Source organism: Mchenga conophoros, linkage group LG18, assembly GCF_057382185.1.
Source record: "Mchenga conophoros isolate Kocher_MC1m ecotype Shallow Benthic linkage group LG18, M_conophoros_male_GT1.1, whole genome shotgun sequence".
NCBI classification, from domain to species: domain Eukaryota; kingdom Metazoa; phylum Chordata; class Actinopteri; order Cichliformes; family Cichlidae; genus Mchenga; species Mchenga conophoros.
In genome coordinates, this window is record NC_140543.1 from 4,916,825 (window position 1) to 4,982,107 (window position 65,283).

Consider the following 65,283-nt stretch of genomic DNA (forward strand, 5'->3'; position numbering starts at 1 on the left):
CAACGGCAGCACATTTACTTCAGTCAGACAGCGCACACAGTCGTTTAGGATACACACACTTAAGCCAAGCCTACTCATATTAGTAACTATGCAAACACATAGTCAGACTCAGGGAGCATCTCGCCACACATTTTTTCTCTCTCTCCTTCTTTTTATTTATGAACAAGTGACGTATTCTCTCCACCTGTCTAAGCGACGCACACAGCATACATCCCTATACACAAACATCTATGGGTACACTGAGGTTCATTACATGGAATATAAATGGAGCTGGCTCCAGAGAAAAGAGGTTAAAAATATTTAACCAACTCAAAAAACTACAGGCAGATGTTGTCCTATTACAAGAGACCCACAAACCTCTTAGAGGTTCGAACAAACTTAAAACACCTGAGTTTCCTAATATGTTCTCAGCTTGTTATAATTCTAGACAAAGGGGAGTAGCAATTTTAATACATAAAAATATTAATTTCACAGTACTCGATACAGTTATAGATCCAGAGGGCAGATTCTTAATCATTAAACTATCTATACTTGATAAAAAGCTATGTATTGCAAGTGTATATGGTCCAAATGTTGATGATCCCTCATTCTTTCACGGTTTTTTCAGTGCACTCTCTGAACACTTAGATGGCACACTTGTTCTTGGAGGCGACCTCAACCTTGGACTAAATGAAGACATGGATAGGCTCAATACAGCGGGAACTCAGCGTAATTGGCAGTCCACAAATATAATCAAACAGTATATGAGCGACTTTGGTCTTTGCGATGCATGGCGCTCCCTTCACCCCACCAGTAAGGAATATACTTTTTTCTCACATGTCCATCACTCCTACTCTCATCTGGATTATTTTTTGGTCAGCAGCTCACTGCTGAACGACATTTCAGACACTGAGATTCACCCTATAGCTGTCAGCGATCATGCTCCTGTATCTTTAAAACTAATGCACAAGAATAATACTACGCCAAGAAAAAACTGGAGATTTAATATATCACTACTTAAAGATGAAGACTTTATTAAATATTTTAAAAAAGAGTGGACTTCATATTTAGACTATAATGACACTCCCGAAACATCAGCTTCTGTTCTATGGGAAGCAGGGAAAGCTGTGATGAGAGGTAAAATAATTTCTTTCTCATCACATAAAAAGAAAAAAGAAAACAAAAATATTCAGGAATTAGAAAAAAACATCAAATCACTAGAAGAAGCCTACGCGTCCCACCAAGATCAGGAAACATTGAACAAAATACGCAAAACAAAACTAGAATTAAATGAGATAATTGATAAAAAAAACAAAATTCTTAGTACAAAGACTACGCTTACAAAATTATGAACATGGTAATAAATCCGGTCAATTTCTAGCAAACCAGCTAAAAATAAATAAAGAAAAAACAACTATATGTGCTGTTCAAGATTCATCTGGGAACACAATATATGAACCGATACAAATAAACAACATTTTCAGGGATTTCTATAACACGTTGTATTCACCACAAATAAACCCATCTAAAAAAGAAATTGATCAGTTTTTGGACAACATAACTCTTCCAAAATTATTAGACACTCAAGCAATGGCACTGGATTCACCACTGACACCAGGTGAACTCCAGGAAGCCCTGATAAGTATGCCCAATAATAAGGCTCCAGGTCCAGACGGCTTTCCTGCAGAATTCTACAAAGAATTCTGGTCGATTCTAGCACCAGTTTTCTACAGAACGTTGTTGGAAATCAAAGAAAAGGGCAGACTTCCATCAAATATGAATTCTGCAAACATTAATCTCCTGCTAAAACCAGGCAAAGACCCTGTATATCCCTCAAGCTATCGTCCAATATCCCTTATAAACGTAGACCTTAAAATAATCTGCAAAGCTCTCTCAAAAAGACTGGAGAAAATAACCCCCCTCTTAATTCATCCTGACCAAACTGGTTTCATAAAAGGTAGGCACTCATCAACAAATACACGTAGATTACTTAATTTGATGGACTACTCATACAGTAAAAACCTAGAAACTACAATATTCTCTTTAGACGCAGAAAAAGCATTTGACAGAGTTAACTGGAAATTTCTATTTGCAACTTTACACAAATTTGGTTTTGGATCCTCTTTCATAAACTGGTTAAAAATATTATATAATTCCCCAACAGCTTGTGTCAGAACAAATGACCAGACATCCTCCAGCTTCTGTCTCTTGAGGGGCACCAGGCAGGGATGCCCACTCTCCCCTTCACTGTTTGCAATTTTTATTGAACCACTAGCAGCAGCAATTAGACAGAATTCAGTAATTAAGGGCATAAAATGCAAGAACATGGAACATAAAATCAGCCTTTATGCGGATGATGTGTTACTCTTTCTCCAAAATTCACAAACCAATATCTCTGTGGTGATTGAATTGATAAACTCTTTTGCAAGAATATCAGATTACTCAATTAACTGGTCAAAATCTACAGTCCTACCGATTAATTGCTCCCTCCATAATTCCTCTTCAACACCACTGCAATCGGGAAATATAAAATATTTAGGTATTAATGTTTCTCCCAAGCTTGCAGATCTAACTAAATTAAACCACATCCCACTTTTAAAGAAGGTAGAAGGTGATCTGGCTAGGTGGAAATGTCTACCCATATCACTCATGGGAAGGGTTGCCGCTATAAAAATGATGGTCTTACCAAAAATAAATGATTTATTCTCAATGATCCCAACTAAACCGCCACAAGATTGGTTCAGATCTCTAGATTCATGTATGTCCAAATTGCTTTGGAAAAATAAACCCCCACGTATAAGCTTAAAAACACTACAAAAGACCAAGGATAAAGGAGGATTAGAACTACCTAACTTTCAGCACTACTTCTTAGCCAACAGGCTTCAGTTTATCTCAGGATGGCTAAAACATACCGTCTTAGATGAACCTTGGCTAGATGTAGAACAAGCACTTTGCAATAATCTAGAGATTTCAGATCTAACATTTATCAGCTCAAACATCCAACGACATGAATGCTTTAAAAGCGTCAACATCAGCTCTTCTCTGACAGCATGGTGGGAGTTTCTAAAATTCACGGAGTCTTCATTAATCCCATGCAAACGTACACCTATCTGGAACAACCCTGACATATTACAAAAAAATAATATGATAAACTTTTCAGATTGGAGTGGTAAAGGAATCAAATATTTAGAACATATACTAGAAGGAACAGAATTTATTTCATTTGACGGACTAGTTACACAATATGGGATCAACAAGAAAAGATTTTTAGAATATCAACAAATTAAATCCATAGTAAAAAAGAAATTTAAACCGGGTCAAGTTGAACTACAAACACCACCAAGTGTGGTTCAATTTCTTACTCTTAAAACCCCCAAATTACTTTCCAAAATATACAGAATGCTTTCTAAAACAGATGAATCAGTATCACTTCCTATTGCAAAATGGGAAGCGGATTTATCAGCTAACTTAGACCAAAACTTCTGGTCTCAGACTTGCTTACAAACCTTTCATCTAATCAGAAATCCCAGTCTTCAATTAATTCAATACAAAATATTACATAGAGTGCACTATACAGGTCATCGGATGTTCAAGCAGGGGCGGAGCGTGGGGGAGGCTTACTGGGCTTAAGCCCGGGTTGTTTTGTCAGAAGCCCGGGGTCTTTTGGAGTGTAATTTTTTCATAGTTAGATGCCTGGCTGACAACTGTATAAAACAAAAAGTACACACAATATTCGAAGCACATAGTGCACACTGTGGGAATTTACGACTGTGCGTGAATCCCCCCCTGATATTGGTATGATCCGAGCTCAGGCACTAAGCAACTGAGCGAGGGGGCGGGGCAGCTGCTGCCTGTGAGTGCGCTGTTGGAGAAACGGAGCCAGCCATACTAAGGAGAGCTTAAGTTTGAGCAGGTACCAAAGCAAATCATTCGTACCGTACAAATAATGTAAATATGACGGTGAATCACGAAAGATTGATATCAAACTGATCACTTGACCAATATTACGTTACTTGCTCTTCAAGTGAATCAACAAATGGCGAAATGAAAAGCCGAACAAATGCTATTTTTTAGAGAATCTTAGCTTACGTGTGTTTATTTCATATTTTCAGTTCTTACCCTCCCCGACTAAATCGGTTTCAGTTATGTACTGAAATATAAGAATGGACATTAGAGGCTTCTTTCAAAGAAAAAACTCAGGTAAATGTTATTTTATATATTATGCTTTGTATGTTGTTCAGTATATTTCTATGCAAAACAAGAGGGATTTCAGTACAAAGCAGGATATTCACATTTGTAACCAGATATTTACATACACTTTAGGGAGAAAACATAAAACATTTTTACTGTACAACATCAATTTAGAGTAAACTTTTGTTTTAGATAAATATTGAAATATCTTTTGAATTAGTTAAATGTCAGAATAAAGAGAGACAGAGCTGTCTATTTTTTATCACTTTCATCAAATTTAGGAGTACATGTACACTAAGTTTGTTAATTAATAAGAAAACTGCAGACGATTCCATTCTGAGCTGAAGAAGCTTCTGATAGGTTAGTAGAGTCCATGTGAGTAAATTGGTGGCACAGCTGTGGATGCATACAAGGCAAAACACAGAGCCTGTTTCTGTGACATGGGAACATCAAGAGATGTCAACCAAAACACCAGGAACAGAACTGTGGAGCTCCATAAGTGTGGCTCAATTTTGAATACAATTTGGTGCCATTTAAAATTAAGAAATACAGATAGTTTCTCTCTTTACTCTTAAAGTTAACAAATATGTTTTTTATATTTATCAATCTAAAAAAATAAATATTTAGTCTGATTTGATGTTACAATTTAAAAAGTGTTTGTGTTTTCTGAAGAGTTTGTAAATATCTGTATATTTGATGATTGTCAGCACAAAGAGAGAGAGAGGAACAGAGAGGGAGAGAGAGGAGCAGAGAGGGAGAGAGAGGAACAGAGAGGGAGAGAGAGGGAGATGGAGAACGAGGACAGAACAGAGGTGGAACAAGAGCAGGTGAGACACACATGTTAGTCAAATGGTTGTTTACCAAAAGTATCACCGTATCACAGGTCCTCATGTATCTCGTACCTAGTGTTTCTTTTTAGGTTTGTTATTTTTCAAATTCTATATTTATTAAGTTATGCGGGCTTGTTTGCACAACAAGGCTAAATAATTATATAAACTTTTCTCAATCTAAATATTGTACATTGGTAGAATTAAAAAATAAGTGTAGTGCAGGTCTATGATGATTTTTAGTGCTACTATCATCTAGTTCTGATTCTGGTTCTGTCTTGGTTAAATCCTAAGTAGTCCTGATTTTGAACTGTTGTAGTCCTGTTTTAATTCTGGATCAGTTCTGGGTCTGGTTGAATTGGGGTTTAGTCCTCATGTCTTGATACAGCCCTGATTTTGTTCTGCCTTGCTGCTTAAAAACTAGTTTAAGGTGTCCTGCACATGTGATATATATTTTTCCCTATATGAAGTCATTCTTTTTTGAACAAAACTCAAAACAGAGCCTATTAATCTTTCAGTCATTTTTACCCCCCCCCCCCCCCCCCTCCCAAAAAAAACCAAAATCCCACATGCATACTACCCTTTTGGGCTAAGCCCCGGGTGTTTCAAATGTCTGGCTCCGCCTCTGTGTTCAAGATGGGCTTTACGTCTACCAACAACTGCTCACACTGCCAAACTAATTCACCGGACAATTACATCCACGCTCTTTGGTTCTGTCCACCAGTTCAGAGGTTTTGGCGCGAGATATGTGAGGACTTATCAAAGTGTCTGAAATGTAACATTCCAACTTCCCCCTTAGTGTGTTTGTTGGGCAGCTTAGATAATGTCACTTCAGAAAAGAATATAGCCCATATGGTTTTCACTGCCCTATGCATAGCCAAGAAAACAGTCCTCATGAAGTGGAAAAATAAAAACAATCTTAATTCTAACCAATATAGAAATTATCTATTAGATTACATTAGTCTTGATACAGCCTCTGCCACCACATCAGATCAATTGCTCTGGGCTCCTTTGATCAGCTCCATCACCTAGTGGGGGTAGGGGGTCATAGTTTGGTCCCGCCTTCACTGCTGTGATTGGTGTGGGGGTAGGGACAGGCTTAGGGCGTCGGGGGGTTCCCCGGAGGCATCTTCCTTGGGGGGCTCAACCCGGGGTAGCGGTCATGTCCGGTTGGGGGCTCTGTTGGCTCTTAGGTGACGGTTTCCTCGTGGCTGCGTGCAGCGGGGCTAGGGGAGGGTCTGTGCTGACGGACGTGGGTTACTGACCTGGTAGCCTGTCTGCCCCTGGGTGGGTCCGGGATGGGTGTGAGGTTCTGGGGGCGCTCCGTCTCTGGGCTGGGGCCCTGGCCGGGCCTCAGGGGCTTGGGTCCTGGTTGGTCTGTTGCCGGGGTGGTGGGCGGGTGGGTGCATGGGGGCCTGGCCCTGGCGCAGGGTGCCGCCGGTGCGTCGAGCCACCTGGGGGGCTCTTCAACTGGTGGAGGAGATTGTCACACCTTGCAGGAGCTTTCCTCTCTTCAGGAACTCTCTCTGCAGGAGAGGGAGATACAGGAGAGGTGGAGGAAGATCTCAGCCTGGGCGTCTATTGTCTTATGTAGTCTGGAAGATGAGTGGATGGTGGGGTGGGTGCAGTTTTCTCTGTGGTGGGGTTGGGTGGACTGTCCCGGGCTCTGTGGGGCCGGGCGGTGCTGCTGCACTGGGCCCCGGTCTGGATGGGCCTGGGCCCCCTTTCCCTGGCGGGTCGCAGAGTATGGGGGTGCCTACTGGGGTCAGCGGGGGAGCTGGCCCCAGGGAGGGGTCACTTGCCACTCCCTTCCTTCCCTCCCCATCTCCAGCTGCCTCCCTCTTCCCGCTCCACCACAACCACCCACACATGCAGGGCCTTGGAGTAGGGGTGTGTCACCAGGGTGCAGAGGAGGCTACCCCCCCCCCCCCCCCCTCTGTCCCCTTCCGGCTGCCTCGGCCTCAATTTTATCCCACAACTTAGACATTCACATTACTCACACTCTCATTACACATACATATAGGATCTTGGGGGTGGGCACGATACACGGAATCCAAATTACCATCAGGGTGTACAGCCTCTAAACCAGACACTCTAAACCAAGGCACAGTGTACATTTCAAATTCCTTTAAATTTAAATATGTTTATATTGTCTCTAGAGCTGGGCGATAGAACGATAACGATATGTATCGCGATATAACTTTTACTCGATAGAGAAATTAAGCTATCGCGATAGACTTCGCCGCTCTTGTCCTCTTTTTAAAAAAAAAAAAAAAAAAAAAAAAAGGTCAGCCAATCCAAATTAAGTAGCGCAGAGCCGAACCAATCACAGCCGCAGCGTCACGTCGCATGACTTGTTACGTACAGCACAAGTGCCAAGCCGCACGTGTGTTTGTTTGGGAAGCAGCCAGCGGGTAATGGAGCCAGCTCATAATGGAGGAAATGAGTGTGCCGACTAGAAAAATCAACCGAGCGTGACCGAAGAGAAAACAGATGATGGTTCCAACGCCGGAGAGATTGTCGAGCGGAAGAGCCATAGAAGTTCCGTAGTGTGAAGGTATTTCGGCTATTTCAAGTCTGACAAAAAACAGAGTAGCTGCACTGTAAATTGTGCCGAAAGCAAGTCTGGAAATACAATAAACTGGTGCATGCGTCACACTGTGCGCCACGTTATTGTTTCGGTGAAATGAATTTCTACAATACTGGTAATTCTACTCTCTGCAGTGTTTAAATGCTTACATATACACACAGTTACTGTCCGTCCACACATACGACTCGGTTCTGCTTCTATGCCCCAGCTTTGTTTACTTTTTCCCACCGAGGCTTCTAGACTTCTGATTGGTCAACATTTCTGCACGGTTAGGAATCTAGCGCCACCTGCTGCTTTGGCATGTTCATAGCAGCGTTTTCCTTCATTTCTGCCTTTATGTGTGGACGGGATTATTTTTTTAAAACGAAAACGGAAAATCTCCGTTTTCAAAAATACCCGTGTACGTGTGGACGTAGCCTCAGTCTCTGACTGGAAGCGCTGATTCGTCATTCGGCTTTTGTCAGACTAAAGTAACTGTTAAAACTGTTTGAAAAGCTCAGCTATACAACAAGGAGAGATTGAGAATTTCCTTTTAGTTCTCAGTTTATTTGATATTGACAAAAGTTAGTCAGTTTTGTCTGTTCTTCTGTAAAACAAACTAAGATTTATTTTTAGAATTAATATTTTGTTTCTAAGTGGAATTGACAGTTTAGTCTGTTTCGTTTGTTCTATTTTGAAACTTAAACGCTTTAGCGGCTGCCTTTTGTGTAGTTTGCAATATTTGCCTTTATTTATCTGAAAAAGTCTCATGTTCCTTAAGTACATCTACCCTGTTGAACTTATTATGGGAAATAAATATTTAAATAAAAACAAGCTGCTGATTATTTCACATTTTACTTGTGAGCAACAGCACATTTAAATCTTACAAATATAGTTATTTGGCTTATATCGTGATAGATATCGTTATCGCCTGAAATGAAAAAAACATATCGTGATATGAAAAAATCTCATATCGCCCAGCTCTAATTGTCTCCTGTAAAATAGTCAGATGTCTATTCATATTAATGTACAGAATTCACCTGCTTGCTGCTACTACTGCACATTCACCCAGTGTATATACTATATGTATGTGTGTGTGTATATATATATATATATATATATATATATATATATATATATATATATATATATATATATGTTCTTCCTCTACACCCCCCCCCCCCCCCCCCCCCCCCAATTTTTGCACATGTCGAGGAGCGTGTCAGGCTACATTTCACTGTGTGTTATACTTGTATAACTATGCATGTGACAAATAAAGAACCTTGAACCTTGAACCTCACCCCTGGCGTCGTTGCCCACCTCTCAATTTTAAATACACGTAGACATTGAGGGCTAGCAGGTGGGACTATGCGCTTACCTGCTGCTCTCTGGCAGGTAGCTCTATGCCCTTCTGGGTTTTAATTGCACCTTAGAACACACATGCATCAACACTACAATGAGCGGGTGGAGGGAGGTTTGGAGTCTTCTCTCACCCCCGTTCTCTGCGGCCTGCGGGAGCGGGGGGGCTAGGAGGAGGAGTTGGCCGTCCGACTGCGGTCTGGAGTGTGGGGCCTCCCTGCTGCTGCGGAGTCGGGACGGTCTGCCTCCCCCCACCGCAGGGAAAAGGGTAACACCACCTGGGTCTGGGTGCAGTTCCCCCCCCTCCAGGGGCAAGGGTACCTAGACCCGGTTCGTAGAGTACGCTTGGGGAGCGTGATCATGTGTACAGCGTCTCTTTATGTCTGTCTCCACGTCGGTTGAGTGTGGAGTAAGTGCATATGAGAGCATGAGGGTGGGAATGGATGTTTGTATCTGTGTGTGCCTGTATGTCTGTGTCTATATGTCAGGCTGGGTATCAGACGACACCTCTCTGGGGACATCTCAGGCCCTCCAAGGTTTGGAGGCCTATCCCCCCCCCCCCCCACCACTTCCCTTGCCAGTGGCGGACTCCCTCAGACATCGGTGCGTTGGTGGTTCTTTGTGTCCGGGGATGGGCGTCCAGGTGCACGCCGGCTCACTCCTTGGCGGCCGCTTATCGGGACCTGGAGCCTGGGGCTCGCTCGGGCCACTTCGGAGGTGGGGTGCCCCCGACCTCTCGGCCTGGGGCTCGGTCACTCAGGCACAGCTGGCTGCCGGTGGAGCTCACGGGCGCGTCACTGCAACCCCCCCTGGCTTCTGCTCCGCGGCTGCTGAGTGAGCCCTCATCTGGGACTCTCCTCAGCTCTTACTGGGACAGTGGCGCGGCTGCCCCTCTGTGGGTCTTCCTTGGTCTCTTGTGTTCTGGGGGCCTCTGGATGTCTGGAGTTTTGATCTCCTCCATACCTGCTTCATGCCCTGGAGGACGGGGCTGTGGCCCCCCCACACCCTCTAGCAGATCATTACATGAAGGAACCTTTTAAAAACAAGCGCGTCCATGCTCACAGGTGTACACACGGGTGATCACACCCACAAACTACACCCTTTTTGGCTCCTACCTCAAAGCACACTGTGTTCTGTTGATCTTATGTGCTGCACAATAATGTTTAATATTTAGTATTTACTGTCATATTCCCATATATCATTGTGATGTTGTTTATTCTATTACTCTTGTTTTCTTCTGCTTGTTCTCTTTTTTCTTTCTCAGCAGGTGATCCAGGTGATTGATATATGAATTTTTTTTCCTGCCCATTCTGTTGGTTTTTGTTTTTTGCCCTTCTCCCCCGTCCCTCTTCTCAGCTGTTTCTCTTTCCCTCTTTCTTTCTCCCCTTCTTTCCCCCAGTCAAGTCTGTCCCGTATTCAGCAAGTGAAAATAAAATAAACAATAAAAGGTGAATCAAATGGACCATTACGGCAAGGCTGGGATGGTCAATTTGGTAAAGTAAATCCATTGGGCATCTTTCTTTGCCTTTAGACAACAATTCTGATGGCAAAGGAGCCAAACAGGACAGGCAAAAAAAAAAATGATGTGTGCGGTCCAGAAGTAGAAGAAGAAGAAAGAGGAGAGCAGAAATGATGACATTCTAGGCTCGCTTTTCACCTTTGATGTACTCTTAGCAGGAAGACTTTGGTTTGGTGATGTGTTAGAGATAATTTAGTGGTTGAAGCTACTGTGGACTGACCAGATCTGCCATCAGCTCAGAGTGCTGGATATCACCGCAAACCTGAGACAAAGTCATACAGAACAGGTGTGTAAAACTGTGATGGTGTCAGTGAAATAACACTGACTCATGCAGGACTCTGATAAAAACTCAGCTTGTGGGCTAACAGACTAAAATCAAAGAATGCTTCTCTTTTTCTCTTTTGTTAAAAACGTTGAACATCCAGTGAGACACAGAGTAAAGTGACTTTCCGAGATTGTTTCTTCTTCTACAGATTCAGATAAATGATGTCATTTTGAGCCAGAAAGAACATTTCCATCATAAAGTAGGAGACTTTTATATTCTTTATTTATTTATCTGGTAAAAAGTCTCATTGACTTTAAAATGTCTTTTTCAAAAGAGATCTGGCCAAGACCAGAAGCTCCAGTTTTCTCTGCTTCTGTTTGCAGCAGAGCAAAAAGGACAGAGACCAAGGGACGAGAGAAGACATGAGACAAAGACATGAACGGGACCAAATACTAACCAAGACAACCTAAACAACAAATACTGAATAAATTCAAGAGCGTGAGCCCTTGAATTCTGATTTAATAAAGTAAATCAGAATACTTTATTAATCCTGAAGGATTAATAAAGTATTCTGATTCTGATAACTAGGAAACATAAGATACACAGAGAACAGAATAATGATTAAACAAGACTCAAAAAACCAAACACAAAACACTGGGTCAACGGCCCAGGTACCCTAACAGCCGAGGGAAAAGATGACCTCCTATTCACATCAGTATGGTATATTTTACTCCCATATCACTACTCAAAGATCATATTTTATTGTTGTAGGTTGTGGAGGTGACACACACACAAGCTGTAGTTCAACAATGACTTCATTCCTCTATTGACCTATAAAGAGGTCTTGTTACATAAGATTAAAGCTGGAAACTGACACACATAAGCCCAAACACATTGTGTTATTGTGGACGTTGAAGTCACTGCATGTGTTTTTCATGAAGATTAAACTTTCCTGTGCTGTTGGTTCTTTGTTTAATTCTGTTGTTTAATTACTTTTTTGTTCCTAAAGTTTAAACTAAACTCTTGTTGGATACCAGGTGTTCATTTAATAAAGCTGCAGGTTCAAACTTCTAACTGCATGAAAATGTAATGTGTAATGTCATGTGTTTCTAAGTACCATCATTGATTTTGGTCATCAAATCAGCCATTACTCATTTAATTTGATGTAAATTTCCCCTAATTTGCATATTCAGATTCAGTATTCAGTACCACATGTGAAAGTGACCCAGATCAGATTTGAAAATATTGGATTTGTGCCGTTCACACTGTCATAGCATGATCGGATATAGGGTCGCATAGGGTCAAAAAAATCGGATTTAATGCGCTTTCGCCTGCAGTGTGAATGTAGCCTTAGTTAGTTCTTAGAGTTTGGTTTCTGTGTTCCCCTCTATTTAGTGTCTGTACCGTGTCTCTATGCATTTCCTGTTTTATTGTGAAGGTCCATGTCTTATGTTAGTGTGTTCTGTTCACATTTCCCCTGTCTCGTGTAGTCAATTAGGATCAGCTGTGTCTTTGCCATTCCATGTCTCCCCCTGTGTGTATTTATACTATGTGTCCTCGTGTGCTCCTCGCCGGTTCATCTGTGTTTTTTTCCTGCATCATTCTGTGTCGTCTCCCTGCATCTCCATTTTAGGTTTCAGTTCTGTGTTGTGTTAGTTTTTTCCAGTTTAGGTTTCACCTCCTGCTGGCCTCCTTCGCCCGTTCCTAGATGCCCCTGGTCTCATATCGCACTGGACTTCATCACTGGTCTCCCACCATCCTCAGGTAACAGTTATTCTGACCATCATCGATCGGTTCTCCAAAGCTGTGCATTTCATTGCTCTGCCTAAGGGGATTAGGTGCAAGAGTTGTTAAAATGTATAATTAAATAATAGATGGATTCAATAGCAAACTGTGCCTCGTTCTCAGATGGACAGCAAGTGGAATGTGATAGATGAGATGAGGAGATGGAAGGAAGAAGAGAGGCAAAGAGTGATTCACAGGCAGAGCTTAGTTTATTTCCCAGTTTTGTTGCCTTATGGTTCCAAGCGCCGTGACCAATCTTTGCGTTTTATTATTATCTCATAACACTTGTTTAATCAGCTACCCTCTCTCCTGTGGACTGTTTAATCTCTACAGTCTCAGATCAACACAGCCCTGCCCTCCAGCACTATCAGCAGCAAGACCAGAAGCAACCCCCCAAACAGCAACATTGTACCCCATCAGGTAAAAAATGGGCTACATTTGCTTTGCATTGTGCCCACCTGATGACAGTGATGTAGTGTGATGTGATTCCATATTAGATTCTTGATGAATGTGGGTTGTTGTTCTTCAGCCTGCTTCTATGTGCCCTTTTTAACTGTGAGCACCCGCCCCTTTAAACATCTCTGCACTGCCCTGACTAAATGTATATATAAACTGTCTCTATGGTTTACAGTCTGAGTCTGACAAGCTGTCAGCTGTTCATTTCTGCTATTTGAATTGTTAAAAGAAACAAACTATTCATTTAGCAGATTAACAAAAAGAATAGAGAGGCATCCAGTTATTGACATTTATATTATTTAGTTAAAGGTTTGAACAGAAAAACAATTAAACACAGAGCCTCTTCCTGCTTTCTGGAATGAATCACAGCATGAAAACCCTTCCTCTTCTTCCTGCTCTCTAGCTCAGCACCTCCTGTCTGTCCATATCGTTCTGTGTTCCCTCCCCTTTAGATCTACATTATGAAGATGGGTGTAACCAACGTGTGTTAGAGCTGGCAGGCCCCATTCACAGCAGCAACACTTGTTGTTCAGATCAGACCAGTTTCTATATTAAGGAAGTGAAACTTACACAGTCACTGACACTGAGAGGAGAAATGGCGCAGAAAGGAGTTCAGCTAGACCGAGAAACCTTCTCTTGTTCGATCTGTTTGGATCTACTGAAGGATCCGGTGACTATTCCCTGTGGACACAGCTACTGCATGAAGTGTATTGAAAGCTTCTGGGATGAAGAGGAAAAGAAGAAAATCTACAGCTGCCCTCAGTGCAGACAGACTTTCACAGCGAGGCCTGTCCTGGTGAAAAACACCATGTTAGCAGTTTTAGTGGAGGAGCTGAAGAAGACTGGACTCCAAGCTGCTCCTGCTGATCACTGCTATGCTGGACCTGAAGATGTGGCCTGTGATGTCTGCACTGGAAGAAAAATGAAAGCCTTCAAGTCCTGTTTAGTCTGTCTGGCATCTTACTGTGAGAAACACCTTCAGACTCATTATGATTCACCTACATTCAAGAAACACAAGCTGGTGGAGCCCTCCAAGAAGCTCCAGGAGAAGATCTGCTCTCGTCATGATGAGGTGATGAAGATGTTCTGCCGTACTGATCAGCAGAGTATCTGTTATCTCTGCCCTGTGGATGAACATAAAGGCCACGACACAGTCTCAGCTGCAGCAGAAAGGACTGAGAGGCAGAGAGAGCTGGAGGTGAGTCGACAAAACATCCAGCAGAGAATCCAGGACAGAGAGAAAGATGTGAAGCTGCTTCAACAGGAGGTGGAGGCCATCAATCAGTCTGCTGATCAAACAGTGGAGCACAGTGAGAAGATCTTCACTGAGCTGATCCATCTCATCCAGAAAAGAAGCTCTGATGTGAAGCAGCAGATCAGATCCCAGCAGGAAACTGAAGTGAGTCGAGTCAAAGAGCTTCAGGAGAAGCTGGAGCAGGAGATCACTGAGCTGAAGAGGAAAGATGCTGAGCTGAAGCAGCTCTCACACACAGAGGATCACATCCAGTTTCTACACAACTACCCCTCACTGTCAGCACTCAGTGAGTCTACAGACTCATCCAGCATCAATATCCGTCCTCTGAGCTACTTTGAGGATGTGACAGCAGCTGTGTCAGAGGTCAGAGATAAACTACAGGACATTCTGAGAGAGGAACGGACAAACATCTCACTGACAGTCACTGAAGTGGATGTTTCACTGTCACAACCAGAGCCAAAGACCAGAGCTGGATTCTTAAAATATTCATGTGAAATCACACTGGATCCAAACACAGCAAACACATTGCTGTTATTATCAGAGGGGAACAGAAAAGCAACATTTATGGAACAACAACAGTCTTATTCTGATCATCCAGACAGATTCACTGTATGGTGGTATCAGGTCCTGAGTAGAGAGAGTCTGACTGGACGTTGTTACTGGGAGGTGGAGTGGAGAGGGGGAGGGAGAGGGAGAGTTTATGTAGCAGTCGCATACAAGAATATCAGCAGAAAAGGAGGTGGTAATGAATGTTTATTTGGATATAATGACAAATCTTGGTCATTAGATTGTTACAACAACAGTTTTACATTTTGGTACAACAACATCCAAACTCCTGTCTCAGGTCCTCGTTCCTCCAGAGTAGGAGTGTACCTGGATCACAGAGCAGGTATTTTGTCCTTCTACAGCGTCTCTGAAACCATGACTCTCCTCCACAGAGTCCAGACCACATTCACTCAGCCGCTCTATGCTGGACTGAGGCTTTACTATGATTATGGAGCCACTGCTGAGTTGATTAAAGTGAAATAGACTGAAGTCTTTCATATTGTTGTAAGTTTAAATCTGTATTTTAGTTCCCTTTTAGTTTCTCTCCATCATTATTGTGGTATTTATGTGCTGCACATAAATCAGATGTCAGTCAAACATTATGGGCAGTACCTCGACATCTTCAACATGTTGTCTTGATGTTTTTACGTTTTATAGGTGGAGCTCTTTCCTGTGTCTGTTCAGCCATGGAGACTATCAATGCTTATGGATATTTTTATTTGAAAAATTTCTCCACATGACAACATAAACTTCTCTATCTTCTAAATGTTTACTGAATATTTTTCTTAGGTATTTGTATGTTGTTGTTTCTCTTCACTGATCTTAACAGAGAAGTCTACAGACCTTCCTTTATCACACAGATTTTATTCTCATTTGTACATTTATAAAGAAAACAATTAATTACAGAGCAATAAGAAATTTTAAGAAAGTGCACTATATCATAATTTATAGTAAAGTGTATTAAAGCATCGTTAGTCACTTATTTAGTTTGGAGCTGTATCATCTGACACTGTAGAAACATTTCCTCCAGCTTCAGCACAGAATGTTAAAAACAGAACTATTAATGAGAACAAACAGTAGGAACACAGTATCAGCAAACATCATGGCTTAAAATGGAGAGTAAAAATCTAAAAAGAAATAAACAAATTAGTAAAAAGGATTTCCTGTTGACATGTTATTGGTCCTATCTTGTCTGCAGCACCTCCAGGATGCTTCTTATATGTTTCTGGTTATTTTTGCACCAATTTTAGTTTTTGTCAGTAGGAAGTTCAAGTTCAACTCAGTGTGTTTGTTTGTTTGTTTCAAACTGATGCCTGACCTTGAACACCAAACATCTGTCAATAAAGCAATGATATAAAATGCTTATATTAGTACTGAAAAACTGCATATCCACTTTACAAATATAAATAATGATATAAATCCACAGCTGAACTGGAGGAGCAGCTGATCTAGTTCACTCATGTGTTTCTGGACTAAGAGTTGGAGCAAATACCTTATGATTCAGTGATGTTTGTTTTTGTTCAATATTTTGTAGATCCAAGAGTGAGTTTGACTCATGATGATGATGTTCCGAATTAAACAAAGTTGGTCACAAATTCTTCAAAGCTGTTTATTAAGAATATATTCACTTGGACTCATGAGACAGGCTTGTGATCCAAGGGAGCCATCAACTGGACAATTACTGACATGACAACAAAAAAGCTAAGTACAGAGGGGGGAACAGAGGTGAAAATACTTGCTTTAAAGGATTGTAATGTTTCCTTTTAAAATAAGTCTCTAAGGTCAGACAAAGGGACAGAAACTCATAGCTTTCTACCAGCCCAATGACAAAACTATAAGTTGTTTTTTAACATCTACTTTTTCATCTATTTGGCAGTCACAGTGAAAAGTATAAACATTGGCACGCTTTGTCTTGTGATTCTGCTGTTCGTAAAAAATGACCATGCGCAAAGTACCAGACTTTAAGGCTTTGACTTGATGCCAATGGCCTGAGGAGGACAGTATTACCCTTGGACATGTGTAGTCTGCCGTCTACTCAATAGAAGAAGAAGAAGCGCGGAAATGGCACAACTGTCTTCAGTTTCTGGGAGAGTTTAACAATGAGAGACTGATGATGCAGAAGAAATCTCCGTGGTTAAAAACATTAAAAACAGTCGTCCAGGATGATGAGATCCGCCACTGGCTCAGACTGCTGTATATCAGCCGGAGACCCGAGATGAAGTCACGCAGCAGGTATGTAAAACTGTGATGTTCTCAATGAACTAACACAGGAACGATCTGAGCTCAGTCTGTAAGCTAACAGGCTAAAATCAGAGAGCAGCTAATCAAACAAGTGCGTCCGTTTTTTTTAAAGGTAAACTTTTAACAATAGACTTTCATGAGACACATCAAAACCAAACAGGGAGGGAAAGCTTCGGTTTTCTGCACTGTGCCACAGTTCGCTGTCTGCTTCGGTTCACGACGCCTCACTCCGGGGCTACAGACAGTTCTCTGCCGCCTGTGGTGCTCCTCACCTCCGTCTGCACCCACAGACTTCCCGAGGTGGAGGCAGGCCGGCAGGGACTTTGAGAGATGGGCTTTACTTTTAAAAATACCCCTTAATCAGGGTCTAACTCACTAAAAGATGGCCACATGTCTCTCTCCAACTTAATCTCTTTCTTTTAAGTAATTGTTTTTCATTGAAATGAAATTAATTGTTCAATAAAATGATTACATTTATAATTGAATTAAAGTTAAATGAATCAAGGTGATTTTGACTTTGCTAGTTAACAGGAAGAGAAACAAACTTACACAGGATAAAATGAAATTTGGAGCCAGCAGAAAAAGTCAGATCACAGACAAACAGAAACATTCCTCTTTGGCTAAAATAAAATGCAGATTATTGCTCATCTGCAGTTTTAATCATGGTGAATAATTTATGATTCAGCCAAGTAAGATTCTTCTGTGTGGAGGTTTTTCCCCTGTCAAAAGGCATTGACCATTACCTTCATCTAAACATGGAATTTAAGTCATGTAGTTGCCGTTGTTTGTTTTTAAAGAGGTCATAATATTTTTGTGATGGTAGAAATTTCTCTTCAAAGTAATAGTTATAAAGTGAATTAATAAGACTTTCCAACAAAGAGAGGGAGTCACATGGTGCTTCTGAAACATTTGTACAAACCTCTCTCACATATGTGAGCAACATGCTCACAGTGTACAGCCCTGCTGACTGAGGCTGCACCTTTACCTGTCTAATCTTTTTCTTTTTACTTTGTTCCTCAAGTCCCACATCAACATGAAGTGTAAGGAGGAGGAAGATCTGGCTGGCCAGCAGGTCTGGAAGCAGGAGAGGAACTTCAATCTGGACCAGGAGGACACAGATCCCCCACAGATCAAAGAGGAACAGGAGGAACTCTGCATCAGTCAAGAGGGAGAACAGCTTGTAGTGAAACACGAGGATGAAGGCATCGTCGTCTGGAGCGGGGAAGAGCGGCTCAGACAGCTGCATAACATCTGGAAACCTGAGAAAGATTTACAGACCAGCGGTAAAACTGTAATGGCTTTTCTGAAGTGTTAACATTAATATTAAACCTACAGTTTGTATCAGTCAGATCTATTTAATGTGTATTCGTGAAAACATGACAGGGAGTTTTAAATGGACTGGTTCTTATATAGCGCTTTTCTACTCAATCTTGAGCACTCAAAGCGCTTTACAAAACTTGTGCATTCACCCACTCACTCCCATTCGCACAAGCACATTTTTCTTAGTGCTTTCTACCAACATTCAGACACACATTCCACAGATCAAAGAGCAACTTGAGGCAACTTGGAGTTAGTATCTTGCCCAAGGATATTTGAAATGCAGACTAGGTGAAGCCGGGAATCGAACCGATCAGTAGATGATCTGCTCTACCGCCTGAGCTACAGCCACCCCCAATAGTGAAGATTATTTTGAAAAATATCAAGATGTAGATCAGTTTCGAGATCAACTCCAAAATAGATCATCAGTCAGTCAGTAATAAGTGAGTTCTTTTTTGTTTGAAAGGTTTTTTTTACTCTTAATGTTGCTGAAAAATGTCAGAACTCAAGTTCTCATTTGCATCAGAGTGCACAAATAACTTCATTTTTACACACTTTTAATTTCACCTGCAAATGTGAGCAACATGCCCTCATTACAGACTTTAACTAAAACTTTATCTTCTCAGAAGTGTTTTTCTATAATTACATTTTTTTTATTGTTCGTTTAGACCTCCACCAGCAAACTGCCTGTAAGGAGGAGGAGTTTGTCGCCAATCAGCAGGAGAGGAACTCAAGTCTGGACCAGGAGGACCCAGATCCTCCACAGATTAAAGAGGAACAGGAGGAACTCTGCACCAGTCAGGAGCTGGAGGAGATTGTACTGAAGCAGGAGATCAATAGTTTTATGGTGACTTCTAGTTTTGAGGAAAGTGACCTCAGTGAATCAGAACCAAACGATGACCAGCTCCTTGCTCTTAACTTTCCTGAACCAGAGCTTGAGGAACAGGAAGAAAACCAGCATGTGGACTCGGGATCAACTAGAAATGCGGAGCTGAAGAAAAGGAGACGTCACAAAAACCGAACAGATAAGTCTCGGAGTGAAACTGATACAAGTAAAAAATCTGTAAGCTGTGACACTTGTGGAAAAACTTTTCAGTGTAAATCCAACCTGACGAGACACATGAGAGTTCACACAAGTGAGAAGCCACATTCTTGTAGCACCTGTGGGAAAAGATTCATTTGGAAATCAGGATTGGAAACTCACGTAAGGATCCACGCAGGCGAGAAGCCATATTTTTGCATCACCTGTGGGAAAAGATTTAATAAGAAATCCGGATTTGAAAGTCACGTGAGAATCCACACAGGCGAGAAGCCGTATTTCTGTAGCACATGTGGGAAAAGATTTGGTAAGAAATCAGGACTAGAAACTCATTTGAGAATCCACACCGGTGAGAAAGCGTATTCTTGCAACGTCTGTAGGAAAGAGTTTAGAGACTTGTCGACTATGAAAAGTCACAGAAGGATCCACACAGGTGAGAAACCATATATTTGTAGCTCCTGTGGGGAAAGATTCAGTTGGAAATCAGGACTGAATTTTCATCTAAGGATCCACCTGAGTGACAAACCAAATCACTGCAGCACCCGAGGTAGAAAATGACCTCATGCTCCAAGTCACGGTACATTTCCTGTCCACAGCAGTGAAGGGCACTCTATGTTGTTTGTTCCAGCCCTGAGTTTATGTTTCTCTAAGTTTGATATTTTTTTTATTGGTCTTTAAAGGTGACACAAATATTTATTGAACATGGATGCTCTTTTAATATTTACCACAGAAACTTGTATTTCTTCTTCAGTATAGAAGAAAACAAACATGAAAATGAGTTTTTCATCACTTGTTCCTTGTAACAACCATGATGTGATTCCTTTTTATCAGCCAATAAATAAGTTTTGATACACAGGACTAAAGATTTAAAAAAAGTTCAAGACAAGTATACAATTTTTATTTAAATATGTTTTCTTTGTGATTTATGTTAATGAAGGTTATACTTCAGCATGGCTTTGACCTGGTTGTCCTGGTTCTTCTTAGCAACATGTTGCAAGATTTGATTAAAATGTTTGTGACTAATTTTGTGTATTGTGTAATCCCTGCTAAATAAAAGCAGTTAAATGTGCTATATTGGCTCATGATAAGTGTTTATATCATTTTGCCTAAATGCAAGTAAACTCAATGTTTGCCAACTCTGTGTGTGCAGTTTGCTTCATAAGTACAGTAACAGAACTTAAACTACATGGAGCCTATTTTGATTACATCATTACAGATGTAGATATTATTCATAGTTCATATTTCACAGTGTGCTGCAATCTTCTCCACAGACCTGCATTGCTCTCTGTTCAGACCCGTCATCTTCAAGATGTCCACTAGATGTCGTCAGAGTTCCCCCACTTTCCTCATCTATTGTGTTGCCATTACCTGAGCCTGCTTAAAACCTACAGTCCTTTACATATGGGTTCATTCAGGGTCATGTTTAGTGGGCAGGTTTAGTGCGATGAAGGAAACTCGTTTTCTTTAACTTTACCTCTGAGTAAGTAACTGGAGTAACAGACTCACTGATTCCTCCCCACCTGCTGGACATGAACCAGCTGACTGACACTTGTTTTCATTTTCTCATTCATAAAGTTGCTACCAGTTCAATTCATTTATATTTATATATAGTGCCAAAAAACAACAGTTGCCTCAAGGTGCTTTATATTGTAAGGTAAAGAATGTAAAAACCTCCACAATTGAACAAGCTGAAAAGAGCAAATGCTTGGCAGCAGTGGCAGAAACAGGCTTTCTGTCGTAATCACTGTAAAACACTAATCACTGGTCAGTCATTTGTTGTGTTGCAATCGGTTACACTGAGGGAAAAAATTTCACAACTGGATCTCGGAGATAATGTGAATATTTGTGAAAATATGTGAAGATGAGGCTGAAAGAACTCTGAGACTCTAAAACATGATGAAATGCTTACATATTGAAATGTGTGTAGTAACATGACCTACAGCTTGTTTAAGAACTCGTGATTTTTTTCCCCTGTTGGCATAAGGTGAAATCCTGCATAAAGGAGGTGACCTTTGCTCCCTGACTCAGACGTGATAAACATGACCCAAATCATTCACGTTGGTGCCAAATAATGTTTTGTTAAAGTTTAACAAGCTTTCCCAGCCTGAAACTGCCAGACAAACAAATCACCTGTTGGAGATGCTGGTTTAGCTCCCTGGGTAAAGTGGGTGACCCAGATGCTAAAGCCCAGCTATGACTCCTGCCTGAGGACTTTTAGTCTTGGTTTGCATCCAACTTTTCTGCCACAATAGTTCAATTTTCTTAATAAAACACCAAATTACAACAAGTTACCTCGAGGCAGTTTATATTGAAGGCACTTTATTCGAAGGTAAAGATCCGACAATAATACAGAGAAACAACAGGTAGAAGCAATGGAAGATTGAAAATAATGGTTGTCATTACTTTTCATTCAGTCATAAGATACAGAAACACCATCTGTTGTGTGTAAAGATGAACAGTAGGGGTAGGGTGATTTTCACCAGATCAAAGCCATGGATTCACAATTATGGTTTGGTGCTGTTGAGTACCTGGATAGAAAATGCACATGTGGAATGGTAGAAAGTGTTCAGCATGCTTTGATGATCTGCTTCAACTATGCTGGGGTGAGCATTACAGACTGCTTCTTAAATTTAATAACCAAATTGCATCAATGGGGAACTATAAATTCTACATTTGGATTTCTGATTATTATTTCTGGCTGATTTTCATTAGATCGACCTGAGTAGGGCAGCGACAGATGTGTGCGGTCCAGAAGTAGAAGAAGAAGAAAGAGGAGAGCAGAAATGATGACATTCTAGGCTCGCTTTTCACCTTTGATGTACTCTTAGCAGGAAGACTTTGGTTTGGTGATGTGTTAGAGATAATTTAGTGGTTGAAGCTACTGTGGACTGACCAGATCTGCCATCAGCTCAGAGTGCTGGATATCACCGCAAACCTGAGACAAAGTCATACAGAACAGGTGTGTAAAACTGTGATGGTGTCAGTGAAATAACACTGACTCATGCAGGACTCTGATAAAAACTCAGCTTGTGGGCTAACAGACTAAAATCAAAGAATGCTTTGATTTTAGTTTGTTAATTTGATTTTAGTCTGAAAAAAGGACAAGTGACGGACAAGGTAAGCGACTCATGTTGTAACTGACGTCAGACGCCGGAGATTGTTGGCGGAAAATTAAAGCAAATGGTCGTTTAGATTTGAACAAATTCATTTAAGCTTCAGTAGGGGAGACCGGGGATAGTTGTAACATTTTTGACATTTCTGTCTGTAAATTGGAGCTCTTTTAAGGTAGTGGATTCAAAATGTAATGCAAAGTATTTACATGTCTCTGCTATTAAATAGTGCAGCTATTTTCTCTGCAGCACAATTACTCATTGCATGGTATGGTCTCAAACACGAAGAGTGAAATGTTACAATTAACCCCCTAGTCTGGGTTAGTTGTAACATATCCTGGGGTGAAATGTAACACAATGAAATAAGGGTACTAACAAAACATTAACATGTAATCTTTGTTTATTCAACACATGAATGCACTTAGAGCCATTTATGTAATTATGTGTGTGTGTGACAGAATGCAGAAATCCAGCTTTTGAACATATTCCAACCCCCCAAAAAAGACAAATTATGGAATTTTCTGCAACTGAATATTTCATTAATTTTGGTTGGTCTTCCTTGAGTTTGGCCTCATTGGCTCAGTGGGCATTATAACCGACAACTCTTGCACCAATTTTGAACATAACAATGAAGCTGAAAAAATGTAGTTGTTCACCAGCATCGCAATTCCATTACTTTTTATCATGGCTTACCTTGGTGTGGTTTGCAAAGTGCTTCAGAAAGATGAGGAAATCTGTTTCTTGCACCCATCCTGATTTATTTCCACTACCAGTACTTCCTACTGGTCCATCTCTGACACAGAGGTCTGCATAATGTATGTGTGGGAACACAAACAGTGGAGGAATTGTGTTGCCAATGGCATTAACCGCATATACAAAAGCGACCAGTGAACCTCTCTCTGCTGATGTCGTTGCCCCAACTTGTTTAATATAAGTTAAAGTAAAAGTGTGGTAAGTTGTAACATCTGCATTATTGTTACAACTAACCCAGACTGTTGCTGTTACAACTGACCCAGACTCCTATAGCCATGAACTAGCTAACATTACAGCCAACGGCTAAAACATTAGCACTAAAGACCTACACAGAATATATCCCCATAGACATACAAATAACATAATTTAAGTTTGATGAGTTTAACTGCAAAGCAGATAATGCTATTAGAAATTGAAATAAAGTAGAAAAACTTACTTTTTTTGATGTTAAATTGTCTGTGTTTGACAAAATGTGCTGATTTTTCACATGTGATAGCAGAACTGAATTGGGCATGCACAGGATGAGTCACATCATTTGAAACTTAGCCTTGATTGGAGAAATTGGAAGTGTTACAACTGACCCACGTTACAACTATCCCCGGTCTCCCCCTATTACCAAATACACTTATCAATTGTCTTATAACTAACAATATTTGTCTAAATAATCTCCAACACCCTGGAGAACAACGGGGAGAGTTTAGAGACTCTCCAAGATTATATTGATCAGTGCTTTCAGGATCTCGTGATGAAGAAGGCCCAGTGTGCAGCTTCCCCGGCCAAAGCTGAGACGCCGTCGTCGAAAAGACAACGCCCGGCAGATTCCCCCGGCTCAACATCGCCAGCCGGCAAAGATATTGCCGACATACTGGAGTCAATCGACAAGCGATTGTCCAGTTTCGACGCAAGGCTGTCCTTGGTGGAGATTCTTCACCGAGAATTTAAATGCTTGCGAGAATCCCTGGAGTACAGCCAGCAGCAGGTGGAAACGCTTGCTGCTGAAAATGCCACGCTAAGGGAGTCGGTGAAATGTCTCACAGAAAATGTTACCCAGCTCAATAGAGAAAATAAAAAAATAAAAGAAACAGTTATTGATCTACAAGCTCGTAGCATGCGTGATAATCTGGTATTTTCTGGTATTCCAGAAGCCGCTGGAGAGGACGCGGAGACCACGGTAAAAAGCTTCATCAAAATCCACCTGAAGCTGCCGGAGGACACTGTGAAGAACATCGTCTTCGATCGGGTACATCGCCTCGGCCCCATTCGGGCTACGGCCGGGAGACCACGTCCTATCGTGGCCAAATTCGGCCACTTCAAACAAAAACAACAGGTGAAAAGCCGCGGCAGGGAATTAAAAGGAACGGACTTCAGCGTGAACGACCAGTTCCCCAAAGAGATCTTGGAACGACGCAGGGTCCTCTTCCCAATCCGACGCGGCTTCATCCAGAAGGGCTCCCGCGCTGTCATCGCTGTGGACCGGCTGTACGTGGACGGACAGCTCCACCGCGACCCCAACATCACTCCGTGGCTGTATTAACCTCACACCAGATAAGAATCAGCTACACCATTTCCCTATCCACTCACACTAACTTGCATTAACATCTGTTTAACTTACCAGTATCAAATCGCATCTTAAAGTGTGCTTTCATAGCAGAATTAACACCGTCACTCTCCGTCAGTGATTTAATTGGAATGTTTACGTTTTGTTTTTTGTTTTTTTCTTCTCGTTTTTTCTCTCTCTCTCTTTTCCCCCTCTTGCTTTTATGCTGCTCACCCCTGTCCTTGGTTTCTTTCTTTATTCCTTTCACTGCCTCGATCACCTGCTTCGACACTCATCCACAAACAACACCCTTTATTTCGACACATACACACCATGCGCTCAACGGCAGCACATTTACTTCAGTCAGACAGCGCACACAGTCGTTTAGGATACACACACTTAAGCCAAGCCTACTCATATTAGTAACTATGCAAACACATAGTCAGACTCAGGGAGCATCTCGCCACACATTTTTTCTCTCTCTCCTTCTTTTTATTTATGAACAAGTGACGTATTCTCTCCACCTGTCTAAGCGACGCACACAGCATACATCCCTATACACAAACATCTATGGGTACACTGAGGTTCATTACATGGAATATAAATGGAGCTGGCTCCAGAGAAAAGAGGTTAAAAATATTTAACCAACTCAAAAAACTACAGGCAGATGTTGTCCTTTTACAAGAGATCCACAGACCTCTTAGAGGTTCGAATGAACTTAAAACACCTGAGTTTCCTAATATGTTCTCAGCTTGTTATAATTCTAGACAAAGGGGAGTAGCAATTTTAATACATAAAAATATTAATTTCACAGTACTCGATACAGTTATAGATCCAGAGGGCAGATTCTTAATCATTAAACTATCTATACTTGATAAAAAGCTATGTATTGCAAGTGTATATGGTCCAAATGTTGATGATCCCTCATTCTTTCACGGTTTTTTCAGTGCACTCTCTGAACACTTAGATGGCACACTTGTTCTTGGAGGCGACCTCAACCTTGGACTAAATGAAGACATGGATAGGCTCAATACAGCGGGAACTCAGCGTAATTGGCAGTCCACAAATATAATCAAACAGTATATGAGCGACTTTGGTCTTTGTGATGCATGGCGCTCCCTTCACCCCACCAGTAAGGAATATACTTTTTTCTCACATGTCCATCACTCCTACTCTCATCTGGATTATTTTTTGGTCAGCAGCTCACTGCTGAGTGACATTTCAGACACTGAGATTCACCCTATAGCTGTCAGCGATCATGGTCCTGTATCTTTAAAACTAATGCAAATGTCTGGCTCCGCCTCTGTGTTCAAGATGGGCTTTACGTCTACCAACAACTGCTCACACTGCCAAACTAATTCACCGGACAATTACATTCACGCTCTTTGGTTCTGTCCACCAGTTCAGAGGTTTTGGCGCGAGATATGTGAGGACTTATCAAAGTGTCTGAAATGTAACATTCCAACTTCCCCCTTAGTGTGTTTGTTGGGCAGCTTAGATAATGTCACTTCAGAAAAGAATATAGCCCATATGGTTTTCACTGCCCTATGCATAGCCAAGAAAACAGTCCTCATGAAGTGGAAAAATAAAAATAATCTTAATTCTAACCAATATAGAAATTATCTATTAGATTACATTAGTCTTGATACAGCCTCTGCCACCTCATCAGATCAATTGCTCTGGGCTCCTTTGATCAGCTCCATCACCTAGTGGGGGTAGGGGGTCATAGTTTGGTCCCGCCTTCACTGCTGTGATTGGTGTGGGGGTAGGGACAGGCTTAGGGCGTCGGGGGGTTCCCCGGAGGCATCTTCCTTGGGGGGCTCAACCCGGGGTAGCGGTCATGTCCGGTTGGGGACTCTGTTGGCTCTTAGGTGACGGTTTCCTCGTGGCTGCGTGCAGCGGGGCTAGGGGAGGGTCTGTGCTGACGGACGTGGGTTACTGACCTGGTAGCCTGTCTGCCCCTGGGTGGGTCCGGGATGGGTGTGAGGTTCTGGGGGCGCTCCGTCTCTGGGCTGGGGCCCTGGCCGGGCCTCAGGGGCTTGGGTCCTGGTTGGTCTGTTGCCGGGGTGGTGGGCGGGTGGGTGCATGGGGGCCTGGCCCTGGCGCAGGGTGCCGCCGGTGCGTCGAGCCACCTGGGGGGCTCTTCAACTGGTGGAGGAGATTGTCACACCTTGCAGGAGCTTTCCTCTCTTCAGGAACTCTCTCTGCAGGAGAGGAGGAAGATCTCAGCCTGGGCGTCTATTGTCTTATGTAGTCTGGAAGATGAGTGGATGGTGGGGTGGGTGCAGTTTTCTCTGTGGTGGGGTTGGGTGGACTGTCAGCGGGGGAGCTGGCCCCAGGGAGGGGTCACTTGCCACTCCCTTCCTTCCCTCCCCATCTCCAGCTGCCTCCCTCTTCCCGCTCCACCACAACCACCCACACATGCAGGGCCTTGGAGTAGGGGTATGTCACCAGGGTGCAGAGGAGGCTACCCCCCCCCTCTGTCCCCTTCTGGCTGCCTCTGCCTCAATTTTATCCCACAACTTAGACATTCACATTACTCACACTCTCATTACACATACATATAGGATCTTGGGGGTGGGCACGATACACAGAATCCAAATTACCATCAGGGTGTACAGCCTCTAAACCAGACACTCTAAACCAAGGCACAATGTACATTTCAAATTCCTTTAAATTTAAATATGTTTATATTGTCTCCTGTAAAATAGTCAGATGTCTATTCATATTAATGTACAGAATTCACCTGCTTGCTGCTACTACTGCACATTCACCCAGTGTATATACTATATGTGTGTGTGTATGTATGTATGTATTCTTCCTCTACACACACACACCCCCCCCCCCCCCCCCCATTTTTGCACATGTCGAGGAGCGTGTCAGGCTACATTTCACTGTGTGTTATACTTGTATAACTATGCATGTGACAAATAAAGAACCTTGAACCTTGAACCTCACCCCTGGCGTCGTTGCCCACCTCTCAATTTTAAATACACGTAGACATTGAGGGCTAGCAGGTGGGACTATGCGCTTACCTGCTGCTCTCTGGCAGGTAGCTCTATGCCCTTCTGGGTTTTAAATGCACCTTAGAACACACATGCATCAACACTACAATGAGCGGGTGGAGGGAGGTTTGGAGTCTTCTCTCACCCCCGTTCTCTGCGGCCTGCGGGAGCGGGGGGGCTAGGAGGAGGAGTTGGCCGTCCGACTGCGGTCTGGAGTGTGGGGCCTCCCTGCTGCTGCGGAGTCGGGACGGTCTGCCTCCCCCCACCGCAGGGAAAAGGGTAACACCACCTGGGTCTGGGTGCAGTTCCCCCCCCTCCAGGGGCAAGGGTACCTAGACCCGGTTCGTAGAGTACGCTTGGGGAGTGTGATCGTGTGTACAGCGTCTCTTTATGTCTGTCTCCACGTTGGTTGAGTGTGGAGTAAGTGCATATGAGAGCATGAGGGTGGGAATGGATGTTTGTATCTGTGTGTGCCTGTATGTCTGTGTCTATATGTCAGGCTGGGTATCAGACGCCACCTCTCTGGGGACATCTCAGGCCCTCCAAGGTTTGGAGGCCTATCTCCCCCTACCACCACTTCCCTTGCCAGTGGCGGACTCCCTCAGACATCGGTGCGTTGGTGGTTCTTTGTGTCTGGGGATGGGCGTCCAGGTGCACGCCGGCTCACTCCTTGGCGGCCGCTTATCGGGACCTGGAGCCTGGGGCTCGCTCGGGCCACTTCGGAGGTGGGGTGCCCCCGACCTCTCGGCCTGGGGCTCGGTCACTCAGGCACGGCTGGCTGCCGGCGGAGCTCACGGGCGCGTCACTGCAACCCCCCCTGGCTTCTGCTCCGCGGCTGCTGAGTGAACCCTCATCTGGGACTCTCCTCAGCTCTTACTGGGACAGTGGCGCGGCTGCCCCTCTGTGGGTCTTCCTTGGTCTCTTGTGTTCTGGGGGCCTCTGGATGTCTGGAGTTTTGATCTCCTCCATACCTGCTTCATGCCCTGGAGGACGGGGCTGTGGCCCCCCCACACCCTCTAGCAGATCATTACATGAAGGAACCTTTTAAAAACAAGCGCGTCCATGCTCACAGGTGTACACACGGGTGATCACACCCACAAACTACACCCTTTTTGGCTCCTACCTCAAAGCACACTGTGTTCTGTTGATCTTATGTGCTGCACAATGTTTAATATTTAGTATTTACTGTCATATTCCCATATATCATTGTGATGTTGTTTATTCTATTACTCTTGTTTTCTTCTGGTTGTTCTCTTTTTTCTTTCTCAACAGGTGATCCAGGTGATTGATATATGCATAGGGATGGGTATTGATAAGATTTTCACGATTCCGATTCCATTTTCGATTCTGTTTAACGATTCGATTCTTTATCGATTCTCTTATCGATTCTTTTTAAAAAAGGAGAACACTAAGGTCGATTAGCTTAGAACTTTGTTTTATATCTTCTCTTTGAACAAGATAGAAATTTAGGAGTAACATGGCCTTACAAACCCAACAGTGAGATCTTAAGAGATCCAGCCTACGACTCTTCAATGGGTGTCACAGGGTCCCCAGGAAAAAAAATTGTAAATGTAAAATAATAAAATAAATATTCTTCTGTAGCAATAACAAAGCATAACATAAATTATTCAGTAGCAATTACACAAGAATATCCAGTAATGTCCCTGCCTACAATTAAACACATTCACTTACCTAAAATTGGGGGCATCTGCTGTGGCAAATGGGTTCAAGCCAGTGTTTCCAACTTAGCGACTTTGTCGCTATATTTAGTGAGTTTTCAGACCCCTTAGCGACTTTTTTTTAGAAAAAAGGTCGCTAAAAAAAGGACGTGAAAGCGCGTATCGATTTTACTCTCAACAAGCAGTGGGTGCTGTAACGCAGTCAGTTCTTCTTTTACTCGTATGCTGTTTTGTGGATCACAAGGTTTAAAACTACTTATAAACACACACACAAAGTAACTCCACCAGAGTGCCTATTTCAGGTCACTTTTGCCGGTCCAAGCCCGGGTAAAGGAGCAGGGTTGGAATTGTGACATTAAAAAAAACAATAATTGCTAAAATAAATTTAATTTGTAGTTCTAAATAAACTAAATGCATTTAGGAAGTTTTTTACTCACTTTAAGTCTCTTCCACGATGTTATTTCTCTCTCCAACAACATAGGTTACAATTAGATTAGCATGACCAATTATGCAAATCAGGCGATGACATCATTTAGCGACTTCTAGCGACTTTTAGGACAGCCAATAGCGATTTTCCTTACTGAGGAGTTGGCAACACTAGTTCAAGCCTTTTACCACAAACTTAGTCTCTGCTCTGTGACATTCGTCTATCCTGGCCTGAAAGGAGACGCTACCGGTAGACTGCAGCGAGAACTGCCAGCATCTGAGCCAGACTCTGTCTGTCTGTCTCATCATGGTCACCTAAATGCACAGTAATAGCAGGTTTTGTAATAAGGCAGATCGCGCTAACATAATATGCACTGTTAGTTGATTATTTACCTGCCGCATTAACGGGAGAGGACGTGCAAACGTTACCGCTGCTGCTGGGTTGAGATTCACGAGTCCGGAGCGGAATTAAAAACATGACATTCATTTAAGGTCATCGTGTGTTTTGTGAGCAAATGCTTTTGCATATTCGTAGTGTTTCCTCCCTTAAATGAAGTATCTACTTTGCAAGTATTGCAAGTTGCCCTGTTGTCATCCGTTCTCGTAAACTTTTGAGCGTTTGAGCCGCTTACGCGCCGTGTTTCCTGCCAGGTAAATGACGCTCCGCAACGTGGTGACGTCATTCGGGGCGACTGGAATTGATAAGGGAATCGTTTGCAAAAATGGCAAACAATTCCAAGGAATTGAAACAGTGGGAACCGGTTCTCAACAAGAACCGGTTTTCGATACCCATCCCTATATATGCATTTTTTTTCTCTGCCCGTTCTGTTGGTTTTTGTTTTTTGCCCTTCTCCCCCGTCCCTCTTCTCAGCTGTTTCTCTTTCCCTCTTTCTTTCTCCCCTTCTTTCCCCCAGTCAAGTCTGTCCCGTATTCAGCAAGTGAAAATAAAATAAACAATAAAAGGTGAATCAAATGGACCATTACGGCAAGGCTGGGATGGTCAATTTGGTAAAGTAAATCCATTGGGCATCTTTCTTTGCCTTTAGACAATAATTCTGATGGCAAAGGAGCCAAACAGGACAGGCAAAAAAAAAAAAAAATGATGTGTGCGGTCCAGAAGTAGAAGAAGAAGAAAGAGGAGAGCAGAAATGATGACATTCTAGGCTCGCTTTTCACCTTTGATGTACTCTTAGCTGGAAGACTTTGGTTTGGTGATGTGTTAGAGATAATTTAGTGGTTGAAGCTACTGTGGACTGACCAGATCTGCCATCAGCTCAGAGTGCTGGATATCACCGCAAACCTGAGACAAAGTCATACAGAACAGGTGTGTAAAACTGTGATGGTGTCAGTGAAATAACACTGACTCATGCAGGACTCTGATAAAAACTCAGCTTGTGGGCTAACAGACTAAAATCAAAGAATGCTTCTCTTTTTCTCTTTTGTTAAAAACTTTGAACATCCAGTGAGACACAGAGTAAAGTGACTTTCCGAGATTGTTTCTTCTTCTACAGATTCAGATAAATGATGTCATTTTGAGCCAGAAAGAACATTTCCATCATAAAGTAGAAGACTTTTATATTCTTTATTTATTTATCTGGTAAAAAGTCTCATTGACTTTAAAATGTCTTTTTCAAAAGAGATCTGGCCAAGACCAGAAGCTCCAGTTTTCTCTGCTTCTGTTTGCAGCAGAGCAAAAAGGACAGAGAGCAAGGGACGAGAGAAGACACGAGACAAAGACATGAACGGGACCAAATACTAACCAAGACAACCTAAACAACAAATACTGAATAAATTCAAGAGCGTAAGCCCTTGAATTCTGATTTAATAAAGTAAATCAGAATACTTTATTAATCCTTCGGGATTAATAAAGTATTCTGATTCTGATAACTAGGAAACATAAGATACACAGAGAACAGAATAATGATTAAACAAGACTCAAAAAACCACAAACACAAAACACTGGGTCAACGACCCAGGTACCCTAACAGCCGAGGGAAAAGATGACCTCCTATTCACATCAGTATGGTATATTTTACTCCCATATCACTACTCAAAGATCATATTTTATTGTTGTAGGTTGTGGAGGTGACACACACACAAGCTGTAGTTCAACAATGACTTCATTCCTCTATTGACCTATAAAGAGGTCTTGTTACATAAGATTAAAGCTGGAAACTGACACACATAAGCCCAAACACATTGTGTTATTGTGGACGTTGAAGTCACTGCATGTGTTTTTCATGAAGATTAAACTTTCCTGTGCTGTTGGTTCTTTGTTTAATTCTGTTGGTTCTTACTTTTTTGTTCCTAAAGTTTAAACTAAACTCTTGTTGGATACCAGGTGTTCATTTAATAAAGCTGCAGGTTCAAACTTCTAACTGCATGAAAATGTAATGTGTAATGTCATGTGTTTCTAAGTACCATCATTGATTTTGGTCATCAAATCAGCCATTACTCATTTAATTTGATGTAAATTTCCCCTAATTTGCATATTCAGATTCAGTATTCAGTACCACATGTGAAAGTGACCCAGATCAGATTTGAAAATATTGGATTTGTGCCGTTCACACTGTCATAGCATGATCGGATATAGGGTCGCATAGGGTCAAAAAAATCGGATTTAATGCGCTTTCGCCTGCAGTGTGAATGTAGCCTTAGTTAGTTCTTAGAGTTTGGTTTCTGTGTTCCCCTCTATTTAGTGTCTGTACCGTGTCTCTGTGCATTTCCTGTTTTATTGTGAAGGTCCATGTCTTATGTTAGTGTGTTCTGTTCACATTTCCCCCTGTCTCGTGTAGTCAATTAGGATCAGCTGTGTCTTTGCCATTCCATGTCTCCCCCTGTGTGTATTTATACTATGTGTCCTCGTGTGCTCCTCGCCGGTTCATCTGTGTTTTTTCCTGCATCATTCTGTGTCGTCTCCCTGCATCTCCATTTTAGGTTTCAGTTCTGTGTTGTGTTAGTTTTTTCCAGTTTAGGTTTCACCTCCTGCTGGCCTCCGTTGCCCGTTCCTAGATGCCCCTGGTCTCATATCGCACTGGACTTCATCACTGGTCTCCCACCATCCTCAGGTAACAGTTATTCTGACCATCATCGATCGGTTCTCCAAAGCTGTGCATTTCATTGCTCTGCCTAAGGGGATTAGGTGCAAGAGTTGTTAAAATGTATAATTAAATAATAGATGAATTCAATAGCAAACTGTGCCTCGTTCTCAGATGGACAGCAAGTGGAATGTGATAGATGAGATGAGGAGATGGAAGGAAGAAGAGAGGCAAAGAGTGATTCACAGGCAGAGCTTAGTTTATTTCCCAGTTTTGGTCACCGCGCTTGGAACCATAAGGCAACAAATCTTTGCGTTTTATTATTATCTCATAACACTTGTTTAATCAGCTACCCTCTCTCCTGTGGACTGTTTAATCTCTACAGTCTCAGATCAACACAGCCCTGCCCTCCAGCACTATCAGCAGCAAGAGCAGAAGCAACCCCCCAAACAGCAACATTGTACCCATCAGGTAAAAAATGGGCTACGTTTGCTTTGCATTGTGCCCACCTGATGACAGTGATGTAGTGTGATGTGATTCCATATTAGATTCTTGATGAATGTGGGTTGTTGTTCTTCAGCCTGCTTCTATGTGCCCTTTTTAACTGTGAGCACCCGCCCCTTTAAACATCTCTGCACTGCCCTGACTAAATGTATATATAAACTGTCTCTATGGTTTACAGTCTGAGTCTGACAAGCTGTCAGCTGTTCATTTCTGCTATTTGAATTGTTAAAAGAAACAAACTATTCATTTAGCAGATTAACAAAAAGAATAGAGGCATCCAGTTATTGACATTTATATTATTTAGTTAAAGGTTTGAACAGAAAAACAATTAAACACAGAGCCTCTTCCTGCTTTCTGGAATGAATCGCAGCATGAAAACCCTTCCTCTTCTTCCTGCTCTCTAGCTCAGCACCTCCTGTCTGTCCATATCTTTCTGTGTTCCCTCCCCTTTAGATCTACATTATGAAGATGGGTGTAACCAACGTGTGTTAGAGCTGGCAGGCCCCATTCACAGCAGCAACACTTGTTGTTCAGATCAGACCAGTTTCTATATTAAGGAAGTGAAACTTACACAGTCACTGACACTGAGAGGAGAAATGGCGCAGAAAGGAGTTCAGCTAGACCGAGAAACCTTCTCTTGTTCGATCTGTTTGGATCTACTGAAGGATCCGGTGACTCTTCCCTGTGGACACAGCTACTGCATGAAGTGTATTGAAAGCTTCTGGGATGAAGAGGAAAAGAAGAAAATCTACAGCTGCCCTCAGTGCAGACAGACTTTCACAGCGAGGCCTGTCCTGGTGAAAAACACCATGTTAGCAGTTTTAGTGGAGGAGCTGAAGAAGACTGGACTCCAAGCTGCTCCTGCTGATCACTGCTATGCTGGACCTGAAGATGTGGCCTGTGATGTCTGCACTGGAAGAAAAATGAAAGCCTTCAAGTCCTGTTTAGTCTGTCTGGCATCTTACTGTGAGAAACACCTTCAGACTCATTATGATTCACCTACATTCAAGAAACACAAGCTGGTGGAGCCCTCCAAGAAGCTCCAGGAGAACATCTGCTCTCGTCATGATGAGGTGATGAAGATGTTCTGCCGTACTGATCAGCAGAGTATCTGTTATCTCTGCTCTGTGGATGAACATAAAGGCCACGACACAGTCTCAGCTGCAGCAGAAAGGACTGAGAGGCAGAGAGAGCTGGAGGTGAGTCGACAAAACATCCAGCAGAGAATCCAGGACAGAGAGAAAGATGTGAAGCTGCTTCAACAGGAGGTGGAGGCCATCAATCAGTCTGCTGATCAAACAGTGGAGCACAGTGAGAAGATCTTCACTGAGCTGATCCATCTCATCCAGAAAAGAAGCTCTGATGTGAAGCAGCAGATCAGATCCCAGCAGGAAACTGAAGTGAGTCGAGTCAAAGAGCTTCAGGAGAAGCTGGAGCAGGAGATCACTGAGCTGAAGAGGAAAGATGCTGAGCTGAAGCAGCTCTCACACACAGAGGATCACATCCAGTTTCTACACAACTACCCCTCACTGTCAGCACTCAGTGAGTCTACAGACTCATCCAGCATCAATATCCGTCCTCTGAGCTACTTTGAGGATGTGACAGCAGCTGTGTCAGAGGTCAGAGATAAACTACAGGACATTCTGAGAGAGGAATGGACAAACATCTCACTGACAGTCACTGAAGTGGATATTTCACTGTCACAACCAGAGCCAAAGACCAGAGCTGGATTCTTAAAATATTCATGTGAAATCACACTGGATCCAAACACAGCACACACATGGCTGTTATTATCAGAGGGGAACAGAAAAGCAACATTAATGAAACAACAACAGTCTTATTCTGATCATCCAGACAGATTCACTTGGTGGTCTCAGGTCCTGAGTAGAGAGAGTCTGACTGGACGTTGTTACTGGGAGGTGGAGTGGAGAGGGGGAGGAGTTTATGTAGCAGTCGCATACAAGAATATCAGCAGAAAAGGAGATGAATGTGAATTTGGACGTAATGACAAATCTTGGTCATTAGATTGTGACAACAACAGTTTTACATTTCGGTACAACAGCATCCAAACTCCTGTCTCAGGTCCTCGTTCCTCCAGAGTAGGAGTGTACCTGGATCACAGAGCAGGTATTTTGTCCTTCTACAGCGTCTCTGAAACCATGACTCTCCTCCACAGAGTCCAGACCACATTCACTCAGCCGCTCTATGCTGGACTGAGGCTTTACTGTTATGGAGACACTGCTGAGTTGATTAAAGTGAAATAGACTGAAGTCTTTCATATTGTTGTAAGTTTAAATCTGTATTTTAGTTCCCTTTTAGTTTCTCTCCATCATTATTGTGGTATTTATGTGCTGCACATAAATCAGATGTCAGTCAAACATTATGGGCAGTACCTCGACATCTTCAACATGTTGTCTTGATGTTTTTACGTTTTATAGGTGGAGCTCTTTCCTGTGTCTGTTCAGCCATGGAGACTATCAATGCTTATGGATATTTTTATTTGAAAAATTTCTCCACATGACAACATAAACTTCTCTATCTTCTAAATGTTTACTGAATATTTTTCTTAGGTATTTGTATGTTGTTGTTTCTCTTCACTGATCTTAACAGAGAAGTCTACAGACCTTCCTTTATCACACAGATTTTATTCTCATTTGTACATTTATAAAGAAAACAATTAATTACAGAGCAATAAGAAATTTTAAGAAAGTGCACTATATCATAATTTATAGTAAAGTGTATTAAAGCATCGTTAGTTAGTCACTTATTTAGTTTGGAGCTGTATCATCTGACACTGTAGAAACATTTCCTCCAGCTTCAGCACAGAATGTTAAAAACAGAACTATTAATGAGAACAAACAGTAGGAACACAGTATCAGCAAACATCATGGCTTAAAATGGAGAGTAAAAATCTAAAAAGAAATAAACAAATTAGTAAAAAGGATTTCCTGTTGACATGTTATTGGTCCTATCTTGTCTGCAGCACCTCCAGGATGCTTCTTATATGTTTCTGGTTATTTTTGCACCAATTTTAGTTTTTGTCAGTAGGAAGTTCAAGTTCAACTCAGTGTGTTTGTTTGTTTTTTTCAAACTGATGCCTGACCTTGAACACCAAACATCTGTCAATAAAGCAATGATATAAAATGCTTATATTAGTACTGAAAAACTGCATATCCACTTTACAAATATAAATAATGATATAAATCCACAGCTGAACTGGAGGAGCAGCTGATCTAGTTCACTCATGTGTTTCTGGACTAAGAGTTGGAGCAAATACCTTATGATTCAGTGATGTTTGTTTTTGTTCAATATTTTGTAGATCCAAGAGTGAGTTTGACTCATGATGATGATGTTCCGAATTAAACAAAGTTGGTCACAAATTCTTCAAAGCTGTTTATTAAGAATATATTCACTTGGACTCATGAGACAGGCTTGTGATCCAAGGGAGCCATCAACTGGACAATTACTGACATGACAACAAAAAAGCTAAGTACAGAGGGGGGAACAGAGGTGAAAATACTTGCTTTAAAGGATTGTAATGTTTCCTTTTAAAATAAGTCTCTAAGGTCAGACAAAGGGACAGAAACTCATAGCTTTCTACCAGCCCAATGACAAAACTATAAGTTGTTTTTTAACATCTACTTTTTCATCTATTTGGCAGTCACAGTGAAAAGTATAAACATTGGCACGCTTTGTCTTGTGATTCTGCTGTTCGTAAAAAATGACCATGCGCAAAGTACCAGACTTTAAGGCTTTGACTTGATGCCAATGGCCTGAGGAGGACAGTATTACCCTTGGACATGTGTAGTCTGCCGTCTACTCAATAGAAGAAGAAGAAGCGCGGAAATGGCACAACTGTCTTCAGTTTCTGGGAGAGTTTAACAATGAGAGACTGATGATGCAGAAGAAATCTCCGTGGTTAAAAACATTAAAAACAGTCGTCCAGGATGATGAGATCCGCCACTGGCTCAGACTGCTGTATATCAGCCGGAGACCCGAGATGAAGTCACGCAGCAGGTATGTAAAACTGTGATGTTCTCAATGAACTAACACAGGAACGATCTGAGCTCAGTCTGTAAGCTAACAGGCTAAAATCAGAGAGCAGCTAATCAAACAAGTGCGTCCGTTTTTTTTAAAGGTAAACTTTTAACAATAGACTTTCATGAGACACATCAAAACCAAACAGGGAGGGAAAGCTTCGGTTTTCTGCACTGTGCCACAGTTCGCTGTCTGCTTCGGTTCACGACGCCTCACTCCGGGGCTACAGACAGTTCTCTGCCGCCTGTGGTGCTCCTCACCTCCGTCTGCACCCACAGACTTCCCGAGGTGGAGGCAGGCCGGCAGGGACTTTGAGAGATGGGCTTTACTTTTAAAAATACCCCTTAATCAGGGTCTAACTCACTAAAAGATGGCCACATGTCTCTCTCCAACTTAATCTCTTTCTTTTAAGTAATTGTTTTTCATTGAAATGAAATGAATTGTTCAATAAAATGATTACATTTATAATTGAATTAAAGTTAAATGAATCAAGGTGATTTTGACTTTGCTAGTTAACAGGAAGAGAAACAAACTTACACAGGATAAAATGAAATTTGGAGCCAGCAGAAAAAGTCAGATCACAGACAAACAGAAACATTCCTCTTTGGCTAAAATAAAATGCAGATTATTGCTCATCTGCAGTTTTAATCATGGTGAATAATTTATGATTCAGCCAAGTAAGATTCTTCTGTGTGGAGGTTTTTCCCCTGTCAAAAGGCATTGACCATTACCTTCATCTAAACATGGAATTTAAGTCATGTAGTTGCCGTTGTTTGTTTTTAAAGAGGTCATAATATTTTTGTGATGGTAGAAATTTATCTTCAAAGTAATAGTTATAAAGTGAATTAATAAGACTTTCCAACAAAGAGAGGGAGTCACATGGTGCTTCTGAAACATTTGTACAAACCTCTCTCACATATGTGAGCAACATGCTCACAGTGTACAGCCCTGCTGACTGAGGCTGCACCTTTACCTGTCTAATCTTTTTCTTTTTACTTTGTTCCTCAAGTCCCACATCAACATGAAGTGTAAGGAGGAGGAAGATCTGGCTGGCCAGCAGGTCTGGAAGCAGGAGAGGAACTTCAATCTGGACCAGGAGGACACAGATCCCCCACAGATCAAAGAGGAACAGGAGGAACTCTGCATCAGTCAAGAGGGAGAACAGCTTGTAGTGAAACACGAGGATGAAGGCATCGTCGTCTGGAGCGGGGAAGAGCGGCTCAGACAGCTGCATAACATCTGGAAACCTGAGAAAGATTTACAGACCAGCGGTAAAACTGTAATCGCTTTTCTGAAGTGTTAACATTAATATTAAACCTACAGTTTGTATCAGTCAGATCTATTTAATGTGTATTCGTGAAAACATGACAGGGAGTTTTAAATGGACTGGTTCTTATATAGCGCTTTTCTACTCAATCTTGAGCACTCAAAGCGCTTTACAAAACTTGTGCATTCACCCACTCACTCCCATTCGCACAAGCACATTTTTCTTAGTGCTTTCTACCAACATTCAGACACACATTCCACAGATCAAAGAGCAACTTGAGGCAACTTGGAGTTAGTATCTTGCCCAAGGATATTTGAAATGCAGACTAGGTGAAGCCGGGAATCGAACCGATCAGTAGATGATCTGCTCTACCGCCTGAGCTACAGCCACCCCCAATAGTGAAGATTATTTTGAAAAATATCAAGATGTAGATCAGTTTCGAGATCAACTCCAAAATAGATCATCAGTCAGTCAGTAATAAGTGAGTTCTTTTTTGTTTGAAAGGTTTTTTTTACTCTTAATGTTGCTGAAAAATGTCAGAACTCAAGTTCTCATTTGCATCAGAGTGCACAAATAACTTCATTTTTACACACTTTTAATTTCACCTGCAAATGTGAGCAACATGCCCTCATTACAGACTTTAACTAAAACTTTATCTTCTCAGAAGTGTTTTTCTATAATTACATTTTTTTTATTGTTCGTTTAGACCTCCACCAGCAAACTGCCTGTAAGGAGGAGGAGTTTGTCGCCAATCAGCAGGAGAGGAACTCAAGTCTGGACCAGGAGGACCCAGATCCTCCACAGATTAAAGAGGAACAGGAGGAACTCTGCACCAGTCAGGAGCTGGAGGAGATTGTACTGAAGCAGGAGATCAATAGTTTTATGGTGACTTCTAGTTTTGAGGAAAGTGACCTCAGTGAATCAGAACCAAACGATGACCAGCTCCTTGCTCTTAACTTTCCTGAACCAGAGCTTGAGGAACAGGAAGAAAACCAGCATGTGGACTCGGGATCAACTAGAAATGCGGAGCTGAAGAAAAGGAGACGTCACAAAAACCGAACAGATAAGTCTCGGAGTGAAACTGATACAAGTAAAAAATCTGTAAGCTGTGACACTTGTGGAAAAACTTTTCAGTGTAAATCCAACCTGACGAGACACATGAGAGTTCACACAAGTGAGAAGCCACATTCTTGTAGCACCTGTGGGAAAAGATTCATTTGGAAATCAGGATTGGAAACTCACGTAAGGATCCACACAGGCGAGAAGCCATATTTTTGCATCACCTGTGGGAAAAGATTTAATAAGAAATCCGGATTTGAAAGTCACGTGAGAATCCACACAGGCGAGAAGCCATATTTCTGTAGCACATGTGGGAAAAGATTTGGTAAGAAATCAGGACTAGAAACTCATTTGAGAATCCACACCGGTGAGAAAGCGTATTCTTGCAACGTCTGTAGGAAAGAGTTTAGAGACTTGTCGACTATGAAAAGTCACAGAAGGATCCACACAGGTGAGAAACCATATATTTGTAGCTCCTGTGGGGAAAGATTCAGTTGGAAATCAGGACTGAATTTTCATCTAAGGATCCACCTGAGTGACAAACCAAATCACTGCAGCACCCGAGGTAGAAAATGACCTCATGCTCCAAGTCACGGTACATTTCCTGTCCACAGCAGTGAAGGGCACTCTATGTTGTTTGTTCCAGCCCTGACTTTATGTTTCTCTAAGTTTGATATTTTTTTTATTGGTCTTTAAAGGTGACACAAATATTTATTGAACATGGATGCTCTTTTAATATTTACCACAGAAACTTGTATTTCTTCTTCAGTATAGAAGAAAACAAACATGAAAATGAGTTTTTCATCACTTGTTCCTTGTAACAACCATGATGTGATTCCTTTTTATCAGCCAATAAATAAGTTTTGATACACAGGACTAAAGATTTAAAAAAAGTTCAAGACAAGTATACAATTTTTATTTAAATATGTTTTCTTTGTGATTTATGTTAATGAAGGTTATACTTCAGTATGGCTTTGACCTGGTTGTCCTGGTTCTTCTTAGCAACATGTTGCAAGATTTGATTAAATTTTTTGTGACTAATTTTGTGTATTGTGTAATCCCTGCTAAATAAAAGCAGTTAAATGTGCTATATTGGCTCATGATAAGTGTTTATATCATTTTGCCTAAATGCAAGTAAACTCAATGTTTGCCAACTCTGTGTGTGCAGTTTGCTTCATAAGTACAGTAACAGAACTTAAACTACATGGAGCCTATTTTGATTACATCATTACAGATGTAGATATTATTCATAGTTCATATTTCACAGTGTGCTGCAATCTTCTCCACAGACCTGCATTGCTCTCTGTTCAGACCCGTCATCTTCAAGATGTCCACTAGATGTCGTCAGAGTTCCCCCACTTTCCTCATCTATTGTGTTGCCATTACGTGAGCCTGCTTAAAACCTACAGTCCTTTACATATGGGTTCATTCAGGGTCATGTTTAGTGGGCAGGTTTAGTGCGATGAAGGAAACTCGTTTTCTTTAACTTTACCTCTCAGTAAGTAACTGGAGTAACAGACTCACTGATTCCTCCCCACCTGCTGGACATGAACCAGCTGACTGACACTTGTTTTCATTTTCTCATTCATAAAGTTGCTACCAGTTCAATTCATTTATATTTATATATAGTGCCAAAAAAACAACAGTTGCCTCAAGGTGCTTTATATTGTAAGGTAAAGAATGTAAAAACCTCCACAATTGAACAAGCTGAAAAGAGCAAATGCTTGGCAGCAGTGGCAGAAACAGGCTTTCTGTCGTAATCACTGTAAAACACTAATCACTGGTCAGTCATTTGTTGTGTTGCAATCGGTTACACTGAGGGAAAAAATTTCACAACTGGATCTCGGAGATAATGTGAATATTTGTGAAAATATGTGAAGATGAGGCTGAAATAACTCTGAGACTCTAAAACATGATGAAATGCTTACATATTGAAATGTGTGTAGTAACATGACCTACAGCTTGTTTAAGAACTCGTGATTTTTTTCCCCTGTTGGCATAAGGTGAAATCCTGCATAAAGGAGGTGACCTTTGCTCCCTGACTCAGACGTGATAAACATGACCCAAATCATTCACGTTGGTGCCAAATAATGTTTTGTTAAAGTTTAACAAGCTTTCCCAGCCTGAAACTGCCAGACAAACAAATCACCTGTTGGAGATGCTGGTTTAGCTCCCTGGGTAAAGTGGGTGACCCAGATGCTAAAGCCCAGCTATGACTCCTGCCTGAGGACTTTTAGTCTTGGTTTGCATCCAACTTTTCTGCCACAATAGTTCAATTTTCTTAATAAAACACCAAATTACAACAAGTTACCTCAAGGCAGTTTATATTGAAGGCACTTTATTTGAAGGTAAAGATCCGACAATAATACAGAGAAACAACAGGTAGAAGCAATGGAAGATTGAAAATAACGGTTGTCATTACTTTTCATTCAGTCATATATTAAGATACAGAAACACCATCTGTTGTGTGTAAAGATGAACAGTAGGGGTAGGGTGATTTTCACCAGATCAAAGCCATGGATTCACAATTATGGTTTGGTGCTGTTGAGTACCTGGATAGAAAATGCACATGTGGAATGGTAGAAAGTGTTCAGCATGCTTTGATGATCTGCTTCAACTATGCTGGGGTGAGCATTACAGACTGCTTCTTAAATTTAATAACCAAATTGCATCAATGGGGAACTATAAATTCTACATTTGGATTTCTGATTATTATTTCTGGCTGATTTTCATTAGATCGACCTGAGTAGGGCAGCGACAGATGTGTGCGGTCCAGAAGTAGAAGAAGAAGAAAGAGGAGAGCAGAAATGATGACATTCTAGGCTCGCTTTTCACCTTTGATGTACTCTTAGCAGGAAGACTTTGGTTTGGTGATGTGTTAGAGATAATTTAGTGGTTGAAGCTACTGTGGACTGACCAGATCTGCCATCAGCTCAGAGTGCTGGATATCACCGCAAACCTGAGACAAAGTCATACAGAACAGGTGTGTAAAACTGTGATGGTGTCAGTGAAATAACACTGACTCATGCAGGACTCTGATAAAAACTCAGCTTGTGGGCTAACAGACTAAAATCAAAGAATGCTTCTCTTTTTCTCTTTTGTTAAAAACTTTGAACATCCAGTGAGACACAGAGTAAAGTGACTTTCCGAGATTGTTTCTTCTTCTACAGATTCAGATAAATGATGTCATTTTGAGCCAGAAAGAACATTTCCATCATAAAGTAGAAGACTTTTATATTCTTTATTTATTTATCTGGTAAAAAGTCTCATTGACTTTAAAATGTCTTTTTCAAAAGAGATCTGGCCAAGACCAGAAGCTCCAGTTTTCTCTGCTTCTGTTTGCAGCAGAGCAAAAAGGACAGAGAGCAAGGGACGAGAGAAGACACGAGACAAAGACATGAACGGGACCAAATACTAACCAAGACAACCTAAACAACAAATACTGAATAAATTCAAGAGCGTAAGCCCTTGAATTCTGATTTAATAAAGTAAATCAGAATACTTTATTAATCCTGAAGGATTAATAAAGTATTCTGATTCTGATAACTAGGAAACATAAGATACACAGAGAACAGAATAATGATTAAACAAGACTCAAAAAACCAAACACAAAACACTGGGTCAACGGCCCAGGTACCCTAACAGCCGAGGGAAAAGATGACCTCCTATTCACATCAGTATGGTATATTTTACTCCCATATCACTACTCAAAGATCATATTTTATTGTTGTAGGTTGTGGAGGTGACACACACACAAGCTGTAGTTCAACAATGACTTCATTCCTCTATTGACCTATAAAGAGGTCTTGTTACATAAGATTAAAGCTGGAAACTGACACACATAAGCCCAAACACATTGTGTTATTGTGGACGTTGAAGTCACTGCATGTGTTTTTCATGAAGATTAAACTTTCCTGTGCTGTTGGTTCTTTGTTTAATTCTGTTGGTTCTTACTTTTTTGTTCCTAAAGTTTAAACTAAACTCTTGTTGGATACCAGGTGTTCATTTAATAAAGCTGCAGGTTCAAACTTCTAACTGCATGAAAATGTAATGTGTAATGTCATGTGTTTCTAAGTACCATCATTGATTTTGGTCATCAAATCAGCCATTACTCATTTAATTTGATGTAAATTTCCCCTAATTTGCATATTCAGATTCAGTATTCAGTACCACATGTGAAAGTGACCCAGATCAGATTTGAAAATATTGGATTTGTGCCGTTCACACTGTCATAGCATGATCGGATATAGGGTCGCATAGGGTCAAAAAAATCGGATTTAATGCGCTTTCGCCTGCAGTGTGAACGTAGCCTTAGTTAGTTCTTAGAGTTTGGTTTCTGTGTTCCCCTCTATTTAGTGTCTGTACCGTGTCTCTGTGCATTTCCTGTTTTATTGTGAAGGTCCATGTCTTATGTTAGTGTGTTCTGTTCACATTTCCCCTGTCTCGTGTAGTCAATTAGGATCAGCTGTGTCTTTGCCATTCCATGTCTCCCCCTGTGTGTATTTATACTATGTGTCCTCGTGTGCTCCTCGCCGGTTCATCTGTGTTTTTTCCTGCATCATTCTGTGTCGTCTCCCTGCATCTCCATTTTAGGTTTCAGTTCTGTGTTGTGTTAGTTTTTTCCAGTTTAGGTTTCACCTCCTGCTGGCCTCCTTCGCCCGTTCCTAGATGCCCCTGGTCTCATATCGCACTGGACTTCATCACTGGTCTCCCACCATCCTCAGGTAACAGTTATTCTGACCATCATCGATCGGTTCTCCAAAGCTGTGCATTTCATTGCTCTGCCTAAGCTCCCATCAGCTCTGAACACCAGCCAGATTCTTACACAGCATGTGTTCACGTTCTGGGTTTGGAGAGAGTTTTGCAAGGAACTAGGGGCTCAAGTCAGCTTACCATCCGGTTTCCATCTCAAACTAATGGGCAAATGGAACAGGCAAGCCACCTTGGCTTTCATACCTTGGCTCAGGCGATTAGAGGATCATCAGGGGGTCCTTTTGTCCCTCTGTGGGGGGGATACTCCCACTAGGTTTAAATCTGGGACTCCCCACCATTTGATCTTAGAACTGAAGAAGCTTCTCGGATGAGAGGTGATGAGAGGTGAAAAGTCTTCAAGCAACTTAAACAAGTCCAGACGCTTTTCTTTGCAAGCTGATTTGACTACGATGACCTGGATGACTGAGAACCTTCACAGACATAATAAACACAAAGTTTTTGTTCTATAACATTTTTCTATCATTGCTTTATTATGGATTAGGTGCAAGAGTTGTTAAAATGTATAATTAAATAATAGATGAATTCAATAGCAAACTGTGCCTCGTTCTCAGATGGACAGCAAGTGGAATGTGATAGATGAGATGAGGAGATGGAAGGAAGAAGAGAGGCAAAGAGTGATTCACAGGCAGAGCTTAGTTTATTTCCCAGTTTTGTTGCCTTATGGTTCCAAGCGCCGTGACCAATCTTTGCGTTTTATTATTATCTCATAACACTTGTTTAATCAGCTACCCTCTCTCCTGTGGACTGTTTAATCTCTACAGTCTCAGATCAACACAGCCCTGCCCTCCAGCACTATCAGCAGCAAGAGCAGAAGCAACCCCCCAAACAGCAACATTGTACCCCATCAGGTAAAAAATAGGCTACGTTTGCTTTGCATTGTGCCCACCTGATGACAGTGATGTAGTGTGATGTGATTCCATATTAGATTCTTGATGAATGTGGGTTGTTGTTCTTCAGCCTGCTTCTATGTGCCCTTTTTAACTGTGAGCACCCGCCCCTTTAAACATCTCTGCACTGCCCTGACTAAATGTATATATAAACTGTCTCTATGGTTTACAGTCTGAGTCTGACAAGCTGTCAGCTGTTCATTTCTGCTATTTGAATTGTTAAAAGAAACAAACTATTCATTTAGCAGATTAACAAAAAGAATAGAGGCATCCAGTTATTGACATTTATATTATTTAGTTAAAGGTTTGAACAAAAAACAATTAAACACAGAGCCTCTTCCTGCTTTCTGGAATGAATCGCAGCATGAAAACCCTTCCTCTTCTTCCTGCTCTCTAGCTAAGCACCTCCTGTCTGTCCATATCGTTGTGTTCCCTCCCCTTTAGATCTACATTATGAAGATGGGTGTAACCAACGTGTGTTAGAGCTGGCAGGCCCCATTCACAGCAGCAACACTTGTTGTTCAGATCAGACCAGTTTCTATATTAAGGAAGTGAAACTCACACAGTCACTGACACTGAGAGGAGAAATGGCGCAGAAAGGAGTTCAGCTGGACCGAGAAACCTTCTCTTGTTCGATCTGTTTGGATCTACTGAAGGATCCAGTGACTATTCCCTGTGGACACAGCTACTGCATGAAGTGTATTGAAAGCTTCTGGGATGAAGAGGAAAAGAAGAAAATCTACAGCTGCCCTCAGTGCCGGAGGACTTTCACAGCGAGGCCTGTCCTGGAGAAAAACACCATGTTAGCAGTTTTAGTGGAGCAGCTGAAGAAGACTGGACTCCAAGCTGCTCCTGCTGATCACTGCTATGCTGGACCTGAAGATGTGGCCTGTGATGTCTGCACTGGAAGAAAAATGAAAGCCTTCAAGTCCTGTTTAGTCTGTCTGGCATCTTACTGTGAGAAACACCTTCAGCCTCATTATGATGTTGCTCCATTAAAGAAACACAAGCTGGTGGAGCCCTCCAAGAAGCTCCAGGAGAACATCTGCTCTCGTCATGATGAGGTGATGAAGATGTTCTGCCGTACTGATCAGCAGAGTATCTGTTATCTCTGCTCTGTGGATGAACATAAAGGCCACGACACAGTCTCAGCTGCAGCAGAAAGGACTGAGAGGCAGAGAGAGCTGGAGGTGAGTCGACAAAACATCCAGCAGAGAATCCAGGACAGAGAGAAAGATGTGAAGCTGCTTCAACAGGAGGTGGAGGCCATCAATCAGTCTGCTGATCAAACAGTGGAGCACAGTGAGAAGATCTTCACTGAGCTGATCCATCTCATCCAGAAAAGAAGCTCTGATGTGAAGCAGCAGATCAGATCCCAGCAGGAAACTGAAGTGAGTCGAGTCAAAGAGCTTCAGGAGAAGCTGGAGCAGGAGATCACTGAGCTGAAGAGGAAAGATGCTGAGCTGAAGCAGCTCTCACACACAGAGGATCACATCCAGTTTCTACACAACTACCCCTCACTGTCAGCACTCAGTGAGTCTACAGACTCATCCAGCATCAATATCCGTCCTCTGAGCTACTTTGAGGATGTGACAGCAGCTGTGTCAGAGGTCAGAGATAAACTACAGGACATTCTGAGAGAGGAACGGACAAACATCTCACTGACAGTCACTGAAGTGGATGTTTTACTGTCACAACCAGAGCCAAAGACCAGAGCTGAATTCTTAAAATATTCATGTGAAATCACACTGGATCCAAACACAGCACACAAACAGCTGTTATTATCAGAGGGGAACAGAAAAGCAACATTTATGGAACAACAACAGTCTTATTCTGATCATCCAGACAGATTCACTGTATGGCAGCAGGTCCTGAGTAGAGAGAGTCTGACTGGACGTTGTTACTGGGAGGTGGAGTGGAGAGGGGGAGAAGTTTATGTAGCAGTCGCATACAAGAATATCAGCAGAAAAGGAGATGAATGTTTATTTGGATGTAATGACAAATCTTGGTCATTAGATTGTTACAACAACAGTTTTACATTTTGGTACAACAACATCCAAACTCCTGTCTCAGGTCCTCGTTCCTCCAGAGTAGGAGTGTACCTGGATCACAGAGCAGGTATTTTGTCCTTCTACAGCGTCTCTGAAACCATGACTCTCCTCCACAGAGTCCAGACCACATTCACTCAGCCGCTCTATGCTGGACTGGGGCTTTACTGTTATGGAGCCACTGCTGAGTTGATTAAAGTGAAATAGACTGAAGTCTTTCATATTGTTGTAAGTTTAAATCTGTATTTTAGTTCCCTTTTAGTTTCTCTCCATCATTATTGTGGTATTTATGTGCTGCACATAAATCAGATGTCAGTCAAACATTATGGGCAGTACCTCGACATCTTCAACATGTTGTCTTGATGTTTTTACGTTTTATAGGTGGAGCTCTTTCCTGTGTCTGTTCAGCCATGGAGACTATCAATGCTTATGGATATTTTTATTTGAAAAATTTCTCCACATGACAACATAAACTTCTCTATCTTCTAAATGTTTACTGAATATTTTTCTTAGGTATTTGTATGTTGTTGTTTCTCTTCACTGATCTTAACAGAGAAGTCTACAGACCTTCCTTTATCACACAGATTTTATTCTCATTTGTACATTTATAAAGAAAACAATTAATTACAGAGCAATAAGAAATTTTAAGAAAGTGCACTATATCATAATTTATAGTAAAGTGTATTAAAGCATCGTTAGTTAGTCACTTATTTAGTTTGGAGCTGTATCATCTGACACTGTAGAAACATTTCCTCCAGCTTCAGCACAGAATGTTAAAAACAGAACTATTAATGAGAACAAACAGTAGGAACACAGTATCAGCAAACATCATGGCTTAAAATGGAGAGTAAAAATCTAAAAAGAAATAAACAAATTAGTAAAAAGGATTTCCTGTTGACATGTTATTGGTCCTATCTTGTCTGCAGCACCTCCAGGATGCTTCTTATATGTTTCTGGTTATTTTTGCACCAATTTTAGTTTTTGTCAGTAGGAAGTTCAAGTTCAACTCAGTGTGTTTGTTTGTTTTTTTCAAACTGATGCCTGACCTTGAACACCAAACATCTGTCAATAAAGCAATGATATAAAATGCTTATATTAGTACTGAAAAACTGCATATCCACTTTACAAATATAAATAATGATATAAATCCACAGCTGAACTGGAGGAGCAGCTGATCTAGTTCACTCATGTGTTTCTGGACTAAGAGTTGGAGCAAATACCTTATGATTCAGTGATGTTTGTTTTTGTTAAATATTTTGTAGATCCAAGAGTGAGTTTGACTCATGATGATGATGTTCCGAATTAAACAAAGTTGGTCACAAATTCTTCAAAGCTGTTTATTAAGAATATATTCACTTGGACTCATGAGACAGGCTTGTGATCCAAGGGAGCCATCAACTGGACAATTACTGACATGACAACAAAAAAGCTAAGTACAGAGGGGGGAACAGAGGTGAAAATACTTGCTTTAAAGGATTGTAATGTTTCCTTTTAAAATAAGTCTCTAAGGTCAGACAAAGGAACAGAAACTCATAGCTTTCTACCAGCCCAATGACAAAACTATAAGTTGTTTTTTAACATCTACTTTTTCATCTATTTGGCAGTCACAGTGAAAAGTATAAACATTGGCACGCTTTGTCTTGTGATTCTGCTGTTCGTAAAAAATGACCATGCGCAAAGTACCAGACTTTAAGGCTTTGACTTGATGCCAATGGCCTGAGGAGGACAGTATTACCCTTGGACATGTGTAGTCTGCCGTCTACTCAATAGAAGAAGAAGAAGCGCGGAAATGGCACAACTGTCTTCAGTTTCTGGGAGAGTTTAACAATGAGAGACTGATGATGCAGAAGAAATCTCCGTGGTTAAAAACATTAAAAACAGTCGTCCAGGATGATGAGATCCGCCACTGGCTCAGACTGCTGTATATCAGCCGGAGACCCGAGATGAAGTCACGCAGCAGGTATGTAAAACTGTGATGTTCTCAATGAACTAACACAGGAACGATCTGAGCTCAGTCTGTAAGCTAACAGGCTAAAATCAGAGAGCAGCTAATCAAACAAGTGCGTCCGTTTTTTTTAAAGGTCAACTTTTAACAATAGACTTTCATGAGACACATCAAAACCAAACAGGGAGGGAAAGCTTCGGTTTTCTGCACTGTGCCACAGTTCGCTGTCTGCTTCGGTTCACGACGCCTCACTCCGGGGCTACAGACAGTTCTCTGCCGCCTGTGGTGCTCCTCACCTCCGTCTGCACCCACAGACTTCCCGAGGTGGAGGCAGGCCGGCAGGGACTTTGAGAGATGGGCTTTACTTTTAAAAATACCCCTTAATCAGGGTCTAACTCACTAAAAGATGGCCACATGTCTCTCTCCAACTTAATCTCTTTCTTTTAAGTAATTGTTTTTCATTGAAATGAAATTAATTGTTCAATAAAATGATTACATTTATAATTGAATTAAAGTTAAATGAATCAAGGTGATTTTGACTTTGCTAGTTAACAGGAAGAGAAACAAACTTACACAGGATAAAATGAAATTTGGACCCAGCAGAAAAAGTCAGATCACAGACAAACAGAAACATTCCTCTTTGGCTAAAATAAAATGCAGATTATTGCTCATCTGCAGTTTTAATCATGGTGAATAATTTATGATTCAGCCAAGTAAGATTCTTCTGTGTGGAGGTTTTTCCCCTGTCAAAAGGCATTGACCATTACCTTCATCTAAACATGGAATTTAAGTCATGTAGTTGCCGTTGTTTGTTTTTAAAGAGGTCATAATATTTTTGTGATGGTAGAAATTGATCTTCAAAGTAATAGTTATAAAGTGAATTAATAAGACTTTCCAACAAAGAGAGGGAGTCACATGGTGCTTCTGAAACATTTGTACAAACCTCTCTCACATATGTGAGCAACATGCTCACAGTGTACAGCCCTGCTGACTGAGGCTGCACCTTTACCTGTCTAATCTTTTTCTTTTTACTTTGTTCCTCAAGTCCCACATCAACATGAAGTGTAAGGAGGAGGAAGATCTGGCTGGCCAGCAGGTCTGGAAGCAGGAGAGGAACTTCAATCTGGACCAGGAGGACACAGATCCCCCACAGATCAAAGAGGAACAGGAGGAACTCTGCATCAGTCAAGAGGGAGAACAGCTTGTAGTGAAACACGAGGATGAAGGCATCGTCGTCTGGAGCGGGGAAGAGCGGCTCAGACAGCTGCATAACATCTGGAAACCTGAGAAAGATTTACAGACCAGCGGTAAAACTGTAATCGCTTTTCTGAAGTGTTAACATTAATATTAAACCTACAGTTTGTATCAGTCAGATCTATTTAATGTGTATTCGTGAAAACATGACAGGGAGTTTTAAATGGACTGGTTCTTATATAGCGCTTTTCTACTCAATCTTGAGCACTCAAAGCGCTTTACAAAACTTGTGCATTCACCCACTCACTCCCATTCGCACAAGCACATTTTTCTTAGTGCTTTCTACCAACATTCAGACACACATTCCACAGATCAAAGAGCAACTTGAGGCAACTTGGAGTTAGTATCTTGCCCAAGGATATTTGAAATGCAGACTAGGTGAAGCCGGGAATCGAACCGATCAGTAGATGATCTGCTCTACCGCCTGAGCTACAGCCACCCCCAATAGTGAAGATTATTTTGAAAAATATCAAGATGTAGATCAGTTTCGAGATCAACTCCAAAATAGATCATCAGTCAGTCAGTAATAAGTGAGTTCTTTTTTGTTTGAAAGGTTTTTTTTACTCTTAATGTTGCTGAAAAATGTCAGAACTCAAGTTCTCATTTGCATCAGAGTGCACAAATAACTTCATTTTTACACACTTTTAATTTCACCTGCAAATGTGAGCAACATGCCCTCATTACAGACTTTAACTAAAACTTTATCTTCTCAGAAGTGTTTTTCTATAATTACATTTTTTTTATTGTTCGTTTAGAAGCAATAGTGGAGAGACCGGCTGACTGCTGCAGAAGAAATCTGCTCTGAGGTTAACAGAACGTCTGATCGTCCAGTATGAGATCAACCTTCAGCAGAGACTGCTGGATATCAGCCGGAAACCCGAGATAAAGTTACGCATAACAGGTAAAACTGCGATGGTCTCAGTGGACTAACACAAGAATACAACTCATGTAGGACCTGATCAGAGCTCAGCTTGTAGGCTAACATACTGAAATCAGGGAGCGGCTAATCACACAAGTGCGTCTCTTTTTTACGGTAAACTTTTAGCATTAAACAAACCTTGAGACCGAGAGAAAGTGCCTTTATAGAAGATTTATTTAGAAGATTAAGATAAAGGAGGCAAGGAGGGAAAGCTTCTGTTTTCTGCACTGTGCCACAGTTCGCTGTCTGCTTCGGCTCTCTGACCCTCACTCCGGGGCTACAGACAGTCCTCTGCCGCCTGTGGTGCTCCTCACCTCCGTCTGCACCCACAGGCTTCCTGAGGTGGAGGCAGGCCGGCAGGGACTTTGAGAGATGGGGGTCTAACCCTACAAGACCATCGTGCCTCCCCCACCATCCTCACCTCATGTTAAAATGTATATTTTTCAACTGAATTATATTTGGGTTCAAGAAAATGATGAAGTTTTTAAAATAACTTTGTAATGTTCTAATAAACAGTCTTAACTCGAACTAAATCAGCTCAAATCTCACAGATGTCAGTGTTATTCACAAAGCATGGAAACATAGTTGTTAGTTTTGAATGCAGCCACAGCAGGCAAACTATGGCTGCATGCTCCAAAGAACAGGAGCACAGTAACTGAACACACTCTTAGCACACTTACATCTGATTTTGGGAACAGTTAACAGATCTGAACCTGATGACCTGAGAGGTTTAACTGGGTCAAAGGTCGAGAGCCAATTGAGAACTGTCCAGTTAAACCAACTAAATGATGAAACCTTTGATTTAAAATGTCATGATCAACAGTATCAAAGGCAGCAATGAGATCAAATAGAACTAAGACTGAAACTCTGAGTCCCTAATAATCTTCAGATCACTGATGACTTTAGTTGGGTTGATTCTGTGCAATGACTGGCTGTGAAACCTGACTGGTACTTATCTGCTATGGCACTGTGAGATTTTCAGTTTAATCTACAACAATGACAAACATTTACTTGCAGCGTGAAGCTGGCAGCAGCTACCTGAATGATTTGTACTCTGAACTTTCCTAATAAGAGTATCAGAGCTCGAGAGTAACTTACACTTTCATTGTTCACGTTTGTACAGTTTAAATTTCACTCACATATGAGGACATGCTCAGAGTGGACTATATTTGCTCAGATGTGTTTTCCTGTCATCACATTATTAACCTTTTTCCTCAGTGACCCTTTGTTCCTCAAGATCTCCCCCTAACATGAAGTGTGAGGAAGAGGAGGGCCTGTATGACCAGCAGGTCTCCAACCAGGAGAGGAACTCCAGTCTGGACCAGGAGGGCCCAGATCCTCCACAGATCAAAGAGGAAGAGGAGGAACTCTGCATCAGCGATGACGTAGAAAAGATTGTACTCAAACAGGAGGATGAAGGCCTCATCTGGACTGAAGAAGAGCAGCTCAGACAGCTGGATAACATCTGGAAACCTGAAATGAACTTACACAGCAGGGGTATGTAAAACCGTAATGGTCTTACCTAAAAATTAATATGACTTTAATTCATTCAATAAAGATATTTTGGAAACACATCAGAGTTCTTCAAGGCCAGTGTTTAAATAAACTCAGCTGATTGTTAGTCGAGGTTTTCTGAGAGCTTCGCTGCTTTTTATCCCCATATTTTAATCCTACTTTTAAATTTCCCCTTCTGTCTGATGTTTGTCTTATCATTTACATAAACATCTTTCCAACAGTAATTGGTGGACAAACTGTGATTGGTGCATAGAAATTTACTAACGTGTTAGAAGTGAGTGCATGAAATCTTATTTTAACAGTTTCCAGGTCTGGGTAAATGATATGATGATATTTCTGATGATATTTTGATTAAACTCTGTTGTAGAGTTGGAAATGGACAGCTGTAGACACCACTGCCGAGTAGTCATTCTTGTTATACTTCTATATTTATCTAAGACAAGTAATTTTGTCCATTTGTCACCTCAGCTTTCCCACAACAGCATGAATGTGAGGAGGAACTGGTTTTTGGGGACCAGGAGAGAAACTTCAGCCTCGACCAGGAGGATCCGGAGCTTCCACAGATAAAAGAGGAAGAGGAGGAACCTTGCACCAGTCAGGACGTAGATCAGCTTGTAGTGAAGCAGGAGACTGAAGGCATTATTATCTTCATGGTGGCTCCTACTTATGAGGAAAGTGAGCCAGAGCTGGACAGTGAACATCTCCTTTCTTCCAGCTCTCCTGAACCAGAGAGCAGAGATCAGCAAGACAACTTTCCTGTGTCAGAGAGTCAGCGTAAAACTGACACAAGTAAAAAGTTTGTGAAATGTGAGATTTGTGGAAAAACCTTTGAGTACAGATCCAAACTAACGAGACATATGAGGGTTCACACAGGTGAGAAGCCACATTCTTGCAGCACCTGCGGAAAAAGATTCAGCCTGATGATAAACTTGAAAACTCACATGAGAATCCACACAGGTGAAAAGCTTCATTCAGAGGATACAGTTACAAAGACACATGAGGATTCACACTAGTTAAAAGTGGGAGAACTGTCAGATGAAGCAGTCCACTGAGAAGCCAGATCAGAGCAGATCAGATGACCTCCTTCCTTAAAAAACTCTGTATTGTTTATTGTATGTAGGGGTGGGAGATATAGCCTCAAAATAATATTTCAAGAAACTTACATTTAAAAAAAATAATGTACATTTTATCAGCTCGGCAGGCAGCAGCATTTATATGTGTAAGTAAATGATGGATTTTCCATCTTTCTCTTCCAGTGAGCTGCTGTCACTGATGACAGCTTAGCTAATTCAAAGTGTGAAAATGTGGCCACCTCAAGGTGCTTGATATTGTAAGGTAAAGACCCAACAATAATACAATGAAAACAGAGAAAACCCAAACAGTCATATGACCCCCTATTAGCAAGCGTTTTGGCGACAGTGGGAAGGAAAAACTCCTTTTTAACAGGAAGAAACCTCCAGCAGAACCAGGCTCAGGGAGGGACCCCCATCTGCAACAAGGAAAGTTTTAAGTCTAATCTTAAAAGCTGAAGGCTCTGCCTCCCATTCTACCTTTAAATACTCTATGAACAACATTATAGTGCAATGTTAGTGACACGGCATACATGAAATATGAGCACATAAGTATCCTCAGGGGTGTTTTTCCTGGAAGTTTTAAGAAAAGTGTATTACAAGTGCTTACACTCTAGCTTAATATCCAAAATAACCTTGTAATGCGGAGCCTGCACAATTCTGTCATATAAGCAGAGGTGGAAAGTAACGAATTACATTTACTTGCGTTACTGTAATTGAGTAGTTTTTTTGTGTATTTGTACTTTTTAAAGTCATTTTTCAAGTCTGTAATTTTACTTTTACTTAAGTATATTTTTTAAAAAGTATTGTAGTTCGCTACGTTTTCAATCACACCCGTTACTGAGTAAATTAAAAAAACCATTGCACTTCGGAAATACTGCAGGGAATGATGGGTAGTAGAACAAATTGGCGCTAAGGTCACGTTAAAGATGGAGTCTGACATCGGTGTTATGGATCCAGTGAAAAAAGAAGCCCCGTCGAATTCTGCTGACCCTGAACTCGAAGAAACGGATGTGAACCCCTGGCCGTATTTAAGGGACCATTTCGGCTTCAAGTGCAAGAAAGGCAACAGCTTTATTATGCAGTGTAAGCTGTGTTTGCCCAGAGAGACCGAGTTAGCAGCTTTTAAAAATTCCACATCAAACCTGCGCAAGCATGTGGAGGTAAGTTAAATACAACTCGTACCGTTATGGTAGCAAAAAGGCTGTGTTCAAATTAATCACATTAAGTTAAGACATCTGTGAAGAACACAGATAACGTTGGTTGGTACTAGCAACTTGCTGTAATCGGGCACGTTGTTGTCCACGCAACTTACATTTTTTTTACTGGGTTGGTAAATTGCCAAAAGAAAATGTGTTTACCTACGTTTTTCCTGTTTGTTAATAATAAGAATTTATTTAAAAAAATAGTTAAATTAAAGACAGAAGCGGCTACTTTCTTACTTAACCCACATATGTTCACACTGCAGGCAAAAGAATAACAGAGCGCTCACTTACCTTAGATTAGTCAAAGACAGCTGACTTCTGTTACTTGTTAATTAGCACTTGCAACCTCCCGTTAACTAGCCTGTTACTGTCCAATAAAAAAAAACCCACGAGGTATATTGGTATAATTTACCAGCGGTAGCTATGTAATGCATTGATGTCTTATTAGGGACATCAAAAAACTTTCTCTCAAACTTAACACTGGCCTGCCTGCCTCAGCTGCCTTCGAGCGTCTCTTTAGCTGTGCTGGACTACTGTTCACTGCAAAGTGAGCAAGGATGAACTCTACTAACTCTGAAAATCAACTGCTCCTCAAAATTAACAGGAAGTTCAGAGAGTAACACTCTAGGATGGATACAAAGGAACTTTAATCTAGAGGTACAGTAGGGCAGGGCCAAGTTTAAAAAATTCAAAAACATTTTTAAAGCAGCTGCCGTTCAGTTCAGTACTTGTTCTCTTATTTGACAGTTTAGAACACATTCTCATGTGAAAGAATGATATGGTTTTGTATTGAAAACACTGTGATACCTGACGGTTTGGTTTGGTTGATTGGTTTGGTGACCATTATCCATTTTCATGTATAGACTTGCAGTTTAACTGCCACTGCACTTTAATTTGTAAAGTTTTTCTTTTCACTAAAAAAGAACTACTTTGAGATTTATATCCCACTGTCCTTTTTTGCACTACTCAGAAGCGGCTGTCCTCCTGCTGACAGAAAAGTAACTATGTAACTTTTACTCTGAGTACATTTTAAATGAGCTACTTTTTACTTTTACTTGAGTACATTTTTAGACAGGTAATTTTACTTGTACTTGAGTAAAATTTCAGCAAAGTAATAGTACTTTTACTTGAGTAAAATATTTTAGTACTCTTTCCACCTCTGCATATAAGGAAAAGAAATTCTACCTGGTTTGTTTCATCTTGGGTCGAGCTTTTTAACCTCCTGCTTTTCCACCGTGTAGCACATCAGTAATTTCCATCCACTGACTGCTCTTGCTGTTATATGAAATGTAACTCGCGAGTGCTCCAGTGATGCATGGTTGAATCATTTGTTTACCTTTGGGTCGCACATCACTGCTGCTAGTATCTCCTGCTCACGTGCCTTCACAGCCCGGTTGTACTCAAGTGTGTTTTTGCTTAAAGTGTTGTAACAGGTTTGCTTTTTTCACTTTCAGTGGGAAAAGTTTTCTTGCATATTTTGCGAACATTCAGCTACCAAACTGTGACTGGAGCCCGACATATGGCTCTGGCTGTGAGACATGACTGGGGTTGACTCATTGGGGTGAATGCAAACACATGATGTTCCTCTAAACACACTTTTTTGTAAACATTTATACCAGTATTATTGCAGATCATATGATATGTCACAGCCCTAATTCTGTTTGTTGCATATTCCATTAAAACCTGTAATGAAGATGAAACACGTATTTACATTCATTTGATGTGATATTTGTATCGTGTTGAGCTGTGGAGGTGACAAAAAAGTTGCTGAGATGTTTTATTTTTTTGTTTAGTGGAGAGGTTTTACTCCACAGAGTCAAAGCTGGAAAGAAACACACATGAGACCAAACATTTTGTGATTTAATCTTGATTTTCATGAAGACTGAATTTCAGCATGTGCTCATCCTGTTGATTCGTATGTTGGTGTTGGTTATGTGTCTTAAAAGTGAAATAAAGATTTCTTTAAAACTTCTTGTGGCTATTTTTTTAAGGCACAATCTTTACAACATGAAACAACGTCTGTGAAGCACATTTTGTACAGTGGGCAGGGAGACTTGCCCATCACTGTGGTGGTGGGGTGGATGAGATTTGCCTGCGGTCACTTAAGGCTCTGTATGTTGTGGGTCTGTCCTGGTTGTCCTGCTCAAACATTGTATGGAAGTTGAGGTCAGTGCCTTCAGACCGGCCAACTATGGTGGTAATCATGGTCCCCTGTTTTATGAAGGGAGTGTAGAGGGTATGTTTGCACTTCAGGCCTCCCTAGGAAGGTCTATATCTGTAGTCACTTTCACTGTTTTCTTATTGCTGTTTCAAATTGTTGTTTCTGTTTGTAGCCTTTTTATTGAAGGATTTTGGTTTATATTATTAATATGTGCATTTGTTGTTATTAATAATATTTGCTTCACTCTCCATTTGATGTGTTTTTGGTATGTTATACTTTTAATTGTTCTATGATTATGTTTATGTGGGGTTTATAATTATATTTAAGTTCTGGGTTTTTTTATGAATAAAAGTGACTTAACTTGTCAGAGATATGAGACTTTGGGCATTTCCCCTTCTGTCTTATTCTCAGTGTCTTGTCTCCATGTTTATTTACCTCTGTGTTGCTATCTTTGTGTCTCTGTCTCTTTCTCTTCCCCTGTTCAGTGGGATTTAAGACTTCCAACAAATAATTTCAAAGGGTCAATTAAATTTTAATAAAACCATTTTACTCAACACTGCACTCGAATTTTAGCATTTTTTTTTACTCAGTCATAAAAAGATTCATCTTAAAATATGTTTTAGATACATTTTTATTACTTTTTTCTTTCTTTCTTTTCTTGTTGTTGTCCCGTTTCGTTTTTTAGCCATCAGAATTATTGTCTGAAGGCCAAAAAAGATGCCCAACTAACTTAATTTACCAAATGGACCATCACGGCCTTGCCATATTGGTCCATTTGATCAACCTTTGTTATTATTTATTTATTTTAATTTATTTTCAGTTGTTACAGATAGGACAGACATGACTGGGGGAAAGAAAGAAAGAAAGAAAAGGGGAAGAGGGACAGTGAGAAAGGGCACTTAAAAAATATCTCCCAGGTCACCTGTTGAGAGAAGAAAATAAGAGAAAACAAGCAAAAAAGAGAGCAACATAATAACACAACACCATTGCAATAATCTAGCTAAGTGTAAATAACAGTAAATATTAAATACTGAATGTGATTGTGCAGCACGCAAGATTGACATCGCACAATGTGGTTTGAGGTAGCAGCCAAGAAAGGTGTAGCTTGTGTGTGTGAACACCTGTGTGGATGAGTGCTCGTCTATTCAAAAGGCTTCTCCATGTAACGATCTGCTAGAAGGTGTGGGGAGCCACAGCCCCGTCCCCCAGGGCATGAAGCAGGCATGGAGGAGATCCAGGCCCCAGACATCCAGAGGCCCCCAGAGTGCGAGCGCCCAAAGAGGACCACCGGAGGGGCAACCGTGCCACCTTCCTGGGAAGAGCTGAGGAGAACCCCAGATGAGGGGTCACCCAACAGCCACAGAGCAGAAGCCAGAGGGGGCTGCAGTGACGTACACGCGGGCTCTGCCGGCAGTCAGCTGTGCCAGAGTGAATCGAGCCCCCGCAAGGGGCCCGACCGAGCCACGGGCACCAGGCCCCACCAAGCAGCCGTACCGGGGAGTAAGCTGGTACAGACCTGAGCGTCCAGCCCTGGACACCAAGAACGCACCGATGTCTGAGGGCATCAGCCACCAGCAGGGAGTGTGGTGAGGGGAAATAAGCCTCCATACCTTGGAGGGCCTGAGATGTTCCAAGGGGGTGGAGTGTAAGACCCGAGCTGACATATAGACACAGACGAATAGGCGCACACAGACCTAAACATGCATTCCCACCCTCATGCACACTGTAAGGAAGAGGACTCCCTTACTGCATTTATTTATATTATATGTATAGCACTTTAGAGCACACCTTTCACTTTATTAAAAGCACCTTATCAAGCACTTTATGAGCATTGCACTTTAAGCATGGATTTGCACACAAGCAGTTTAAATATTTATTGTCTATTTATTGGGAATTTTAAAATCAGTTGGTAGCCTTATTTCAGATCCTGCACAGCTGCTCCTCGTCAAGGAATGTGGTGGTTGTCTGTCAGGAGAGAAGAATGGTGATTGAGATTGTGATTAAGGTTTACCAAGAAGGAAAACTAAGGCAAATGTGTGTGTGAAATCTAGGGATAAAAGTGGTGCAAATAAGTGTTTGTAAGTTAATGATTACTCACCTTTCTTGCCTGTGTCCTCTTCAAGGTGTTTGGGCAAATGTTTCCCCGGGGGTCCAGACACCATTTAAAGGTTCCGGGAGAGACCATTGGTAAAGAGAGTGTGGTGAATCTTTTTGTGCTTGGGTTTCTGGGTTTTTATAATATTGGGTTTGGTGTAACATTAAAGTGTGAAATATTTATTAATATGTAAATGTGAAGATGTATTTATGTATTTATTTATTCTTATTGATATATTGTATACTGTGGTGGAAGGTTGGGATTTAAGAATTTACCTGAGAGTGGAATAATGGTTAAGTCTGTGACAGCTGAACATATTTAAGGCTGCCAGTTGTCATTAGAGGATGGATTTTTTGTGCTGTGAAGAAGCTCGACAAGTTAATTGTTGTAAGGAGAGCCATAGAGCAAATAAATACTTTGTTCCACTACACTTGCCTTGGTCTGTCTCACTGTGTTTCCAGCCGCTAAGGGCTGCCCTGTTACAAGTGGTGTCAGAAGTGTGTCACTCATGCCACAGTGAGAAGATGATGACAAGAGGTGGAAGAAAGCCAGGCCAAGAGGAGCAGCCTGATGAAGGAGTTGGAGCTTCATCTGAGCTAGAGGCCATGGCAGCAACAAGCCCTGAGGACAAATTGGAGGAGTTAACAGGGTTGGTGAAATCTCTTATGCGGTCTCAAGCAGCCAGAGACCAAAAGTGGGAGAAGGATTTGTCACGTCAGGAGCAAAGGTGGAAAGGCATGCAGCATCAATTTCAGCAAATCCAGCTACAAGTTAACGCTGTAACTGATAAGCCTGACCCACCAGAGGCGCCAGCGCCCCCTACAACATCTGAAGAACAAGAACTTGGATTCAATGGTGAAGACATTCCAGTGGCCAGTGGGTCCAGGTCTTTAATTGAACCAAAACTTTTCCCTCTGTCACCAGAAGATGACATTGAACATTTTCTGACTACGTTTGAAAGAATGGCAAACGTGTGTCGATGGCCCAGAGATGAGTGGGCTATTCGTCTGGTTCCCCTGTTGACAGGTAGAGCCCGCACAGCCTACATTCTTATGGATTTAACAGACTCTGAGAATTATGATAAGGTGAAAGAGGCAATTCTGGCAAAATATGAGATCACTGCTGACACCTACAGACGCCGCTTCAGATCTCTGAAAGTTGAGCCAGGTGAGACGCCACGTGAACTTTATGTAAGATTGAAAGACCTGTTTTCAAGATGGATTAAACCTGAAAAATCAACTGTAGAAGAAATATCTGAGCAGATAATTCTGGAGCAGTTTTTGAGAATGGTTAATCCAGAGCTGGAGATTTGGATACGTGAGCATGACCCGAAGACTGCAAAGGAAGCAGCTAGCCTCGCAGAGGTTTTCACTTCAGCCAGAAAAGGAAGCAAGAGCACCTACTTCAGCCGGGAGACCCACTACGCCCAACCAAGTAAGTCCATTGGGGGTGAACAGGGTTCTGGTCAAGTTCAGGCTAGAAATCTTTCTAGTTCTAGGCAGCTCCCTTCCCATAGACCTCACAATGTGAAGAAATCCTTTAAGTCTTCAGTTCAGGATATTAAATGTTATCACTGTCATAACTTTGGCCATACACAACAATTTTGCCCTGCACTTAAGTCAAAACCATCTCTTTTGTGTGCAGTTCCAAGACCAGCCACAGAGCCAGTAGGAAAGAAAGCGTGTACTGTCCCTGTTTTAATTAATGGGCGTAAAGAGGAAGCTTTGCTTGACTCTGGGTGCTTTCAGACTCTTGTACACTCTAGCATAATTTCAGGAGAAAAGCTAAGTGGGGTTGGGGCTACAATAAGTTGTGTGCATGGAGACGAACACAGGTACCCCACTGCTGAGGTTTACCTGACAGTAGGAGGTCAAACCTACTTGTTAGTGGTAGCTGTTGTTCCCAGTTTGCCATATTCAGTGATACTTGGTAATGACATCCCCACTCTTTTTGATCTAATACACCAGTCAGATTATGACCCTCAAGTGAGTGCTGAGAAAGACATTCAAGGCTTAGGTGATGAATCTGGAAGCTCACTTCCTCTAGATATGACAGTTGAACCATTTAAACCCTGTCATGTAGTCACAAGAGCACAAAGTGCAAAGGAAAGTATGCAAGAACTGCCCTTTTTTGAGGAGTCTCTCGAAACGGAGCCAGGGAAGATTAGGAAGTCTAGGGCTCAGAAAAGAAGAGAAAAGTTCAAAGGCTCAGGGGAAAAAGGTACAGCATTGTTCCCTAAGCCAAATAACCAACTTGAGTTTGATGTTCCCTCAGATTTAGGTGCACTCCAAAGAAGCAACCCTACTCTAAAACCCTGGTTTGAGAAGGTAACAGAGGTAGAGGGGGCTAGTCAAGGTCAGGTAAGCTGTCTTGCAGACACTGTTTACTTGATTAAAGGAGGCATCTTGTACCAGAGAAAGGGGAAGTGCGAAGCTGTGGCACTCCCACAACAGTTCAGAGACAAAGTTATGGATTTGGGTCATTCAATTCCATGGGCAGGTCATATGGCTTTTCACAAAACACTGAATAGGATCAGCAGCCGTTTTGTTTGGCCAGGGATGTATGTCCAAGTTTCTGAGTTTTGCCGTTCCTGTGAATTATGTCAGTTGACCTCAGGCAAAGGAGTAGCGCGAGCCCAGTTGCAACCACTGCCAATTATTGAAACACCATTTGAGAGGCTAGGCATGGATATTGTGGGCCCTTTAGAGAGGAGCTCCACAGGTCATCGCTACATATTAGTCATATGTGACTATGCAACACGGTTTCCTGAGGCCTTCCCACTCAGATCAATTAAAGCTCGTCACATTGCTAATTGTCTTCTGCAGCTTTTCTCTAGGGTAGGCATACCAAGAGAAATTCTGACGGACTGTGGAACGAACTTTCTATCCAAGTTGTTGCAGCAGGTTTATAAGCTGTTAGGGATAAAGGGACTTAAGACCACCCCGTATCACCCCCAAACGGACGGGCTAGTGGAGAGATACAACCAGACTCTCAAAAGTATGCTGCGAAAGTTTGTCTCTGACACAGGTGCTGACTGGGATCAATGGCTGCCATACCTTCTGTTCGCCTACCGGGAGGTCCCGCAGGTTTCCACTGGCTTCTCGCCTTTTGAACTTTTATACGGTCACCAAGTGAGAGGCCCCCTGGATCTGCTTAAGGACTGCTGGGAGGAATCCAAAGCAGAGGGCGAAAACATCGCAGCCTACGTCATCACCATGAGAGAGAGGTTGGAGAAAATGGCATCATTGATGCAAGACAACATGAAAGCTGCACAAAAACATCACAAGACTTGGTATGATCAGAAGGCCAGGGATAGGGTCTTCCTTCCAGGTCAGAAAGTACTGTTATTGCTTCCCACCAGCGATAACAAGTTGCTGACAAAATGGCATGGACCATACGAGATCGTCAGACAAGTGAGTAAAGTCACTTATGAGCTGAATATGCCAGAAAGAGTTAAAAAATATCAGACATTTCACGTGAACTTGTTGAAGGAATTCCACAGCCGACAAGAGCCGGTCTATCAGTTACTGGTGCGTTCAGTTAAGGATGAGGAGGTGACTGAGAAGTTCTTTCCAACTAACATTCAAGTTTGTGCTTCAGTTGACCTTTCTCATTTGTCTCCTACTGAGCAGGCTGATATAAAACCACTCGTGGACCCACAGCTCTTTCGAGAAACACCAGGCTTCACATCACTGGTTCAGCATAAGATACGGGTGAAGGAGGATGCACCCGTTCGACAAAAGAGTTACAGAATTCCTGAACGGTTGGTGCCAGTGCTGCAGAAAGAAATAAAACTGATGTTGGACCTGGGAATCATTGAGGTGTCAAGTAGTGAGTGGTGCAGCCCGATTGTTTTGGTACCAAAGAAAGATGACACCCTGAGATTCTGTATTGATTTCAGATATTTGAATGCAGTATCCAAGTTTGATCCCTACCCAATGCCCAGGGTGGATGACCTGCTGGAGAGAGTTGGATCAGCAACGTACATTACAACACTTGATTTGTGTAAAGGATACTGGCAAGTGGCTTTGGCACCAGAAGCGAGAGAGCTGACAGCCTTCAAAACTCCTTTTGGTATGTACCAATTTAAAGTCATGCCATTTGGGCTTCAAGGTGCACCAGCGACATTCCAGCGATTAATGGACCATGTACTGAGAGATGTGTCAGCATTCTCTGCAGCATATCTGGATGACGTGGTGGTGTACAGCCAGTCCTGGGAAGAGCATGTCATTCACCTACAGAAGGTGCTACACTCCATCAGAATGGCTGGACTGACTATCAATCCCAAGAAGTGCTCCATAGCCAAGAGAGAAGTGGAGTACTTGGGCTTTGTAGTTGGCTCTGGGAAGATAAAGCCGCAGGTTGGAAAGATTGAAGCAATTCAGTCCTTCCCAGTTCCGACAACAAAAAGGAAGGTGAGAGGTTTTCTGGGTCTAGTAGGCTGGTACCGGAAATTCATACCTTCTTTTGCAGAGCGATCCACTGTACTTAATAACCTCACAAAAGGCTCAGCCCCTAACAAAGTGCGTTGGACGGAAGACTGTGAGCGAGCATTCAGAGACCTCAAGGAAGCAGTTTGCACACATCCAGTTCTACACAGTCCAGACTTCAACAAGCCATTCATCTTGCAAACTGATGCTTCGGGAGTTGGCCTTGGTGCTGTCCTTCAGCAAGAGGTGGATGGTGAAAGAAGGCCTGTGGTGTTTCTGAGTCGGAAACTACTCGACAGGGAGACGAGGTACTCGACGGTGGAGAAAGAGTGCTTGGCCATGAAATGGGCTATTGAGGCCTTGAGGTATTATCTTCTGGGACGTCACTTCACTCTGGAGACTGATCATCGTGCCCTCCAGTGGTTGAACCGCATGAGGGATGCGAATGCCCGCATTGCAGGATGGTACCTGTCTCTGCAGCCTTATGACTTTACGGTCCAGTATAGGCCGGGGAAGTCAAATGTGGTTGCTGATTGTTTATCTAGGATGACAGAGGACTGAAGCACTTCGCGCTTAAGAGAGGGAGGAGGAAATGTAAGGAAGAGGACTCCCTTACTGCATTTATTTATATTATATGTATAGCACTTTAGAGCACACCTTTCACTTTATTAAAAGCACCTTATCAAGCACTTTATGAGCATTGCACTTTAAGCATGGATTTGCACACAAGCAGTTTAAATATTTATTGTCTATTTATTGGGAATTTTAAAATCAGTTGGTAGCCTTATTTCAGATCCTGCACAGCTGCTCCTCGTCAAGGAATGTGGTGGTTGTCTGTCAGGAGAGAAGAATGGTGATTGAGATTGTGATTAAGGTTTACCAAGAAGGAAAACTAAGGCAAGTGTGTGTGTGAAATCTAGGGATAAAAGTGGTGCAAATAAGTGTTTGTAAGTTAATGATTACTCACCTTTCTTGCCTGTGTCCTCTTCAAGGTGTTTGGGCAAATGTTTCCCCGGGGGTCCAGACACCATTTAAAGGTTCCGGGAGAGACCATTGGTAAAGAGAGTGTGGTGAATCTTTTTGTGCTTGGGTTTCTGGGTTTTTATAATATTGGGTTTGGTGTAACAATAAAGTGTGAAATATTTATTAATATGTAAATGTGAAGATGTATTTATGTATTTATTTATTCTTATTGATATATTGTATACTGTGGTGGA

General features: G+C 41.7%; 6 protein-coding genes across 19 annotated transcripts; all 6 read left to right on the top strand.

Moving 5' to 3' along the window:
- Positions 1-13,535: 13,535 nt before the first annotated feature.
- Positions 13,536-15,234, top strand: LOC146552987 (tripartite motif-containing protein 16-like). Of its 2 annotated transcripts, XM_085255425.1 has the most exons (2): positions 13,536-13,655; positions 13,704-15,234. In XM_085255425.1, the coding sequence occupies exons 1-2, from the start codon at positions 13,546-13,548 to the stop codon at positions 15,232-15,234; spliced, it is 1,641 nt and encodes a 546-aa protein (XP_085111551.1). In that variant the 5' UTR covers positions 13,536-13,545. The 2 variants fall into 2 exon arrangements, with proteins under 2 accessions (XP_085111551.1, XP_085111550.1); XM_085255424.1 differs by having other exon boundaries at positions 13,536-15,234.
- Positions 15,235-18,017: 2,783 nt separating this feature from the next.
- Positions 18,018-19,975, top strand: LOC146552988 (uncharacterized). The gene is made up of 2 exons (XM_085255573.1): positions 18,018-18,275; positions 18,978-19,975. Exons 1-2 carry the CDS (start codon positions 18,026-18,028, stop codon positions 19,904-19,906), a joined length of 1,179 nt encoding a protein of 392 aa, XP_085111699.1. The 5' UTR covers positions 18,018-18,025; the 3' UTR covers positions 19,907-19,975.
- A 12,710-nt stretch (positions 19,976-32,685) lies between these two features.
- Positions 32,686-36,341, top strand: LOC146552989 (tripartite motif-containing protein 16-like). Of its 11 annotated transcripts, XM_085255398.1 has the most exons (3): positions 32,686-32,926; positions 33,282-33,359; positions 33,845-36,341. In XM_085255398.1, exons 1-3 carry the CDS (start codon positions 32,686-32,688, stop codon positions 35,662-35,664), a joined length of 2,139 nt encoding a protein of 712 aa, XP_085111524.1. In that variant the 3' UTR covers positions 35,665-36,341. The 11 variants fall into 11 exon arrangements, with proteins under 11 accessions (XP_085111524.1, XP_085111525.1, XP_085111533.1 ...); XM_085255407.1 differs by lacking the exons at positions 32,686-32,926; positions 33,282-33,359 and having other exon boundaries at positions 33,947-34,668; positions 34,843-36,341; XM_085255403.1 differs by lacking the exons at positions 32,686-32,926; positions 33,282-33,359 and having other exon boundaries at positions 33,947-34,473; positions 34,582-36,341.
- A 3,074-nt stretch (positions 36,342-39,415) lies between these two features.
- Positions 39,416-40,918, top strand: LOC146552990 (uncharacterized). Its single transcript, XM_085255563.1, has one exon. The coding sequence runs from the start codon at positions 39,588-39,590 to the stop codon at positions 40,338-40,340; it is 753 nt and encodes a 250-aa protein (XP_085111689.1). The 5' UTR covers positions 39,416-39,587; the 3' UTR covers positions 40,341-40,918.
- A 3,329-nt stretch (positions 40,919-44,247) lies between these two features.
- LOC146552991 (tripartite motif-containing protein 16-like) lies at positions 44,248-48,356 on the top strand. 3 transcript variants are annotated; one of them, XM_085255410.1, is made up of 3 exons: positions 44,248-44,488; positions 45,299-45,385; positions 45,869-48,356. In XM_085255410.1, exons 1-3 carry the CDS (start codon positions 44,248-44,250, stop codon positions 47,677-47,679), a joined length of 2,139 nt encoding a protein of 712 aa, XP_085111536.1. In that variant the 3' UTR covers positions 47,680-48,356. The 3 variants fall into 3 exon arrangements, with proteins under 3 accessions (XP_085111536.1, XP_085111537.1, XP_085111538.1); XM_085255411.1 differs by lacking the exon at positions 45,299-45,385; XM_085255412.1 differs by lacking the exons at positions 44,248-44,488; positions 45,299-45,385 and having other exon boundaries at positions 46,010-46,121; positions 46,188-48,356.
- A 3,074-nt stretch (positions 48,357-51,430) lies between these two features.
- On the top strand, positions 51,431-57,791 carry LOC146552992 (uncharacterized). Its single transcript, XM_085255547.1, has 3 exons — positions 51,431-51,572; positions 52,809-53,087; positions 53,574-57,791. Exons 2-3 carry the CDS (start codon positions 52,841-52,843, stop codon positions 54,116-54,118), a joined length of 792 nt encoding a protein of 263 aa, XP_085111673.1. The 5' UTR covers positions 51,431-51,572; positions 52,809-52,840; the 3' UTR covers positions 54,119-57,791.
- Positions 57,792-65,283: the final 7,492 nt, after the last annotated feature.

Excerpts from the sequence above, each read along its gene's own strand:
- LOC146552987 (XM_085255424.1), top strand. The coding sequence starts at position 13,546 with ATGGCGCAGAAAGGAGTTCAGCTAGACCGAGAAACCTTCTCTTGTTCG.
- LOC146552988 (XM_085255573.1), top strand. The coding sequence starts at position 18,026 with ATGAAGTGTAAGGAGGAGGAAGATCTGGCTGGCCAGCAGGTCTGGAAG. Across the intron at positions 18,276-18,977 it reads GAAAGATTTACAGACCAGCG|ACCTCCACCAGCAAACTGCC; the intron begins GTAAAACTGTAA and ends TTGTTCGTTTAG.
- LOC146552989 (XM_085255398.1), top strand. The coding sequence starts at position 32,686 with ATGTCTCCCCCTGTGTGTATTTATACTATGTGTCCTCGTGTGCTCCTC. Across the intron at positions 32,927-33,281 it reads TGGTCTCCCACCATCCTCAG|TCTCAGATCAACACAGCCCT; the intron begins GTAACAGTTATT and ends TAATCTCTACAG. Across the intron at positions 33,360-33,844 it reads CCCCAAACAGCAACATTGTA|CCCCTTTAGATCTACATTAT; the intron begins CCCATCAGGTAA and ends TCTGTGTTCCCT.
- LOC146552990 (XM_085255563.1), top strand. The coding sequence starts at position 39,588 with ATGGTGACTTCTAGTTTTGAGGAAAGTGACCTCAGTGAATCAGAACCA.
- LOC146552991 (XM_085255410.1), top strand. The coding sequence starts at position 44,248 with ATGTCTCCCCCTGTGTGTATTTATACTATGTGTCCTCGTGTGCTCCTC. Across the intron at positions 44,489-45,298 it reads TGGTCTCCCACCATCCTCAG|TCTCAGATCAACACAGCCCT; the intron begins GTAACAGTTATT and ends TAATCTCTACAG. Across the intron at positions 45,386-45,868 it reads GCAACATTGTACCCCATCAG|ATCTACATTATGAAGATGGG; the intron begins GTAAAAAATAGG and ends CCTCCCCTTTAG.
- LOC146552992 (XM_085255547.1), top strand. The coding sequence starts at position 52,841 with ATGAAGTGTGAGGAAGAGGAGGGCCTGTATGACCAGCAGGTCTCCAAC. Across the intron at positions 53,088-53,573 it reads AATGAACTTACACAGCAGGG|CTTTCCCACAACAGCATGAA; the intron begins GTATGTAAAACC and ends TTGTCACCTCAG.